Genomic DNA, 72,089 nt, shown 5'->3' on the forward strand with positions numbered 1-72,089 from the left:
CTGTAACCCGAAATTTTTCCAGACATTTCGCGTTTTGCCCCCCTAACTGTCATCGAATCCGTACGCCCATGGGCATCATTCAACATGCGACTGATGATAGACTGAGTTCCAATTTCAGCATCATGGTTAATAACTGGAACAATTAGTCTATGTGTTGTATAGGCGACCGAAGATTTCTAGTCAGCATCATGGTTAATTGGTTAATGACTTTTATACATAGTTCAATAATTTGCTTGCAGTGGGAGGACCCGGCAAAACCCCAAGAGGTTGGACAGGCCACCCTATTCCTTGTCACATACTAGCTGGAAATAGAAACCGCGCTGTTTGATAAAACACTTTTTTAAAATACACAATACATATAGCGTGCTAAAATAAACCTTTCTGAAAAAGTATCTTTATATATTGCCACCTTAGTATGTTAATCATAATAACTGGAATCACAAGAATAATCTTTTTTCTACAAAATATCATTCCTATAACATATCACAATAAGGCAAAAATAAATTTTAAATTGAGGGAGACTGGTGACAAAGGCTGTGTGGCTTTTCAAAATGACTTCAAAGTAGAATGGATTTCAAGTAAATTGATCATCTTCATGTTGGCCCCAGATACATGTGGGTAATCTCAACTGGATACCATGTTGTCTCCAGTTATACCAAAAAATGGGTTAGTAGGATTATTCCCAGCATGGATGCCATATTGACCTCAAATTGACACAACCCCTAATCGGTTGACGTGATGACGTCACGTGGTCAGGCTAAATAAAAGCTGGTGTGAAATATTTTGTATGCCTATTTCAATCGACTACTGCCGAATAATTATAAGTGATAGACTCTTGACACCACTAAAAAAGTTGAAGGGGATAAGTTGATCTATAATTTGCAAATCATTCTTAATCCTTTTCATCAGAACAGAACAGTAGAATGTTAAACCCTGTTTCATTTCTATTCCGGAAGATATTTATTTTTTGTTATTTATAATTTTTCGATTGTTGATCGAATTTGAAAGTCTGTTTAAATATTCAATATTCTGTAGAGTAAAGAATATAAAACAAATCTATAGGTATAAATAATATGAAATGTATATTTTATATCCATTACTGTTCAGTGTATTTACAAAGGGAATTTTTTTCAATTGATTATCGAATTTTCAAATCGGCATAGATGCTCTGTAGAGATTAGGTCTACAAAAACAAACAAATATTCTATTGTAAGCTCTATTTGGCATGCTTGTATGACAGTCAAACACGCCTTTCTTTGTGATACGCTCAAGGAAGAATGGCGGAAATGGAGACACCGTGGACTGGTATTGGTGCTTTTCTTTTATTGGAAGGTAAATACCCGAAAAAATTTCTGATTTCTATTTACAAAATATGTTTATTAAAATTATTCTTTAATTTAATCGTAATCGGGAATTTTCATACTTTCCATTCCTTCGTTCTATCTTACACCAGCACGAATTTACTACTTGTTCTTACTTTGACGTATATTAGGACTTGTTATGCTGGGGTGCGTAGATCTAATACCTCGAAGCGGAGTGCTCTCATAATATTTATTATTTAAGGAGCTTTAATCTGTAAGAAACATAAGTAATAATTTTTTGACTTCAAACTGAGTTTATTAACGAATGAACACGTCTAAATTACAATAAAGATATTGAAATCACAATTAAAGAGAGAGAGAGGGAGAAATGGGGTTTAACCTCCACTCGACACAAACTAGGTCATTTCGGGACCAACATATAGTTTAATTTTATTTCAATAATTCGCTTGCGCGTAGGGTTCTTTAGCAGTGGGAGGAAACCGGAGGACCCGGAGAAAACTCACGAGTTTGGACAGGCGACCCTACTCCTTGTGAAATCACAATTAAAACAGCAATTACAAATTATCTTTTATTAATCAGTAATTGATATAATATTAGATTATGTGAGCCAAGTGTAATTATGAGCTATTTCATATTATAATATTATGCATAAAAGAACATACATTAATCAATAATTGAATTTTATAAAGTATTATCATACTATGTGAATAAGTGTAGTAAACTATTTTACCTCAAAACATTACCCATAAAATAAAATATATATACTTATTGAATTATAACGCGACACAAATATAAACTAACTCGCTTAATTATAATAAACATAGGTAATAATTATTTGACGTTGAACTGGGTTTATTAACAAATTAACATAATTGTCCGTATTTCGTCATTAATAATTATTAAACTAGAAATATTTGAACATATACATGATAAGAATTAAACATATAATACAAAGTGTGATATGTTATCTCAGGAGAAGAGAAAGTGTATAGGGCACTCTAACAACTTATTAATCGCGCGCGCGTTAGATCATGAGATCTGTCAATAAGTCGGATTTTTTTTTCCGGGTCCCCTTCCGCAGCTAACTAACAACACGTGGCACATACAACAATACTTTTTGTAAGATACTGAGCAGCCTTAACATTTAGGGTTACTCTTAGAAATAATTTAAGGATAAGATGTTATCAGCATACAACTTGAAATAAGGATTTTCCTTATAGGGTGTGGGGGTAGAGAAAATGTTCAAACTGCGTCATCAAATCGTTTTCAGAGATTTTACAGCGCTTTGCTCTTCAGGTCGCAGCCCGATCGCGGGTGGGTGTTACGAGGGTTAAAATATGGAATAATAAGAATGTTGAAACAAAAAGCATTAGCTCAAAATATTGCCTTCGTATATAAATTGTTCAGACTAGAATGTAGAAACAAAATTATAATATTGTTCCATTTCGTCTTCTATATTCAAAGTGAACGGTGTCAATTTAGCAGGGACATAATTTTCACAAACTACTTGATGGATTTTTACAAAACTGCATGGGCAATTAATGAATACTGTTTAATTTCTAACCACTTTCTATACATAATACACGTTGCTTAAGAGCAATACTGACGTATAATCTAATGGCAAATAGTTTAATTAATAAGAGGCCTAGGTTCGTAAGTAAACGGTTCCAGGTTAACAGTGTTAAGTATTGTTTAATGGTCGAGAGCGAGACATTAAGTAATATATTGTAACAACATGAGGGCCGTAGGCCCGAATGTTTTTACAATATATTACGCAATGTCGTAAGCTCGAGACCATTAAACATCTTAAAATACTGACACTCCGCACGAGCTTTTACGTCACACTAGTCCAATATCTCACTGGTATGAATAAAGTACTATTGGCAAGTTGCCCGTACGATTATTTGAAATAATGGTACGCCAACATCAAAGGGTAACGTCACATCTGTATTTTAAATACAACACATTGATCTGCGCTTAAGCTCATTTATGTTAAAAGACAATATTGGTATAATTTTAACACACAGATCATTGCTACGGTAGATGCGTAACCAAGATTTGAAGAAAGGGAATTGACACGAAAAATGGAAAACAATAGTTATCCTTTTATATAATTAACTGAAGTGACAGTGATAACAGATACACGGCCGAATTTCTGCTCACTGATAATCCCTTCGAAGACGAAAAGTTGTTATATGAGACTGAGAGGATATCTGACAATAAAAAATATTATCTGAATGTCACAAGATAACAGAAAAATAGAACAGGCCCGTACATTCACTTGTTTCTAATCATTTTGTACTTAATAAAAACATGGAAATGCAACCCACTGATCTGCGATTAAGCCCATTTATGACCTTGTCTTTTTTCAGTTTGTTTTGCTCTACGAGCTTACAGTCCTAATGACCAGTATTATCCATTTCCATTGGCAAGAAAAGGATTTAACACCATGAATGTAACCAGCTTTAGGTTTCTAGTAAAGGCATGCAGCAACGCTCATGTAGTTTTACAAGAAGACGATGTGATTCATCTGACAACTCCAGGAAACTTGGCATTTATAATTGGGTCTAACAGAAATACCAATAGTGAAATCAGATCTGCTGTAGATACACAAATGCAGCCATATGCTGTTCATCAGGAAGTTCTCCTCGATTGCTTAGAGTTTCGCCCATTTTCGATTAGTTGGAAAGATGGACTGCTCAAACTAGGAAAGGGAGACACAATTGATATGAATTTGTTAGCAGTCCATCAGATGACTTCCTCATACGAAATCAACTATGCCTTTCTGTTAACTGGATGGGGTAGTAATGGCTGTTGGAATATAGGTAAGATAATTTTTATATTGGTTTGATAAGATATTTAATGCAAATCAATGTTGTTTTATGACCACTTATTACTATAATGCCGTGCATTGTCTGTGCAATCACACTTCGGATATATTGTAATGGGCGCATGTGATGATTTGTTGAGAGATTTGAAAATCAATGCGTTAACTCGGATTATGGTGATATGTTTATTGTTAAAACTAACATAATCCCTGATTCCTTGACTAAAGATTATCAGCTTTGGGCGTGACTTGTTTCAAGTCTGATCTTTTATGTTTTCGATGTATAGTGGTGAATGAACGCCCATGGGCTCTCGACACCGAAGGAAGTACACGAATCGAAACCTTTAAATGCTTTTAATTTCGGATATGATGAAATGTGGTGCCCGTATACAACTGTTTTTATACACCCACATTTTCATGTGGGCGTATATTGTCGCCCCTGTACACCCGCCCTTTCACATTTTGCTTGTGGACACTACAATTTTATCCGATTTTGACGAAACTTGAAATATAGGTTTATCACCCAATGACCTCGGTTCCTTTTGATATTTGCGCATATTGGACCTACCTTCCTGGATTATGGCCCCTGATTGTCATACGTATTATTTGTTGCATTAGTTGATTTCATTCCACATTTAATTGTTTTGGTGGTTTCAAGCTTAATCAAGTGGACGTACTCACGTTTACTAAAGTAGGTGCAGGAGTTAGAAAACGGCATTTGGTTGATTTAAGTCAGAGTCGGGTACGTGGTGGTAAAAATGTCAGTGGCAATGCATTATCCTTCTCGTTCATTTATGCTGTTTTACAGACGCTGGTACGGCGATGCTGGCTTCTAAATGGAAGCAGTTGCCAGGAAACAAGAAACTCCTTGGTACGAAGGTGTTAAGTTACCATACCAGAAGCCAGATGAATTGTAATCTGAAATGTGCGTCACCTACAGAAGATTTGCCATGTGGATGTGTGGCATATAGTTATAATAAGTTAACTAGACAATGTTTAGTTGTTGATGAGAGTGATGACGTCACCATGGCGGATGAAGCAGGCTGGAAAACATGGAACCTAGAGTAGAAAGAACAATTGTGACGTGATGTCCTAGTTATAAAAACAAATTTGCTTATGCTTAAATGTAGACAATAAGTTGCTCGAAAAAGAATACAAGACACGTGTGCACTGACATGGGGGCATATCCCAAATCAAAACATAATGAAATGCAATTAGCCATAATATACCGGTTAAAACAATTAGCCGTAATATACCGACTAAAACAAATGGCCGTAATATACTGGTTGAAACAATTATCTACAATAAAACTTGAACAACATAACTAAAGTATCATATACTATTTAAAAAGATGTTATTTCTATTATGTTGCCAGATTTAATGGCCTCGTGGATTAAATTCGCGCCTATATTGGGATTTTCAGGTCGGACATTTCACAGTGTACTACAGTCCCCGGGAATACCGATTCAGAGTTTTGGAAATGTAATGGGCTTTAATGTACTACTAAAGTAAAGCGTATTCCCGGAGAAAGGGTTTGTTTACAAGTTTATCAAACTTTTCGAGATTGCTTGTTTGAATTCAATAAATCATACCTTTACTCATTAGATAAGTTAACTTTGACAATTAGTATCAGTCGTCACATTTTTGTTTAAAAACCTATAACTATTAGTTAGATTATATATGTTAGTGTAAATAAATTTAAATTTATGTACTTATTACTTGAAATTATGAAACTCAATAGCATTTTCGGGTATAGTTAAGTTTGTAAATTGTATATTTATTTCATTTCCAATTGCTGCATTAGTTCTTCTGGACGTTGTGTAGCCAGGACGCCAACTTCAGATGGCCACAGTATACCATTTCCCCATTGACTCTAATGTTAATTATCTTCTCTTTGACCAGCTCTAACGTTTTTTGAATATTTTATTCGGTTGAATGTTTTCTACCACAAATGGAACTCAAACGCCTGTACGAGGTTCTTGAGATACACAAACTGGAAGTAGCACACTAGTAAACATGATAGTAAACATGCAACTGTCCCCCCTACATTCCATCCTAAACAACCTCGTATCTTTCCACCCCTAAATCATTACAGAAAATGTATATTTAAATCCATTTTCTTTTGATTCTTGCCCCCCCACCCCCCACCCCCCAAAGCAAATAGGGGTTGTGGGAGGGGGGGGGGAGACAATTCGTAGAAATGAATAGTGAGAGTACGGCTATTAATAATTTTCGCTCTATATTCGTAGGAATTAATGGTGTTCTGTGTCCTATATAATACTAAAGTGAGTTAAATAATGTATGTTCCATAATTATTCTTTTGTTTTTAAAAAAAAAACATGTATGCGCATGATATTTCTTATATTTTATGTCAACTTTTATGGCTAAGCAAATTGAAACATTTAAGATCTCCTTGTGTTATTTGCCATTTTTGAAAAATATAAAATTTTCCATGGCATAATCAAACTTAAAATGTACGTAATTTTTTACCATTTATATTTAAATCAAATATACACGATGGATTATCTCCCGTTAATAGGTATGTTAATATTAATTACATTTACCCATTTGTCCATTTTCAATTATTGCAGGTAAAGAATTATTGTAATATTAAAAAAAATGTCTTCTTTGGATTTAATAGGTAAACTTAATCTCATAAGAATGTAATTATTCGATCCAACTCTTCGTTAAATGTTTAGGCGTCATGGCTGTTAGCTGTTATTGGAATTGTTGACAAGGTAAATCGGTGTTATCAGAAACTATTTCGGACGAGTATTGACTAAAATGGTTCCGACAAACCATACTTAGGTATCTGGAATCATTTAAAAGTAATTATACTTTATTGTGTCATTATGTGATTTATTAAACAAATTGCTTTCTTTTCTTGTTTTTAAATTTGTTATTTTCCTATTTTGGGCTAAATCATGCCATCTGAAGTATGATAAAATAGAAGAGTAAGACGCTTTTCAATTTGACATGTTTTGTCCGGGAGGTACCTCGCAAACTAATTACTTCAAAAATGCATTATTTAGATTAGTAAAACGAAAAGACCTATATAATATCAACAGATACATATTAAACCTATACAGTTATGGCCATTGGTTGACTTTGTTGGACCTTGTGAACGCTCTGACGACAAAAGTTAGTATCTGGTCTGTCTTGTAAATGCACCCATTGCCTACAAAATAATAGATATGCGACTGCCGGACAAAGTAGCTGCTGTGGGCAAATGTTTCGTTGGCTGGCCAACATCTTATATGGCTATATCTATAAACTAAAGTTTGAAGTACTGACATGCGTTTGGGGATTGTTAATCTCTTGCAAACTACAGCCTTGTGAAATTTGAATCTTCAGAAAGAATATCAGTCGGGCTACACTAAACACCGAAATAAATCCGAAAAAACGTTTTGGATGATATTATGGTACCGAAAAAATCCGGAAAAACCCTAAATACCGAAAAGTCACTAAATACCGAAAAGTCACTAAATACCGAAAACAAACAACAATAATTACCGAAAATAACCTAGGCCACACATAACAAACAAACAAAAATCGCATAAAATTTATGACCTCTAGCGCATCATGTCCACAAGCTGAAAACATGATTGTTCGTACAATCAGGGGCCATAATACATGACGTTACGGTCCAGTACATGCCATTCCCGAAAGTAACCGAGATCTGTGGGATATAAACCTATATTTTAAGTTTCGTCAAAATCGGATAAAAAATGTGACCTGTAGAGTGCCCACAAACAAACTGTGGACGAACAGACGGACAGGGGCGACGACAATATACGTCTACATGAAAATGTGGGCGTATAAAAATTGTTAGGTGGGTCATGGGTCAGGCTAGGTCACGCATAAATATAGTGGACACTCTAGATTGGTCATGGATCACAATATGTCCCCACATAAGACTTGTGGTGCACTGGGGTGGGGTGGGGCATGGGTCAAGCTAGGCCACTTATTATAAATGTGGGGCACTCTAGGTGGGTCATTGGTTAGAATTTTTTTTTTCAGACGGACAGTTCTCCCATTTACAGTATTCAGCGCGGCATTTTCTTCAATAAACTATAGTTATGAACCATCCCAATGCAGTTTGAAAGCATTCTTCAATGGCTTTTTATCTTTTATGTTTTGTTTGGTGTCCAGTCTTCAACCAATCGTCGATATGGCAAGTTTGAAAGTCGGAGCCGCCTACATGTTCATCGAATAAGTTTCAGTCTCCTCCTAATAAATGGCCATATACTACACGCATAAAAAACTGTAAAACGGCTCAGGACTGCACTCACTGTAATACATGCAAACGTTGTTTTCATTTTACATGTGCACATATTAAAGACCGTATTACGGCCTAAGGAAAGGCGGGTTATTTTTCGTGTGGACTTTGTTCGTTTAGTGATGACTTGACTTTCAACTATGACGGATCATTGCTCAGGTGAGTAGAGTATTACTAGTTTCATTTGAAAATTTAATTCTTGTAATCACCGAGTGAAAGTTTTAGATATTAGCCAGAACATTTAACTGGATTACGTCCATATGACGCTGGCGAAGCACGCTCCCAAAAAGTCTTTGGATGAACTTAGGCAATTGTTGCGGGGCTAACATACGGTTCAAATTTATTTCTATAATTCGCTTGCGTGTAGGGGTCTTAGGAAGACCCGGAGAAAACCCATAATGTTGGAAAGGCGACCCTACTCCTTGTCACGTACAAGTGAGAAATCGAAACCACGCCACTTGACCCAATGACAGACCTTATGGTTAGACCACAACATTAATTGAGAGAGAGAGAGAGAGAGGGATGGGTTTAACGTCCACTCGACACAAACTAGGTCATTTCGGGACTAACATATGGTTCAATTTTATTTCAATAATTCGCTTGCGCGATGGGGTCTTTACCAAAGGGAGGACCCGAAGAAAACCCACGAGGTTGGACATGCAACCCTACTCCTTGTCACGTACAAGCGGGGAATCGAAACTGCGCCACTTGACGCAATGACAGACCTTATACCACATAAAGAATTGAGGTGTATATTATGGTAAGCTGTACCACATAAAGAATTGAGGTGTATATTATGGTAAGCTGTACCACATAGAGAATTGAGGTATTATGGTAAGTTATACCACTTAGAGAATTAAGGCGTCGAAACAACACTATATAGATATTACAATTTTGTATAAATACATATTTAATGTGCATCCGATTACTAGACAAACATGATAGTAAAACATAAAATATTTATAGTTTTGTTGTGGATTATGAAAGATGATCAAAGCGAAATGAAGGGATCTATTTCTTGTTTCTCGTGGTCCGTATGTATGACCGTGTGAATTTCTAGTGAATTCTTGTCTGCACCTGTGCATGTTAAAGATCATCTGATCATCAATAGAATTGAATTCGATGTATTCACTAAAAATTTAAAAGGCCTGTGTTGGTGTTTTGAATAAACATAAATTTATTATTATACTGAGCGAGAATGCGTCAAACAGGTCATAGAAAATTCAAGTTTTTCATATTCAATAATATGTTAATATCCGTAAACGTGTTAAAATATGTTTCCGTTGTATTATTTGATGTTGTTTATGAATCATAACCAACACTATTCATCATTATACAACAACCATGTATCTGTAACATGACCTCTGTCGGTGAAGTGAAACATTTGAATAGTAAAGTTGCAATAATAATGAAATACAATTAGCCGTAATATACTGGTTAAAACAATTATCCACAATAAAACGTTAACCACATAACTAAAGTAGCATATACTATTTAAAAAGATGTTATTAGTATTACGTTGCTAGATCTAATAGCGGTTTAATTTCAAATTCTAAACAGGAGGTGTTTATCGATGTAGCCCAAAATATTTAACATTTTTCTTGGAATTCTTTCTTTCGCGATAGTTGACGGTCGTTTTTTGGTTTTAATGACGTAAATACCAAGGAAAACAATTTTGACGTAATGAAAAGATCGAAACAGAAATTGTAAGTGTATTTTATGTACTTTTTAAATGATTTTGAACTCCAGCAGTGACTAGGTTCGAAATAAATTGCATATCATGTCCATACACTCGTGTGATCGTGTAGATATATGCTGTGTATCGTACGCGCGTGGTTGCTATGCTTGTTTACGTTGTCATTTCGACGCTGTGATTTTTTTTTTCTTCGCAAAAAACCCTGGCTTGTGTTGTGTATGAAAATTAGTCTCTGTCCTATTCATATCAGTGTCAGCCCGACTTGTATATTTTCTAAAACATATCCCAATCAGTTATTTACGGTCCATACGGAGTTCAATAAATTGTAGTATTTTTATTGACTTGTTGAAAATCTTTGATTTTGACCAGTCTGATTATGATAGAATGACCATAGCAACCATTATGGTCAGACCAGCCTTGAAATGAAATTTACCCATTATGATTCAAATACACTCACTATCTTTGTTTTTTGTATTTCAGGTGTGTGTTTCAATAAGCCAATGGTTGAATTTCATTGTTGATGACATACAAGAAAAAATTCATGAAGATTTCCTAGAATAAAGTTTTGAGGTGTAGAATTTTTGGCCACTGCAAACAGTCTAGCACACAGAAAATATTCATTCGCAGTGAGTCGCCCAGAAAATTTAGAGGACTGTTATACTCATTCGACGCCACTTTTCGACCAATCAAAATCCAAGAAATTTCCATTTTGGGCTACAATAGCGGTTTAATTTCTCTGTGATTTTCAGGTCGTACATTTCATAGTGTACTACAGTCCCCGGAAATTCCCGATTGAGAGTATTATAACGGTTGTTAATAATTTCATCAAAATGACAAAATCGTTTTTGAATAAAACATTTATAAATTTTGATGTTAAGTTTGGGGATAGACTCATACATAACAAACACAATGAAAAATAATATTGTTCGAAAGGATCATTTGTCACAATAATGTGAGCATATGACAAGTTTGAATCTGATGCATGATCCATGAACAGTTTATAGTTGACATTGATATATTTAACACTTGTGATAAGATATGAACTGAAATGAGATTTATCTTCCTACTTTTCTGCATCGACTGGGTAAATGAAGGCGGGAATACACCTCGCAGTGCGCTATGAGAGACATTTTGCTCGAGATCGGCACTACGAGCTACGAGTAGGGTGACCCATGTACTCACAGAAATACAGTCCACCGCTGATAGTTCGAGACTACCACTGAAGCGTGCACATTCGCTTTGCCGAGACCAACTTTCTGACAGTATGATACTATAAATAGCCATGGCACGTGCAATTCTCTACAAATCTATCAACTATTACAGCCGTAAAAAATTTATTGTTGACGATTTTGAATAGCAGTTAAATTAAGCTTCTTGGTTATTACAGCAGATTTAGAAATTACGTTCGTTTCATTTTTTAAATCGCTTTATCATTAACTGTACCGTTAAGAGCGGCATCTTTTGGTTTAGTACAAATAATATCTCTGAATCACTCGGGTTAGGCAGGAACATGATACTAGCAGTAGTTTCATTTTACTTTTACAAGCTTTTTAAAACGATTGTTGAGCTACCTAACGTGCTTATTTCTAAATTCAATTTCTTGTTCTAACTTTCTGTTACGTTTCGTAAAAAAGTAGTCTTGATTATCCCGACCTGTCAATCAGACGTAGAATGGTCGATAGACTGGTTAAGCGAGACTAATTTCAAAACAAGGGCACGTAACCTATCTTTTACTCAAAAGTGTCTGGATGTTATGGACGACTCTTGGAACCAGTTTTCAGTCTATTATTTATACATGATTAATGGTCATAGCTTATTAAGTACAACATGATCGTTTATTTAGTGACTATAATTGTGTGAAACTGATTTGAGGCTTGGCATATATATAAATATTGTGGCGTAATTGTCGAGATATATGGAGATATTTATTTATGGTGGGTCACCCTACTACGAGCACTCCAATATGTACCCGGGGCTTCGGTGTTTCTTCCAATCTGAACGTATATACGTTGCCAGCAGCCAGGTTCCTTGTTTCACGACACTGCCAAGGGGGAACTTATTCCTCCATTAATTACTCACAGCGCCACCGCGACCCCACAATGATATGGGGACACCGAGGTAGACAGTGTCGCGTGATGGGTACCTTTTGAAACATGTGATACCACTTCTCCTTTTAGGGGTTTACATGGCAAGCACATTTTACTGCACTTGTATCTAGTCCATTTTGGCAAAGAATCAATCCCCGTCTTCACTATCCCGGTCAGTGATATATCTTATCAATCTGTTTCACAGAGAATTACGAGTCTCGTATAATATCTCTGTCATAGATGACTGCCTTAACACGTGCTGTCACAGCACGCTGTGTGAATCATTGGCTGAATGGCGCGTGCATTGTTTACATAAGACATAACTGCTTCGGAGAAAATGCTGCATTTTAGTCATTTTAATACCCATTTACACTAAATCGGAAATAATTTTTAACTACAAATACGTCAAACGCCTTTATTTATTTTTCCAATATATACAAAAAATGTTTTAGAATTTAATTTGTCGCAGGAAAAAAGTTAATATTTCTAGCTCATTAAGCCGCATCAATGTCATCCTTATCAGTGATTGTCGCGGCCAAGCAAATATTCACTGCGGATCAGTATTATCTTATATATGATGAAGAATTATACTTAAAGATACATTATGTAACATACAGAGCTATTATAGTTCAAAAACAGATAATGTAAAATGAATACATTGAAGATTGCATTCAAATTACTTTATTCTGAGCGATGTTATGACTGTTTGGAGTGTGGCATTGATTGTTTATCATCGTAACAACAGTACTTGTTATTTCCATATTTGTATGTTCACATTATGCCTCGCCCCTGTGTGTGTGTGGGGGGGGGGGGGTATGAAAAATGAAATAAGTGACAGAAATAAGTTTTTATTTCTGCCATATCTAAACTTAATTTACTATAATTACTATGATTATAAATATTTATTTAATTTTCATAGTTTCTAACAGTATGAATGGAGGTAAATCTACAGGAAAGCGGAAACTAGATGAAAATAGTAACTACACAGTTTTGGACCTAGATTACATAATGTCCACATTATGCCTCGCCCCTGTGTGTGTGGGGGTGGGTGGGTATGAAAAATGAAATAAGTGACAAAAATAAGTTGTTATTTCTGCCATATCTAAACTTAATTTACTATAATTACTATGATTATAAATATTTATTTAATTTTCATAGTTTCTAACAGTATGAATGGAGGTAAAGGTACAGGAAAGCGGAAACGAGATGAAAATAGTAACTACACGGTTTTGGACCTGGATTACAAGGTACTTAATTACTTGTCTCTCCTTCTGTTTCACAGGTTTATAGTTTATGGTGTACGCTGTTAGTCCGACTACTATTATCGTTTTTAAAAATGAACCGGGATGATGTGGACGTCAGGTTTGAAAATGATCTGGGATGGTAGGAACGTCCGTTTGAAATTGACACCGGGCGAGGGCGAGGGGGCGGGGGGGGGGGGCAGCATCGGGTTATAAAATGACCTGGAAGGATAAGATTGCAGGGTTTTAAAATGACCTGGTAGAGCAGGAATGTTGGGTTTGAGAATGACCCGAGATTTTAAAATGACATGGGAGGGTAACTGTCAGGTTTCAAAATGATTTGGGAGGTTAAGAAACGCAGGTTTTAAAATGATTTGGGAGGATAGGAAAGTCAGGTTTCAAAATGATTTGGGAGGGTAGGGAAGTCAGGTTTCAAAATGATTTGGGAGGTTAAGAAAGTCAGGTTTTAAAATGACTTGGGAGGTTAGGAAAGTCAGGTTATAAAATGATTTGGGAGAGTAGGGAAGTCGGGATTTTAAATCACTTGGGAGATTAGGAAAGTCAGGGTTTTAAATGAGACGGTAGGAAAGTCAGGGTTTTTAATGGCTTTGGAGGATAGGAAAGTCAGGGTTTTAAATGATTTGGGTAGATAGGAAAGTCAGGGTTTTAAATGAGACGGTAGGAAAGTCAGGGTTTTAAATGACTTGGGAGAATAGGATTGTGGAGTTTTAAAATGATCTAGTTGTAGAGGAAGTCTACAGAAACTGATTTCTATTGGTAGAGATCTTGAAGATTGAGCATATGCTTTGTGTGCCATTTTTAGAAGACAAAAAAAGATCTGTTGGTAAAATGAGGTTAACAAATATTCACATTCTGTTTGTGGGTCTGACTATAAAACTTATCATTCTCACCATATAATTTTGAATGGTATAGTCCAAGGGGTTTAACTTGTTTTAAAATAAAGATGTGACGCCATCCTTTGACATTCGCGTACCATTATTTCAAATAATGGTACGGGCAATGTGCCAAGCGTAAATTATTTATACTAGTTGCAATATTGAACTCACTTGACGTATTTCATTGAAATGCACGTGCTGGATAGTGTCTGTTTAATGGTCTCGTGCAAGATATTGCGTAATATATAGTTGTTGCCCTAGTGCTATCGCACTCATACAATATCCATATATTACTTAATATCTCGCACTCGACCATTAAACTACACTTATTTCAACCGTATAGGAGTTTAATGGAATAGATTTTTATACGCCCACATTTTCATGTGGACTTATTTTGTCGTCGCCCCTGTCCGTCCGTCCACAATTGTTTGTGGACACTCTAAAGGTCACAATGTTTATCCGATTTCAACGAAATTTATGCTTACATCAGAAAGGTCTTGCTTGCTTTCGGTATCTGATGGCCCTTGATGTTACGAAAAATCGCTTTTTGTTTAGCTTGTTCTCTATCCATCTCTTAAAAATGTGGGCGTATCCTGCCTGGCAGCCGCTGGTTAAATTGTTTTATTTCTTCTGTACAGGTATTTAATGATCCTATTCACGGCCATATTGAAATCCACCCCCTTTGTATGAAAATTATTGATACACCAGAATTTCAACGCCTACGCTATTTAAAACAACTAGGCCCTTGCTATTATGTCTTCCCGGGTGCATCGCATAATAGATTTGAGCATTCCATAGGGTAAATATGTTATAATTTTTATATTCTCTATAGAATACTAATATAATGATCTAAAAAAAGTGAATTGAAATGATTTGGGTTTAAAGTCCTACTGTTCTGTACCGACTGAGCTAGCGAAGATGGGCGTTATGCCATACATTGTACTAGGAAGGCAATTATTGTACTAGGAAGTCAATTTTTCCCGTCTTTATTATTCCTGTCGGTGCAGAAAAGTAGGACGATAAACCCGATTTGCTTTCATTTTTCTCCTCAGTTTTTTCAATTCCGTGTGATAATGTCTGGTAATGTCTTTCTTTCGGCTTTTATATAAATTATTTTTTAAAAATTGATTCACTTGATAAGTCTATAATCAACTTGCTAACCCATCGGGTGGCCGAGATTTAAATGGATTTGAACACCAGCGAGATTTAATTTTTTTAAAGATAACATGGATAATCGTAACTAGTCTCGTTTGTCAAGTACGATCTTGGAAACATCTTCAAACAGTCATCCAGAATAAATTAATCGTAATGGAATTTTCAATATATTCATTTTTCATTATGTAGATAGTATAGTTTATCTAAATCCTACCTAATGCACCTTTAAGCAATAATTTGCTTTCTATTTTAGTGTTTGTCATCTTGCTGGTGAAATGGTTTGTAGACTTCAAAAACAACAACCAGAGCTTGGTATAACGGATGTCGATGTTTTATGTGTCAAAATAGGTGGTCTGTGTCATGACCTGGGTAAGATTTTACATGTTAGTCTGAACATGACCTGGGTTGAATGATATTTATCTAATGTTGGGTTGAGTGATTTTTTGACAGTTGATTACTGATTTTTAGAAATAGGTAGGCATATATCACGAGGCCTAGTATTAATTTAATTATACAGATTTTCACAAAATAATGTGAGATATCCTACCTGCATATCGTGACTTTTTCTTTTGAGAACTAATCAACCTTTTAAAAGAAATATGTAGGTCTATACTACGAGGCCTAGTATTATATTAATTATATACAATCTTCATAAAAAGTTCTGAGAGAATTCTGCCTTCATATCATGACTATTTTTTTTAGAGCTGATCACTGTTTTATACGTGGGTAGACCTATGCTATGCGGCCCAGTAGGCCTATATCATTTTAACTTTACAAATCTTCACAAAATGCAGTGAGATATTCTGTCTCCATATCGTGACTTTTTTCTATTTTGACAGCTGGTCATTTTTTCTTAGCAATAAATAGGTCCATATCATTAGGCTTAGTATTATTTGATTTTTACAAATCTTCACTAAATGCTTTGAGATATTCTGCGAAACTTTTTTTTTTGAAAGCTGATCATTTGTAGACCTATATCATGAGGCCTAGTTTTATTTATTTTATTTTAACAAATCTTTGAAAATTGCTGTGAGGTCGGTCTCTTGGTATTCTAATATACTAAACCATAAAATGAAAAAAAGGTACTAAAGTACAATGAGTATCGGCTCAGTCGCTCAATGGGTAAAATAATTCGAACATATTCTTTATTGTTTGCCAAATTAACTACTTCTTGAACCAAAACACCCTCCACGTGTGCTGCTACGCCTACTGCCATTTTTGCCCATCCTCCCTGCGCTAAAAACCTGAATATTGCCCCACTGTCATATGATAACGTATGGCACCGACTCAACAAATTCTGGGAATTCCATTGACTATAAATAAACAGAAGACATTTATTATATACTGGAACACATCAAAATAAGAAAAACAATCAATATGAATATCGTACAGAGATAAAGTACGGACGCCACAATATTTACATTATTACACATTTAAAATATTATTATTTGATATCCGAGACGCCTCGATGTAATTTAGATCGGGTATTTAGGTTAAAGAGCAAATGGGTAATCTTTTTATTCATAACTTTACCTCGTTTACCCCGTCTAATTCCAGAAAATAACTTGCCTCTTCCATTACTCAATGCACGACTGTATTATGCCGAAAGTCACTTGTGCCAACTTCTCTTCGCATAGACGTTGCACAACATACCGCTAAACTCTTCGCTTGGACATTCCATCAGTATATATTTCTATGGTTAAATGATACATATCTAATGTTGGGTTGGTTCGCGATTTCAGGTCATGGTCCATTCTCGCATTTGTATGACACTAGATTTATACAGTCAGTTAATCCGGGCTCTAAATGGACCGTGAGTAATCTACTTTACATACCTCTAGATTATAATTCCCATAGAAGCTATTGATGTTTACATGCCTCAAGACTATATCTCCCATAGCAACTACTGATGTTTACACACCTCCAGACTATTTTTCCCATAGCAACTATTAATGTTTTACACACCTCCAGACTATATCTCCCATAGCAACTATTGATGTGTAAACACCCCCTGACTATATCTCCCATAGCAGCTGTTGGTGTTAACACACCTAAAGGCTATATCTCCAATGGTAATTATGGATGTTTACATATCTCCAGACTATATCTCCCACAGCAGTTATTGGTGTTTACACCCCCCTCCCCAAAAAAAAAAATATATCTTCCATAGCAACTATGGATATTTACATACCTCCAGACTGTATCTCCCATAGCAACTATTGGTATTTTAACGTGGATATGGTAAACAGTGGCTGATACTAGGTGATAATCTTTATAGTTTCTGTGGATGTGTAAGTTAGATAGCAACCTATTTCCACGGTTGTTATTCGAATAAAACCTACCAAGGATATATTTAGTGGTTGATCAACCTGGGACAAAAATCAGACGCCTGAACATTTTTTTTCAAAAACAACAGACTATCACTATTACTTGGTAAGGATCATCAACTACAGTTGGGAGTGACGGTGATTCAATGAGTAAGGAGCTAGATAGCTAATCAGGAGTTCGGGTTCGTCCCTGGGGTTGGCCGAGAAAGTTCTTCTGGATTTTCCAGCCTGGTTTCGTCCTGTCAGTGGTGCTGGGCGTGGCAAGGAGCAGGATCTAATCGTTAGTATGAGACGAACTAATGAGGTGCTGTATTCACGTTGATGTTCTCTCGTAAAAGAAATTTTGGCCGTTGGAATTCGATGAAGTCCAAGGTGAAATGTTGCCTGATCAACAATTCCCCTCATAGCACACTTCGTGGTGTATGCTCTATTCATTAGCCCTCTTGGTGCAGAAAAGTAGGACGTTACACAACACTAAACAACAAAATCAAAAACTTAATGTTTAGTTTTTCACGGTCTTGATATTAACAATGGCCACTTGGGTCTTGTGGACAATTAATTTGTTTCCAATTTCTAAACATTAAAATATGGACACGAAAACCTTTGAGAAGAGCAAACAATTATGTTTTTATTAAAAAATCACAAGATAAGAAGCAATATAAAAATACTTTTTTAAAGAACAGGTCAAAATCATTTCTCTTAGTAGCTAATAGTGTATTGCACTGGGGCAGGGTATGCTTAAGTTTTCTAGAACATCCGTTACCATTGCTAAATTTTAGGATTTGACAGAGCTAGCAGATGTTAGTTATTATACTTTTGCAGATTCTTGCAGATTTGCGTGAATTTGGTTAAATGTTCAACTTTTTACTGGTCATTCTGTGTCAAATCAACAGTTCTGAGATACGGCAAATTCAATTAAGTGTTTATTTATGTCAATTTTTATAATTTTATTTCGCCTGCATAGCATGAAAAGGCCTCGATTCAAATGTTTGAACATTTGATAGAAGAAAACAACCTAGAGAAAGATTTTGAAGAATACAATTTGACGCGACAGGATAGAGATTTTATCAAAGAACAATTTAATGGACCTTTAAATGAAGATAAAGTAAGTTTATTATTATAGCAATGGATTAAAGGGTTTAGATAAATTAAGTTTATTATAATATCACTGAATTAATTAAAAGGTTAAGCATATCGGTAGTTATTGATATTTACATATTCAATTTAATTAAAATGATCCGTTCAAATCATAATATTATCTGTTTATTGTGGATATTAGTTCCACGGAATTAATATTAGTAAATATTACATATACAGATTTATTTCTAGTCGTAGAGTTCGGTCACTAAGTTATTTGGTTATGAACAGTTTAAACAGCATTGTAATTGAATACATTAAAATAAAACACAACATATCTATGGGAAATAATTATTGTATAATAATCTGAGATCTATTTAAGATACAATAATTGTTTTGGTTTTTTTTCTACGACTACATTGAAATGTGGTCGTATATTGTGGCGGCTCTTTTCCGCTGTCCACAATTGCTTGTGGACGTTCTAGAGGCTATACGTTAATATCAAATGTCACCCAACAGTCCGACTCTGTTCATTAATTATTTGTTTTTGTTTCAGTGACGTATTTTAAAAATAATTTATTATAATTCTTTTATTTTGTTGTGAAATCTACGTTACATGTACTGGCATTTTTGGGGGGTGGGGTGGGATATTTCTAAGGGTGACAAAATGTATCACAATTCCATTCATATATTATGTACAGTACATTAAACAAATATATTATTTTAAGACTTTATTTCTTTTCCCGCAAGCTTATTTTTGTTTGTTTTTTGGCAACACATTAAATTGAAGAAAACTGCACACAGGAAAAATCTATAGTAAACTATAATATGAATAAAAGACATCTCCAATTTGTGAAATATGTAGTATAGAACATTTGTACTACATTATTATGTAGAAAACTATAGTGTTTAATAAAATGGTTTAAGTGTATATATAAATTATACAGACAACTATAGAATGCCCATCTGTTAAATGTTGAAAGGTAGGGCACTGGTTTGAATCCCATCATGGGCCGAGAAGGGCCATCAGGATTTTTCAATCCCAGCTCTCTTTACCCCCCCCCCCCTTTCAATTACCATATAGCATGCGCAGGAGAACCGCGCTACATGCCAACCATCTTATACAAGATAATCCTGTGGACAAAACACACCACATTGACGATATTACAAAAAATAAAAAAAAAAGTGAATGGATCCGCGGGCAAGTCGTAAGAGTCCACTGCGCTCTACAGTTCCTTGCCTGTAATGATGTTAGTCTAACAGTGACCAAAGAATTGTGTTCATAATAATTTAATACATTCATAAAGCACACAGACTCCAGCTAGTGTAGCTGTTCAGTGGGGCTGGTTATACAATGGTATTTTTGCAATTACAATATAACAATTAATAGGCCACATGTCTAAATGTTAATAATACACGATTTTCCAGTCTATGAAGCTTTCCTCTAATTTTATTGCAATTATTTGAAATTCATACCTGATTTGATAAACTGCTTACTATAGCTTATATTACTGGCACTTACTCGCTTAAATGTTTTAATTCTATTTGATGTCCATCTTAGATAAATTAAATTAATTAGCTGTCGTGATATCGCCATGGAAAGAAGGTAACATCACATGATAAATTCAGTAGAAGTCAGCTTTTTTACTAATTAAATTTTCGTCGACAGTGGAACACAAAATTAGTCCTTTCTCACTCTTGGTTTTATCGATGCACTATTTTAAAGGTCACAAAAAATATTTACCTGTCAACATTTTTTAATATTTTTTTTTATTTATTCCAGATTTATAAAGGTCGACCCGACAAGAAATATCTGTATGAAGTAAGTTCATAAAACAATTTTTTGTGTCAAGTAAGTTTATATAAAATACATACAATTGAATGGGTATCTGACAACCATTGTAGACTGTTTGGCGACTTAGCTGCCGAGGGCGTGTATGTTTTGTTTCCTGGCAACCTATATTTATTTTATTTTTAGATTGTAGCTAATAAAAGAAATTCAGTGGATGTAGATAAATGGGATTATTTTGCTCGTGACTGTTACATGCTGGGTATAAAGAACAATTTTGATCATAATCGTTTCATGCGGTTCTTTCGTGTAATCGAAGATAAAAATGGTGACCAGCAGATCTGTCTCCGTGATAAAGTAAGTCTAATTTTTATATGCGCGGGGTATTTTATTGTGTCCAGCGTCACAATCTTTTAAGAACTATACGGACTGGTCAGAGTTACCATCCCTTTTATATTTGAACTCCAGAAATCTTGCGAACATGATATAGAAAAGGGATCTAGATCGTATTGAAACATGGTCGCATTATTTATTAAGGTATTAGAAATAATTCTGTCAAATATCTAACTTCATCGACTGCTTTTTGGTCGTATTGAACTTTTAAACCATTTTGGCATTAAATTTTGACCGTCACTCGAGGAGTTGTTACCTTGCAAGTTCCAACACGTTTCGTCGAGTAAAACCTGTTGATTACTTCTTTGACTTTCAAAGAAATCTCAGTGTAATTTTTACAAATTTAGTTGAATGTTTAGAAACTTATTGAATAAGGTTCACTGGTATTGTTGGTTGTGGATGTATTAGACTCGTGAACATGCCAACATCTATGTTTATAGAACAGAGATATATTACATACCGGTGATTGATATATTCTTAGAGGCAAGTCATGATTGCGAACCCAGGCTTAGGGTACCGTGCCTATCCTTGTGAGTTTCCTGTTAATACCCATGTTTCCTCCTACTTCTTGCAGACAATCATGTGTCATTAAGCTCTTCCTCTCTTTCCCTTCCACATCATATAATTTAGGCCAGTACGAATTTATCAAAGTACCCCAATTTTGTTATGCTATTTTTGAAATTGATGTTTTGTCCTGAATTTATTTTTTCATTTTATGACAGGAGGTAGAGAATTTATATGACATGTTTCATACCCGTAAAACTCTACATAGTCGAGCTTATCAACATGCAGTTACACAGGCTGTGGGGTGTATGTAAGTATACTTCAAGATGGCACCCGAGGTGGCTGTACATGGAATGACTCTATGTGTTTCTGGATAATATCTCATAAAGTGGATTAAGTTTTAAATTTATATTTAGCAGACTGTTGTGAAACACTATAAGTATGTTAATAGTATTATAAAGTGTTCAGAATCGATTGTTCATGGATTAAGCCCTCAGTAAATGCATATCATTATTATTATTCTATACCTTTTCAAGGATGTAATCGTACTAAAAGGGTTGTAAGTTTATTGTAGCTGACCTTTGTATTTAAAAAAACACCCACCGTGGTTTGGCAACTGTTAAAACAAATTTTCAGAACGACCTTCTTGACATGGTCCTGAAACAATCACCACATACTCACGTGCAAGAACCATTGGCAGTCGGAAGTGGAAGAAGAGTAGATAGAAATCCACACTGCATTACGTATCACTGTCTTCATTTGCCGGGTGGGTGCAGAAAAGTAGGACATGGAGATAACAGTCTGTGTTTATTTCTATTTAAACTGTTATGGTGATAATAATCTGTTGTTATGGTGATAATAATCTGTTGATATCGTGATAATAATATATTGATATCGTGATAATAATATATTGATATCGTGGTAATTTTCTGTTTTATGGTAATAATAATATGTTGTTATGGCGATAATAATCTGCTGTCTTTTTTATTTAAACTAGGATTGTAGATGCGTTGATAATAGCTGATAAATGTGAAAAATTTAGAATCCTCGGTACAGATAAGTAAGTGTATTTATATTTCTCTTAAAAGAAATGTCCTAGATCTATTTATATTTCTGCTAATGGAACTGTCCCAGATTTATTTTGTGTATTTTCGTAAACAGAAATGTATATTTATACAGTACATATGTATTTCAAGTATTGGACAGATATTCCTATTAGAGATTATACTTGCACTTTATTGTAATTTGCACAGGATTACATAGCGCTAAAAATGATGCGCCAGGCCTTTTAGTGTTTTTCATCTTAATGTCGACTCGAAAGAAATTATGTTTAACATCCGCTCGGCATTTCCGGTTCATTTCCGGACTAACATATGGTTCAATTTTATTTCAATGCTTCGCTTGCGCGTAGGGTCTTTAGCATTGGTCGGAAACCGGAGGCCCCACAGAAAGCCCACGAGATTGGACAGACGACCCTACTCCTTGTCACGTACAACCAGGAAATCGAAATCACGCAATTTGACTCAATGACATACATTATGATACAACGCGCACGCTAACCATCCGCCCCCACCCACCCACCATACGTAAGAATTACAAGTGATATGTATATCTTATTGCGTTTTATATGTAATGGCAGTAAAACAGATAATCGAGACTTTATTGCACAGCACGCTACATAGCTTATGCCCGCCCTCCTGTGTAAAGAAATGTAGGACGTTATAATACCATTCCAGTGTCTGTAATAGATGACTTGTTTTCAGATGCGCTTTTTTCGAAACTTTAGATTTTGAGCGTCGTTTTCGAAGATATAGAAAAATATCTAATGACAAAATATCTCAAAAGAGGTCATAAATGTTTATGACTTCAGTGTCATTCAAGGTCTAGAATATTTTTCAGTACACCTCGACGTTTAAGTGAATGTATAGAAGACATGGAGGCGTATAAGAAACTGGATGATACAATCTTTCAGCGAATAATGAGGTCGAGAAAACCGGGGTTACAAGGTGCCAGAGATCTGATAGATAGAATCCAGAAACGTCAGTTATACCGATGTGTTGGCTCGACGCATCGTCCAGAAGGTCTAGATAAGGTGAGACAAGACAAGTAGCTCGATGTCGGATTTCTAGAAGCTATCTTTCAAATCAATTAATTGCTTGTTTTCTTTTTAACATTAGTAGATTTCCTCTCAAGACAAGTAGCTCGATGTGGGATTTCTAGAAGCTATCTTTCAAATCAATTAATTGCTTGTTTACTTTTGAAGATTAGTAGATTTCCTCTAAAAATAACTGTAAATATTTCACTGCAGGAAACAAAAAAAGCAATCAAGTCCCGTTTGTTTTATTTGACATTCAAATGCTAAGAAATGAGTCTGAAAAACTTCGGCGAATAATAAATTCTAATATTTGTGTGAGCAAATGTGGTCGTATATTGCCGTCACCTCCGTCAGACAATTTTTTGTGTACACTCTAAAGGCTTCATAAAAATTTGTTATCTGATCTTTGCTAAATCTATATATGTTGTTTATATTAGTGAGACGAAGAAGCGTATTTAATTTCGGGGTTTCGATTCCCCGGTTGTATGTGACAAGGAGTAGGGTCACCTGTCCAACCTCGTCGGTTTTCTCCGGGTCTTCCGGTTTCCCCCAACTGCTAAAGACCCCTACGCGCAAGCGAATTATTGAAATAAAAAAATTGAACCATGTGTTAGTCCCGAAATGACCTAGTGGACGTTAAACCTCATCTCTCTCTCTCTCTCTCTCTCTCTCTCTCTCGTATTAAATTTCAACAATATATGTTAATTACTTCGAGCGTTGTGGGCATTGTTTTACTTTGTAGAACATTGTGGATGCTCTAACGAATGAAGTTATCTTTCTATCTGTATCAAATTTACACGCATTATTGAAATTAGTCAAACGGGGAAGTCTATATAATTTGAGCGATCTCCGTTAATAACTTTTAGAGTTACGGTCCTTAGCTGCTGTGTGCGTATGTTGTGTTGCCTGACCGCCTATCTTTATTTGACAGAAAGAAGATAAGAAATTGCTCGAAGAAATTGCTGAGTTGGATGGTGAATTAAAACCCGAATTTCTTACATTGGCGGTTAGTCTATTTATAGTTTTATGAAAGGTGTTCTTATGACAGATCTTATCGTTTGAAAATGTCACTAATGTCAGAAGTCATTGATGCCCCCCCCCCCCCCCTCGAAAATTGGCTCCTTTCGCATATCTTTTGTAGAGTTTCATAAGGACCCCAACAAAAGATTACAAATAGGGCATCCTTTGGTGCAGTGGAAATTTCGGAAATTTGAAAATCAGGTACATTGTCTACTATAGCCTACCCAATAACTCTTTATTGAATTTTCAACGACAATTGGGGAAAAACTCGCTAATCTATTTTTATTGAAGCACTCATTTAAGTTTAGAAATTACTGGTGTCATGGAGCGCTAGTCTTGTTGTGAAACCGAAAATTAAGAATGTGTTTCCTGGGCTGGGAAATCCTGGAACTTTGTCACCCAACACCGGGGTCACACCCGATATTTTCTGGTTAACCTTCACCTTTTTACACTGAGCCACCACGGTTCCCTTATAGTCATGATCTAAATACTTTATGGATTGTTGCCCTTGGTTGCCTACAAAAGAATAAATATGGGTCTTCTCTGACGACATAACTGCTGTGAACATTTGTTTCTTTTCTTTACCTAACAACCAGTGTGTTCATTATGACTATGGTATGAAGAATAAAAATCCGGTTGATAATACCCGATTCTACACGAAATCCAAGCCTAATGAGTGTAAAAGACTTCGGAAACATCAGGTAGGATTTTACGATTGTTTACGATTTATAAACATCGTCTGTGTATACATACGCTGCTTTTGTATAAAGGGTTTAAATGTTATTTTATATCAGAGCTGGAAGTGATAGTCGTTTCATAGCTGATGCATGACAAAGCCTAGCGGCGCCTGAGCAACCTTTTGGGTTTTCTCTGGGGCATCCACTTTATTCCCACTGCTAAAGACCTCTACCCACAAGTGAATACAATAAACAATGTGCCATATGCTAGTTCCGTAATAAACTGATTTGTTTCGAGGGGACATTTAAAACTACAAACTCTCTCACTTAAACTAAGTCAATGGAAACCATGGTAGCTCGATAACCAGGACATCCCAGACTCGAACCTGATGTTTACTGACAACATCCCTTGAGATTTCCAGTGCAGTTTCCCCCTTGTCAGTGGTGGAGGACAGGGTTGCATAGCAAAGACAGCTTCTATAGTCATTTTGATGCGACGAACAACTGAAGTCCCGCCTACAGATTGGCGTGCACATAAAAACATTTGAAATTATTAGAATTAGATAAAGAGTTATTTAAAACTCCGTAGTCAAACGAAAATTACTTCTAGCACGCCACATGGCTTATATTAGTCTTCATAAGCCGAGTTGGGGCAGGTGAGTAGAACTTTAAACCCTATTTGACTTTAATTCATTTCATTTCTAATATTCTTTTCAGGTTTCTCAGTTGCTTCCAGAGCATTTTCAAGAAGATATGATTCGTATCTTCTGCAAGGAACATAATCCACAAATCATCCAGGCTGCCAAATCAGCTTTCGAAAAATGGTGTTTTGAAAATGAATTGGTGGCTAAGGTAGTTTATTATATTGTATTGAATATTGCTGTCGCCGTTTGGGCAAAATTCCACAGATGGACGTCACATGAATATAAACCATCTTTTGTTCTGTAATTATTCGTATATGTGAGGAAACCACGGTGCCTCAGTGAGTAAGGCGCTGGCTCGCTAAATATGAGGTCCCAGTGTTCTATCCAATGTAATTTGCTGTCTTGGTTTCCGTTTGTTTGTGCTACAGGAAGAAAAATCTACAGTTTTAATTTGTTTATTTTACAGACTGACAGATGGGTTTTAACACCAGCCAAATCCCATGATATGATGAGTTCGAGTCCGGCAGATTCGGCAACTACAACTAGTCCCCATATTGGCGACAAAGATAGAATTAAAAAAAACATATTCGCCATTAATAGCAATAAGGTATTGTATACATATAAATTTCAAGTATTTCACTTCGTTTTATAATAACAAATTTTTCACATTTAATAATAAAAAAAGATATTTTGATAACTTCATAATAAATATGGTAGACATTGTATACTGAGCGCCATGGAAAACGCATTACTTTTTTCCCCAAATATTTTATTACTAAGTGGTTTTGTATGTATAATATTATGCAATACTATGAACTATTGTTTCACACAATGCTCCCAAACGCAAAAAAAAATCTCGGCCCGTGTGCACAAAAAAAAATTGCACGAGATGCACATAAAAAAAGCCAATATTCACGTGCAGCATTGTGTGTGAGCCCTTTAAAAGCATGTTTTCAACTTAATGTGCAGTACATGAACTTTGAAACGTCAATCTGTCGTAATATGTTGTTGGACGTGTAAAGGAATCGAGCTAGAGATGCCGAGACTTACTGAAAATCAACGGAATGAAGCCATGGGAATGTCCAGGGCTGGCATGTCTACACGTGCTATTGCCAGACACTTCAATTGTCATCAGTCCACGATTGTAAGGTTGGTGGAACGTGTTCGAGTTACTGGATCAACACGTGACCGTCAACGTCCTGGTCCACAACGCGTTACAACCCAGGCTCAAGACCGCTACACCCGGGTCACTCATCTGCGTGACAGATTCCGCCCAGCGACTCGAACAGGTGCAGCAGTCGTCGGAAGACAAGGACCAGTAAGTGCCAACACCGTAAGACGTCGTCTAAGAGAAGTAGGACTCTGTGCACGACGACCTTATGCTGTAGCCTACCGTGATGATGTCTTGCAACCAATTGTTGTTCCGATGTTTCGAGCGCACCCACAACTTCAGCACTTCCAACAGGATAATGCACGTCCGCATAACGCCCGTTTTAGTATGGACTACCTGGCTGCTAACACCATCAATGTCTTGGACTGGCCAGCCATGTCTCCGGACATGGCACCGATAGAACATGTCTGGGATGAGATTGGACGCCGTCTGTATCGGAGACCACAGATGCACACCATTGCTGTTTTAGAAGCTGCTCTTGTCCAAGAATGAAACAATTTGCCCCAGGCCTTCTTTTAAACATTGGTAAATTCCGTGCGTGCGTAAGAGCCCGTGGAGGACACACGCGCTACTGACATCTGTGTCGTACTTTTGGTTTTGACCCCTCTGACTTTGTACCGTTGATTACAGATTAAACATCCATAAGTGTACAAATGTGTTGTTATTGATGTGTTCCCATTTGAATATTGTTCACAATAAGAAGCAAAATAAATAAGATATGTTTACAGGATCATTTTGTTATACGAAAAACTAAGTGATGCGTTTTCCATGGCGCTCAGTATATAATACCAATTTTCATTTGCATGCATAATTTTAATTTTACTTTATAATAACACATTTTCACATATTTTCCTAAAAAAACAGTTTCTCGTCATTCTGTAATAACAAAAATTATTAGCTACTTGTGTGTGATCTACACAAGTAAATCAGAAGTGGAACCAGGTGTTCTGGAAACGGTACAAGAACCAAGACCCCTGTATGTAAAAGTACCTTAAGGAAAACTGTTATACTTTTCTGTGCCAGTCGGTTTAATGAAGACGGGCATCTGCCAAAGAACGTGCTGTTAGTGAAATGTTGCCTTGATAGCTGCGTTTCCAAATATCCCTGAATGTCTAGACATAGCTCTATGTCAGACACTCGGTCATGCACCCGTGACAAAGGGACTGGCCCTAATAGATCATATATCAATTTATGTTAGAATGATTGATAAAAGTTTTATCGTTTTTCATTCTAGAAACGCAGAAGACAATAAAGATCACAGATTAAAAGAAAAGGGTGAAATGGACTCGGTGTTGTTATTTTTTTTATTTCATATCTTGTATTATTTTTTTTTCATATCTTGTATTTTTTTTTTTCATATCTTGTATTTTTTTTTCATATCTTGTTTTTTTATAGTTATTTTAACTAACTACAGCTATTATTATATAGAGACTATTTAGCTATCTATAAAGAGGTTATTAATTAATCAATAAAGGGAGGTTACTGTAATGTATATAACCGTTTTAAAATGTGTAAGTTTATACAAATAGGGGATTTGATGTATTAATTATTGAGGACATGGGTGAGGTCAGAACAAAAAGATAGAGCTAGTGTTAAAAGAGTTAACCTGATCCACTATGTTTGATGTTCAGGTTAGAAAAAAAAGGTTACACTTTGGAAAATATATTAAATTTTAAAATTGAAACTCGTGGTCATATTCAATAATTGATTTGCTCTGGCTATCTCTAAGTACATCATTAGTGGAGAATTATATAATGCATTTGAGACAAGCAGTGAAAACTATATTTTTACTAAATTTTTTACCTCTAAACTTAACACTGACTCGCTGTTTTGACTACAGCCAAATTTGTAACATTATCTTGGCTATTAATTACTCAAGTGAAGTGAATCCAACAATATGGTGTCACTCTAGTGTTTCTCTAATCTCAGCTCATGAAACTTTTCCTATTTTTTAAACATGCGCTACAATAGACCACTACCTCTGTCCCATAGGGGTTAACACTTTATCCAGGTAAAAGTAAGATGTAAAGTGTTATCTTATTTTCATAAAATGTTGGGTTTTTTTCGTCTAATATCATTATTCCATATTAAAAATAAAGCAAGAATTATCGAAGCAGGATAAGCTGAAGCCATGTTTAAATGTGTTTCGGATAACACCATAATAGTGTTGTCTTGAGACTCTACCTTGTAATTTTATCCACAGTTGAATGGAAATAAAGTTGTAATTATCTCCCGTTTTGCCTTAAAACTTTTTTAGGTCAAAAGTTAGGAAAATAGATACACCAGTGTTACATTACGTCATAATTATTATTCCAACACTACATTTGATCTCATACATTGTAAATTATTTCTTGATTTCACGACATCTATCAGTATTATAAAGCCCACAGTTTGATGTTGGGTAGGCAGGACACTACCTAAGAATTTCACATTGATAACAGGAACTTGCCATTTAGTGTAATAATAGCATTTGATGTCTCAAATCAGTTTTAACAATTTGAGAGTAAAATGATAATTTGTTGCCATCTTAGGAAATCAAATTCTTCACTAATTTTATTGAAACAAACTATTTGTGATTTGGAATAACATATTAAGACATTATAGTAGGCAATAAGGTATAAATGTTAATATTTAGCTGATAATAAAGATAATTATGCCCCCCCCCCCACCACACCTAAAAAAAACATTGGGCGTGTTTGAACACACCAACGACCATGTTGTACAATAAAATGTCCAAATTGATAAGGGCGTAAATATGCAGTCTACAACAGTTTATTCAACCAGAAATTACATAGAAGAGGCAGTAGATCTTGTGTCAACAGTAGATCATGTGACACGAGTTGATCATGTGACACGAGTAGATCACGTGGCAAGAACAATACAGGGTACTAATAAAATACAAGAGACAATTCTTTTAGGCTTACTTTACAAACCAACCTCCTCTTCTTGAAGTTCTAAATAAAGAATTAAAATTTAATTTGCATCAGTTAGAGTTAAGGTATATTTTTTTTAAAACATAGATAATGATGAATAAACAATTTAAAGCATACTAAAACTGTGCAGAACGACCAATCTATAAAAACTTTATCGAAAAAATCAAGTAAACTTTCTGGCGAGGCACCATATTTATTCAAAACATCCGCTATTTGACCACCTGCCTTAGTCCAACTGTCATCGGTCATCCTATTCTGAATCATTTCTTTCAAAGAACTTATTTCCAATCTTAATCTTTTCTCTGTCACATGACATGTTTATTGAGAGAGAGAGAGAGAGAGAGAGGGGGGGGGGAGAAATGGAGTTTAACGTCCACTCGACATAAACTAGGTCCTTTCGGGACTAACATTTGGTTTAATTTTATTTCAATAATCCGCTTGGGCGTAGGGGTCTTTAGCAGTGGGATGAAACCGGAGGACAGGCGACCCTACTTGTCACGTACAACCGGGGATTCGAAACCACACCAGTTGTTGACTCAATGACAGGCCTTATGATACAGCACGCACGTGCTAACCATTCGGCCATTTCACCCCCCCCCCCGACCATGTTTATTGAAATGTATAGCCTCATAGCAGTCCTTACCCTAACCCTACCTATTAAAATAGGCATACACTGGGATGATTAATTGTACAATAATATCCCAAATAATGTACTTAGAATGTACTTAGAAATATACTATTATCTTAAGCATCAGCAAGTGATAATGTTTCAGCTGCTAGTAGGCTTTATAGATGGGTTCCTGCGTAGAAACTGGGTGATTTAATGGTATATATGGACTAAAAACATATTCAAACTAATTAATTTGTCATAACTTTGCTTCAAATCCTTCTCAAACACTGTAATTGCGAAGGAATGTCCTGTTATAAAAATTCGATCAACCCAGGTCATGTTTACGTCTCGTGACTTACCTCTCTTTGAAGTCAGAGGAGAATTCGTTGCATACATAAGACGATGTTGTCTTTAATCGCTTACTATTTATTACAAATATCGAATCCTAATTAAATTCTCCGATTATCCACTACCCGCGTCTTTTTCCGTCATTTTTATCTCAGAAAGTGTTGTACGTCTAACTCTTCATAAAGTTTATCAACTTGAACATCAAGCGCTCAATGTCCGCGTGTGACCTTTGACATCACGCGTGCAGAAATTAATAATCGTCGGGCTGTTGATTATAGAGCGGGAGCCCAGGGGGTTAACCTAGCTGAAAAGTGTACCAATTTTCTCCTGTATGGATCAATGTAGGTGTATCTGGTATCATCAGAATGTTCCCTTTCTGGGAACCCATCTTTAAACAACTCTTCGAGTTGTCTTTGACTGCCAGGAAATAGAATAAAATTGTCCATTTGATCCACCGAGTAAAATTTTTAGATAAATTGCCAACAGATGCATCGCTATAAATGATAAGTTTCAAGGCACCAGATAAATGTCTATATTTTAAATCAACACCATTACATTAAACATGACGAATACCTTTGTTGACATCATACAAATTTTCAACAGTTCCGCACTTGATTTTCGCTGACAACTGACACACGTACGTACATCAAAACTGAAAACAGGGCGTCTGTGATTTGACATCTAGAGTTATTGTCCTACTCTATTTTGGCTCGAAACAATGTCTGGGGATGATCATCTAATTTCATCGGTTTAGGAGCTGTTTATCAATATCAATCAACTCGATATGCTTGGCATAATCCGTTCGATTCATGAAAATTGTTTCATCATTTTGTGATAATTGGAGACCGACATACCTAAAACCATAAGAATTCCATTAAACGAAGTTAAATTTTAATTTATGTAGGTAGACTTTAACAAATACCCCCCGCCCCTCCCCCACCTGTGTCTCGGTATACTTTAACACATATAATTATCTGTCAACAAACTATGTGACCTGTTTTACACGTGTATAATGTTTCCAGTTCCTGTTGATTTTGTTACATAAATGATACCGAATTAGAAATTGTTCCGTTGATTATTTAGGCTATATTTTCCGAAATTTCCATCCTCTTTGAGTAACATCTGGTACCACTTCTCAATTGAGCTTACATAGCTGATCATTATGTTTAGAATGATTTAAAACGGTGTTGTGTTTATATCATTTGGCTTATTGATTTAACTTACCGACTCGAATGTATATTTCCTAGCGCATGTGCGAAACACATACCAATATATCACTATACCTGTATATTCTGTTTGACGTCTCTACAACCTTTTATCATAAGAATTCACCTATTGTAGAGTTGCCTGGTGAAATAATTCTTCCTCTCTTTTAATGGCGATGTCATGCCAGCTGTCTGGGATAGATATAAATATTAAAGCCGCCGAGACGTAAACAGGGTTAGGGCACGTAATTATTGATGAGTTTGTGGGTTAGGTTAGGGTTAGCTCTAGCCCTGTTTACATCTCGTGACCTTTGACCAAATCTGCAGATGGCCTTAATAATTAGATCTAAATATTAAGGCGAACGACAGATTTGGTCAAATGTCATATGTAAAAGGGGCTAGCGCTAACCCTAAACCAAGCTCTAACCCTACCCCACTATCTCGTCAACAATCACGTTCCCTGGCCCTATTTACATCTCGTGACCTTGACGAAATCTGCAGTTGTCCTTAATATTAAGACTTAGCACTACCGGGTTCCAGTTAATGCAAGGGAGATAAATCTATTTTATTGTTCATGGGTTCAGACTAGTAACTTCCTGCTCAATCGACGCCAATCTGTATTTATACGCTCATATTCAGATGTATTATGTCGTCATCCGTGGAAGACGTTAAATGGTTAGGCCCAATTAATGTCTATTTCATTGGATGATTTGTTTGCGTTATAACAATCTATCTTTATTCATATCTTTCACCCATTGTGTGTTCCACAGTCGATACAAAACGCCATATCAATGCACATATCAAACTGAGATTAGTAAGCAACCTGACTGCCGCTTTTGCATCATTTAAGGGCTGAATTTGCCTATGGCGGCTCTTATATCTTGCTTCAAATGTGACATAATTAATTAGTTATACATATATGTATATTCATATGGCAAGCCCATATTCAACTCTATTGGCCATAGAATGACCAAGATATGTAATGGATGAGACCAGTCGCGCAATTTAATGTTAAAATGTATAATTGAGACTTTGTTATATTATATTATCGTAGCAATATTACTTGACAAAACTTCGAACGCTCATAACTTCGGTCAAAATAAAGTAGTTTGACTGAAATATTTAAGTTATTTTTCATGATCTATTTTTGAACTATTATAGCAAGAACGAAAATCTAAATTTTATATAATGCATCTTTAAATTACAAAACCAGATGGCCTAAAATCAGATCCACCCAATTTAATACTTAATTTTGACCTGAATCAACGAGGTCAAACTTCTTTAACAACTTATCAGAGCTGCCATATTCATTAGCCAACTTTGCATAAAAAAATGCATAAAAATTTTCATTCTGCGCCTCTATTTTAACATGACCACTGTAAATAAAATTGAGACATTTCGTGTAGTCAGATTCTATTTTCAGAACGTTTGGGGGATAAAGAAATTCACAGACATGAATTAGGTTTAAGAATATTAAGTGCTGTCCTCAGCTGTGTCACCTTCGTGGACGACGAGGAAATTGTTGGCACCAAAAACCTAGGACCCCTAGCATGCACATTGATGTGCTAGTAAAAAAAAAAAAAAATCATTTTTGCCGGATTTCGAGGATTTGGTCGATACGCCACTGTTAGCGATATTTGATTTGAGAGGTTCGTTGACTATAGATCATAATACCAGTCATCACATCAAGTGTCGTGAGCTAGATCTCATGAGTCCATGAATCGGGGTTTTCTCCAGGACCCCCCCCCCCCCCCCGCCCCCCTTTCCTCATGCCCCTTGCAGGATGAGGTAGAATCCATTTACGAAAGTGTTTCTGAAGTTTTGCAGGGTGATTTAGTATTTTGAGAAACTCGTACAGGTCGTGTTGTAAAGTCGAACGAGTCATATTCGTCTCCCGGAAATCAATTAATAAAAGGATAAAAGCGACACTTGGGAATAATGTTGAGTACACGTTGATTTAATTATTCAAAAATACGTTTTGTTCTGGAAGATCCGTCTTCTTCATTAGCCCAGTGGGAACAGAACAGTAGAATGTTATACGCCATTTCATTTATTAAATCTAACAAACGTCCTTTCCATATTCAGAAATTGTATAACTATAATAGTGCAGTTTACTTGGAGAATTGTGAGATGTAACAATTGTAGACCCAATATACATAATAAATAACAAACAAATAAACAAACAAATGAACAAGGTCCAAATGAACATAGCTTACAAACAACATTTAAACGTTGAGTTGCTGTTATATATATGAACACACCTTTTTGAACAATGAGTTGCTTTGGTGGTTGGATAAATTGCTGTCTCCCCACAATAGGGTGCGCACATTAATCGTAGGGAAAAGGGTCAGGGATTCAAATAATTTTGCTATTTTACTATTAAATTGGTTACACTGTAAAATAAAATGGTTTGTGTTTTCATTTGGATATCGACAATTACACTAAGGGGTATTTAATCAATTTAATGTTATGGAGACATTGGTATTCTAATATGCATAATATTTTCTTTTCTGTTACCGGTTTGAAAACAAAAGCTGGGCGATAGATTCGTGTAAGTTGTTCCAGGCTTTTACAGTTTGGGGGATAAATGACTTTTGATATAATTTGGACTTAATAACAAGAGCATCGCTAACGCTGCAATATAAGTCCACATTCCTGCTTTGATTGATATGGTACTTTTTAAAATGAAGAGAATGAAATATAATATGGCTGTTATATGACAAGAGGCAAAGAAGGCTAGGCGTTGGGTTTGTTTTGCCAATTTTACAGACAAAATATTAACAAACAGATGGGCGTGACACTGCCCAGTGGGTCGGGGCATGCACCAAAATAGATAGTTGCTGTCTTTACGGTATAAGGCATAAATATGCAAAGTTCCAAGATGATCCATTCAGAATTGCAGCCTGTAGACGATAAATACAAAAATTGGGCGTGGCTCTGCCTTTGTGTGTTGGATATGGAACACCCTGTTATTGAAATGATTGTTATACCGAATTTGCCACCTATAAAGTATATAAATAGTTGTTATCCTTACAGTATAAGGAATAAATATGCCAAGTTCCAAGATGGTCCATTTAGAATGCCAGCATGAAGACAAAAAACACAAAAATTGGGCGTGGCTCTGCCCCTGGGGGTTGGGCATGGACCAATATATATAGGTACAACCCTCTGCTGGATCATTCCGAATTGGATCCAAATCTGTTAATAATTGCAACCTTACATCATTTACAGACACATTTCAACAAAAAGTGTGTGTGGAACCACCGAAAGGGCATGGGGTGGGGTGGGGCATAGTTGCATTCCTTAGGGTATAAGGAATAAGTATACCAAGTTCCAAGATAATCCATTCAGAATTGTGGTCTTCGGGCGCTAAAGGCAAAACCTGAGCATATTATAGCTCTGCCTCACTTTAAATGTACACAGGTCAAATCTACATTGTCAACAACATCTGAGAATTATTAAGTCTGTAATTAAAACACACGAATACGTGCTTATTAAGTGGTTTGTAGAGAAGAATAGCCAATATCATATATTATCAGGGTCATTAGAGCTAAGCACATATTTCATATGTATAAAATAAGGTCTAACTATGATAAAAGTTAGGGGATCACGTGGCTAAGTGGGTAAGACGCTGGCTCGCTAGCCTGGAGGTCGGGTGTTCTATCCCTGCATTGGCCGAGAAAGTTAATCCAGATTTTCCGGCGTGGTTCCCCCTTGAGGGCCTGACAAGGACAGCTGACTAGTCGTTCGGATGGGACGAAAAACCGAGGTCCCGTGTACAAATTGGCGTGCACGTAAAAGATTCCTTGGCAGCTGGAATTCGATATAAGAATAGGCCCGGGCAAAATTTCCCTCATAGCACACTGTACGGCGTATGCCCGTCTTCATTAGCCCAGTTTAGGAGCAAAACAGTAGGACGTTAAACCCCATTTCATTTCATGATAAAAGTTATGGAGCACTTGTCACATCGGATTCCTTGACTATATGATAACAGCATTGGACGTGACTTATTTCAAGTCTGATCTTTTATGTTGTGATGGATATTGGTGAATGGACGCCCATAGGATCGCGACATTCAAGGAAGTACATTTTTCATAAGCAAAACCTTTAAATGCTTTTAATTTCGGATCTTATGAAGTGTGGTGCCGGGTATTATCAGGAGGTGTCCTAAGTTTTAATTATTGCATTGGTTGCTTTCATTGTACATTTTATTGTTTTGGCGGTGTCAGTGTACTCTGCAGTGGACTTACCCACGTTTACGAAAGTAGGTGCAGCAGTCACAAAACGGCCATTGGTCGATTTAAGTCAAGAGTCGTCGGGTACGAGGATTGTCTGCGATATCACTTCGGTGGAAGCGGACGTTATTTCCCACACACGGGTACGGCAATGCAACACCCATGTCTTTAATTTATATGATGCTGTTTGTTTTATAGACACTGGTGCGGCGATGTTGCCAGGAAACAAGAAATTACAGGGATTAATGGTGAAGAGTTACCATACTAGAAGCCAGATGAATTGTAATCTTAAATGCGTGACACCTACTGAAGATTTACCATGTGGTTGTGTGGAGTATACTTATAATAAGTTAACTAAACAATGTTTAGTTGTTGATGAGAGTGATGACGTCACCGTGGCGGATGAAGCAGGCTGGAAAACATGGAACCTAGCGTAGAAAGAATAATTGTAACGTGATGTCCCAGTTATAAAAACACATTTGCTTATGCTTAAATGTAGACAATTAGTTGCTCGAAAAATAATACAAGTCACGTGTGCACTGACGTGGGGGCATTTCCTAAATCAAATTTTGCTTTTTATTTCGTAATTTTTACTTTTTAGTCATTGCACATCTCACGGAATCCATAAACAAACTGAATTGTTATAGTTTCACGTCGACTGGCTGGAAACGTTACAAGATATAACATGACACTGATCAGAAGTGAATATTCCATAGAGGAATGTCATCTGTGTCGGTTAATGAGATCGCAATATTAAAATTCTCGGACATTTTTATACGCCCATATTAACATGTGGACGTATATTGTCGTCGTCCCTGTCCGTCCGTCCATCCGTCCACAATTTGTTTGTGGGCACTCTACAGCTAGGTCATAATTTTTATCCGATTTTGACGAAACTTGAAATATAGGTCTATATCTCCCAGGGATCTCGGGTCCTTTCCATATTAACATGTATCGGACCGTAATATCATGGATTATGACCCCTGATTGTACGGAAAAAAAACGCTTTTAGCTTGTGGGTACTCTAGAGGTCACAATTTTCATCTGATTTTGATGACACTTGACATGCATGGTTATAACCCAAAGATATTGGTTGCTTTCGATATTTGCGCTTATCGGACGGTAACCTCCTGAATTATGGCCCACGATTGTACGAAAAATCGCGTTTTAGCTTGTGATCCCTCTAGAGGTCACAATTGTTATCCGATTTGAAAACACGTATATGGTATAAGAATATTGATCCGATTTTAATGAAATTTGAAATACATGTTTATAACCAAAAGATCCGGGTTCCTGTCGATATTCGCGCATATCGGATCGTAACATCCTGAATTATGACCCTTGATTGTACGGAAAATCGCGCTTTTAGCTTGTGGTCCCTCTAGTGGTCAAATTTTTTATCCGATTCAAAAGAAAACTCGTGAATACCGGTATATCACCGTTACACCCTGGATGAGTTCGAATTTCGTGAAAATCGGACCAAAACTGCCGGACAAAATGGCCGCTCCTCGTACGCAAATAGTGTAAAAAATTTAGGGTATCAAGGTTGTGGAACCTCTTCTAAACCGGCGAATGGCGACCCCCACCCCCCCATAAAAATAGGGATAATGCGACTTGATGATCGGGATTCCTTTATTCTCCCGCGTATTTTTTATTCTGCTGTAAAAATTAAAACTACCCGAAAATTCACAGCGAAACGAAGAAATGCCATGTGCTGATAATACGAGATATGTGCCATGATAATACGTATATTTTAAATGCCATTTAAAGACATGTCTTCTATTCACTAAATTCATTAAATATTCTCTTATATGTGTTAAAGGGACTATCCCGATTTCAAAAATAAAAGTCGGAGTACGTATGAAATTTAAGCGCCAAAATATAGAGGAATGGTGTATTTACCATCTCTCAAAATTCCAGCTTAAAATATTGAGTCATTTGGGCGTGAACGTCAAAACTGCTTATCCGGACAGGTAACCCTTTTAAGATTTCGGGTCAGTTTTTTCGTTGGGTGACCTGATAATCGATTCCCGTTCCTTGAGAAGTCTATATAGTGAATGGCCCATGTGCTCTACTTGATAACGAAAGGTAAATTTCACCTACACATTATTATTATAAAATAAAAGTCTAGTTTTATGCAGACACCGCATAATACAGCTTGTGACACTTGTCTCCATTTCCAGATGAAGACTGGCGGGTTTAAGTTGTTTGAAAACGTATGACAAATAGTGAGTTAGTTGCTCGGCCCTTAGCTAGAGGAATTTAAGGGACTTTAACACAAAATTAAGCATTTTATTTCTGCAAAAAATATCGGAATTAGCCCTTTAACAATTCTACGCTGATGAAATAATAATTATTATTTACAGTTTTTCGACCAAAATTACATTTCAAGATAATGTATAATATAATGTCTGGGTTCTCTCCTAACTTCAATATGAATCGGCAGATCGTCTGAATTGTTGCATACTTTGTAATGTAAACATGTCTGACAAAACTGTGTAGTCCAATGAATAAAAAGAAACATTGCCGATCAGTTAAATTCATCAAAAGACACTTTGGTTATCGCCAGTGATCGACAACCTTAGTCCCGAAATGATCTAATCTATCTACCTATCTAATGATCTAAACCCCATCTATCTATCTCTCTCCCAGCATTATGAACATAATAATTCCATTACAGGAGAGACAGCAGAAGGGATATCTGTGGTCCACCTTCCATTTCGCCACGTGCGTGTTCTTGGGTAGTCATTTTACAGTATATAAATATATCTTATAACCGCTAAGAGAAACCGACCATAATGTTTTCTCGTAGTTATCAAGCACCTGTCGAAATGGCATACTATATGTGTACAAACTAATAATTGTTTTCCATATAAATTGTGTCGTGTTTTTTCATTGTGCTCAAGTTGAGAAAGCACCAACCTACTCGAGCGTTTATTCACCATGAATAAAATAATTCCATTACAAGATAAACAGTATAACGGATATCCGTGGTCCACGTTTCAGTTGGCCACAAGCGTCTCCTAAAAGAATCATAATACATTTTACATTATGTAAATCGATATATTATATGTAGATGAAAGTTAAACATTAAACTTACATGACAGCATAATAAACGGTAATGCTCTTATAATTGACCTTTAATTGCTTTAGTAGCATTTCAGTTCACTGCCACTTAAGTGTCACGTTAAAGTAGAAATATTAATAGTCATTTATAACAACCACCAACCCCATGTCATGTCTTTGTTAAAATTTACTACGTTATCTACAACCTGATTGAATCTTCTTTTTTTTTTAAAAAAAAGCGGATTAATGATCAATCATTATTCCGATTTACATCGACGCGTTGTCGCTTTAACAATGTGTATTCCTGCAATTTCTACATGCTTGTAAGAATTGAAAAATATATTGTCTGATCTCCGAGTGACGAATAGAAACTAGGTATTTAACTTCCAGTGAACTATAAGATTGCACGTACTTTTCTGTTAAAGAATAGGGTAGGTTATTTCCAATAAAAATGTGGCAAATTTGGTGTATACATGTATAGAGAGTATCACTAACTGGCAATCTGACGGCTTATTATCTGCCAACTTTTGATCGAATGGGTAGCCATTGTGGGAACATTGTGGGGTACATGCACTCGGCAAACCTCGAGGGTACAAGTACAGAATACTGTGCGATTACATGGCAGGAAAATAAGTTAGCAGAATATAATTCAAGAATTTATTTAGGTTTCGATATGTGTGATAAATGGACAAGTTACGACAAATGAAATGAAATGAAATGTGGTTTAACGTCCTACTGTTCTGCTCCCAACTGGGTTAATAAAGACGGGCCCACGCCATACAGTGTGCACTACGGCCTACTCTTATATTGAATTCCAACTGTCAAGAGATCTTTTACGTGCACTCCAATGTGTACACGGCACCTCGGTTGTTTGTCCCATCCGAACGACTAGACAGCTTGCCTTGTCTGGCCCTCCGTCCTGCATCACTGGCAAGGGGAACCACGCCGGAAAATCTGGATGATCTTTCGCGGCCAATGCAGGGATCGAACACCCGACCTCCAGGCTGGCGAGCCAGCGTCTTACCCACTCAGCCACCGTGACCCCCAAGTTACGACAAATACAATCAGTAAATAGGCTCTCCCTCAAATAAGTATGCTTAAAATACATGACATGAGGTAGTTTTTTCCAGTTAAAAAGTCATGCGAGTGATTTGAAACAAACGTTTAAAAGATAATTAATTAGTTTGAATATGTTTTTAGTCCAAATATGTCACCAAATCACACTGTTTGTACGCACACGAGGAGTCATCTTTAACATAATATATCCACTTTAATAAATCATACTTGTGTTAATGTATATTTACTTATTATATACGCTACATTTCACAAGTATTTGTCGTCAGTGTTTTTTAAATAACCGGTAACTATTCGTTAGAATATGTTAGTGTTTCTGTGAACAGAATTGTATAATAGAAAATGGCCATCTGAGGCTATTTTTAGTTGGTTTGTTGTTGAACAGTATGAACTATGCTCACTAACCAACAACTACACTGTTACTGTTAAACCTTCTTAGCCCGAATGATCACCTACTCATTTGCTAGTTTACTCAGTAAGCAACACTTACAGAGAGCTAAACTTTCAACTCAACTCTTTAATGACTTAAAGGAACTAAACCTTTTAAAAAAAATTACGTGGTAAACGTGGTAAACGTGGAAAAGGTAAATTTACTAAGTCGCGTAATAAAACCCTAGCCGTATCTCTACTTAACGCACAATCATGTCGTAATAAAGTGCTGAATATTGCTGACCTTGTCATTGATGAGGGAATTGATGTGATTTTCTTAACGGAAACATGGTTTCGACCGGATTCAGATAAATCCCTCATTTCAGAAGTAACCCCACCTGGGTTTTCTATTAGCCATGTTGAGAGATTGACCGGAAGAGGTGGTGGTTTAGCAGTTTTGTTTAGAGATAGTTTAAAGTTAGAAACATTACAGAATTATGAGTACAAATCTTTTGAGACATTAAATCTAAAACTAAGTTCCTCCAACACTTGTGTTCATATAATATGTCTTTATCGGCCACCACCGTCTATGAAAAACAAGCATACTGAAAATGAATTTGTTGAAGAGTTATCTTTGCTTCTCTCTAAGAATTCCAAACGGAATGTTGTGCTACTTGGTGACTTTAACATTCACTACGACAACCCAAATTCTCCATTTGTCAAAAAAATCGTCAGAATCTTAAAACTGCACGATCTTCAACAGCATGTTCAACAGCCAACTCATAAAGCAGGCCACATCCTTGATTGGATTGTCACTCGCCAAGATTGCACCTTGATAGAAGACGTCAAAATAAGAGATATACAGATCGCTGATCACTACCTTATATCTTCAAAATGGAATTTTGAAAAGCCCCAACCCGATAAACAGTTAAAGTCTATTCGAAAGATACGATCCATTCAGTTTGACGCTTTCCGCGCTGACCTTGCTTCATCTGACCTAGTTTGTAACCCTCCTCAAGATCCAGATGACCTTGCTGTCCTGTACAACACGACGCTGCTCACTATCCTGGATCAGCATGCTCGAATCGTTACAAAACAGATTATACCTCGACCTGGCATTAACTGGTATAACACCGAGGAACGCGATGCAAAGAAAAGTCGTCGTTTGGCTGAACGGAAATGGAGGTCTACTCATCTTGAGGTACATCGGCAATTATATAACGATGAAAGAGCCAGAGTATCTAAAACTATCAGAGAGGCCAAGTCACGCTACTGTCTTGAAAAACTGACTGAAGATGCCAACTCTCTTGATAAGTGTCATTCCTTCATGAAATCATTGCTTGGTACCAAACCTCAGCCACATTCAGATGATCGCGAGAAATTGGCAAACTCTTTCTCTGACTTTTTTGCCTCAAAGATTGACAAAATTAGAAAAGAGTTTACTGATCATGGAGTCCTTAGTGATACAAATACGTGTATACCCGTGAACTTGACTGGTGTCGTGCCACTCAACGAGTTTGAGAGTTTTAGTCAGGATGACATTTTAAAGATCATCAAATCCGCCAACAAAACGACATGTCCACTTGATCCAATACCTTCCAAGCTACTCATTCAACTGCTAGACATTCTACTTCCTGTTATTACTCTATTAGTCAACTTAAGTTTAAGTACTGGATGTTTCCCATCGGTGTTCAAACAGGCGGTGGTGAGACCACTAATCAAAAAGGAGTCTCTTGATCCCAATATTCTCAAAAACTATAGACCTGTGTCTAACTTGTCATTCCTTTCCAAAATTGTGGAAAGAGCTGTAAATCTCCGTCTTCAATCCCATATCTCGAAATATGAGTTGTTGGATAAGTTTCAGTCTGCTTACAGACCCCACCATGGCACTGAGACCACTGTGTTGAGGGTCCTCAACGACCTACAGTGTGCAGTGGATACAGGGAACGTAGCATCTTTGACTCTTTTGGATTTATCTGCAGCGTTCGACACTGTGGACCATCAGATTCTATACAATAGACTTAAAAACCAGTTTTGGATTTCCGGTACACCGCTTTTATGGATCACATCATATCTTAGTAATAGACATCAAACAGTTCTACTTGGTGAGGCTACATCTCTACCGTTTAAACTTGACTGTGGCGTACCGCAAGGCAGTGTTTTAGGACCCATTTTCTTTGTTCTTTATACAACCGCTTTAGGGTCTGTGATCGATGGCTATGATCAGAGGCACTACTCTTACGCCGATGATACTCAACTCATTGGTGTGTCTAGGCCTATGCTAATCAGAAATGCCTTACAAAAAACTACTGACTGTTCGCTGGCAGTTAAACAGTGGATGAAAGCGAACAAACTAAAATTGAACGACGATAAAACAGAGGCTCTTTTAGTAGGTTCATCACAACAACTCAAGTTACTACCTGATCTTAAAATCACCATTGGTAATTCAGAAATAAATTTCTCCAAAAATGTTCGAAACTTTAGAGTGATATTTGATCCTTCTCTGACAATGGACGCTCAGGTTGATATGGTATGCCGTACATGCTACTATCATCTACGCTGTATATGCAACATCAGAAACTATCTCACTGCTGACGCTTGTAAACTACTTGTGAGATCACTTATTTTATCAAGGATTGATTATTGTAATAGTTTACTCTATGGAATCCCACAAGCATTTCTAGCCAAGATCCAAAAGGTTCTTAATACTGCAGCCCGAATAGTAACAAGGACACATAAGTTTGATCACATCCAGAATGTGCTGGCTTCTTTACATTGGTTACCTGCTGAGGCGCGAGTCAAATACAAAATACTAACATTAGTGTATAAATGTCGCAATAATGCAGCTCCTCAAGACTTATCTGAACTCTTATATGACTACAACCCTATTAGATCACTTCGCTCTCAAAATAAACAGTCACTAGTTGTTCCAAGATATAATTTGAAGTCATATGGGTATAGGTCTTTCAGTTCAGCTGGTCCTAGATTATGGAACGAACTTCCACAACAGATCAAGAATCAACAAACTTTTAATCAATTTAAATCCGCACTAAAGACTTTCCTGTTTCAACAGTTTTACCAGTAGAGCCATTACAAAAAGCGTTTTGAGCATGTGTCAACATGGAGAAGACGCTATATAAAACTTCATTATTATTATTATTATTTATTTGTGTAGTTATTAGATTTTTACCTTTTTTGAACAGTATTCAATTGTCTGATTCTTAGTCCACTCTGATATGTACTCAAATTAATTACTGCACATTTAATTAAACCAAAATATCAACGATATCATTGATTCCATTTATCCATGTCCTTTTTCAATTATTTCAGGCACAGAATTATTGTAATATTAAATAAAAATATATTTTCTTTTAATAGCTAATTTATTCCCGAAGAATGTAATTGTTCTATTCAATTCTTCATTAATTAATGTTTCGGGGACATGGCTCTTAATAATACCGTAGTGTGATCACAAATAATTCTAACGATAATTGACTAGAATTACTCCCATATTTAAAAAATTGTTTTGGGCTTTCTTGTTTTGGGGATCGACTAATATGTCTCCTGGATGTGATCTGCATACTCTGTATAAGAATCGTTGATCACGGCTCATCCGTTTCTTTCTGCCAATTAAAGACCCGGCTACAGGTAGATCAAGGGTTCAATGTCCGGAATGTTCTTTAGTGTCAACTGTCACAATCTCATATATTGTGGAATAATATGCACCATGGCACGGGCACATGGAGATAGGATCACCCTTTTAATTTATTTGTCATTACTTAATTTAATATTTAAAAAAATATATTTATTATTTTTTTTAATTTTTCCTTTTAACTTTTTGTTTCTAATTGGTACTTAAATTATGCCTTACTTGCTATCAAAACTAATGCCGTCTGATGTATAGTATGGAATTCAATATCAAACGAAACCAAAAGCGCAAATTCTATTAAAGGTTTTAAAAAGTATCTCAAAACCGAACTTTTTAATAACATATACCACTGATTGAATACGGCTCCAGTCCAGCTGTGTTTGTGTCTGACTTTTACCATGTGTACTAAATTATGTTCTCCGTTTTTTGTTTATGTCTTTTTTGTGGTTTAATGTGCTGTGATTGTTGTAATTTTATATTAGTTGTACGTATGTACTTCGCCGAGTTGAATTGTTGGCGCTATATAAATCAGTTATTATTATTATTATCAAAAAGAAAGGTAAAACGCTATTTTATTGACATTTTGTTTCTTCGTGGAGTACTTACCTTTCACAGTTTCCCTCGAAATAGTATACAAAATTATTTTAACTGGATACAGTTATAGCTAGATAAACTGAGAGATTGTTGTTCAAAACAAATAATAAGTACGTCTAGTTCTAGAAACATCTCAACAACTTTCATTCTTTGCTCTTTTATACATCAATTCACATGTTAATTGTTTGCATGTCAGTACGCATATACATAAATCACACAGTTTTTACATTCTTAGAATAATAGTTACCATAGCAATGGTACATGGAACAAAAATACAACAAAATGTTTCAAATTATGAGAAACGTATTTTTTTTATTTTTTTGACATTTTTCTTACTTATACGGATATACTTTTCTTGGACATATAATATCACTTTATAGAAGTAATGAAAGTCAGAAATTGAACTCAATGTCAATAGATCAGTTATGTAGATCAGTTAGTAATTAAACTGGAAATATACAGGTCACAATTTTATGGAAGGCAATTCCTGTTATCACTGAACGACATTTCGCTTGCTTGATAAAGACTTGATAATGAAATGAAATGAAATGGGGTTTAACGTCCTACTGTTCGGCTCCGAACTGGGCTAAGTAAGGCATATGCCATACAGTGTGCTATGAATGGGAACCACGCCTTAAAGTCTGGATGAACTTTCTCGGCCAATGCAGGGATCAAACACCCGACCTCCAGGCTAGCGAGCCAGCGTCTTACCCACCTAGCCATCTTGATCCACCTGATAACGACTTCGGACGCCTACTCAGTAGTAATCGTTGCTCAGTTATTGTATTCCATAGTATTTTAACATGTATAACTAAATGAAGAGATCCAGGGAAAAACTAACTAAGTCACTTTTTCAACGACCCCAGTTAATGGCGCCATCTGGTAGCAATTTGTATAAGCTTTCTGTGGAACAATCAGTTTCAGGTAAAAACGATCGGAGTCGCATCAAACCAAGGCCCTTCTGAAATGGCCTCCCGGACAAAATACAAGTCCATCGTATTTATTTGACCTTAATTTGGCTGAAAAGTGGAAATCAGTTGTTTTACTGATAATTATGATTCGTACTAAGCAACATTTTGAAGTTGTAATTAAACCCACTCGTTGTTCTGTTCGCGTCAAGCATTCTCGTCCAAAAGTTTGTTTAGCCTATTATGCGAAAAGACAAAAATGTGACTTAGATCGTTCTTCCCCTGGACTCTTCAAGTGATATTTTATAAAAACACATATCAATCTGTATAATTAACATGATAATAATTAATTAGCTGTACATCAAAATGAAGAAGTAAAACTGGATGAAAATATTTTTACCGTATATTTATTTTGTTATTTGTGCTTTTTCCTATCGTAAACATAGACTTACTTCTAATTCATCTACATTAAACTATACAAATTTAAACTACGTATTTTTATTTTTAGACCAGGATCTGGGCCGCTAGTCTGTATCATCCAGAAAATATTCTACGAATATTAGTCTGGATGCGTTGTCAACATTTGAAAAAAATAGGTCATTGGCTACATTATCATAAACAAAGTCTAAGGGAGGTAACTAGTCCTAAAACACGATGTTGACGCTTATGAAATTAATTCGAGAATGCCATTTCAAAAAATCGATTTGATTGCATTCTAGCTCAATATCCAACACTCTTATTTTTTTATTGTAAAATGTCTCTCTTCATGGGACATATCTATGATTTTTTTTAAAAAATTAATTCTAGTTCGTCGTCACGATTCATGTTTGTTTATATTAATGCATGAATTGTGGGGATTTATTGAGGGAAAGGGTGTAACTCTTACTCGACCAGAAGATACTGGATAATCAACCAGAAGATACTGGATAATCAACCACATTAAAAACCAAACTCCCGGTTACGCATGGGCAATGGACTTTTCGACAAATATAGGCAACGGTCCCGGACCCTCCGTACGTTGAAGACTGGGTGACCGAAACTACTGGACCGCAAGCACTATTCACCTTGGTCGTATAAAGCTCCACAATCTCGACCTGAAACGTGTAATGATTGTTCCTTGGACAATTGCACATCGGCGTCAATATGATGTCACAATTCCAAGAATTCGACGATAACGTCATATTTGGTTCCTGGTCCGTAATACGCTCGTATTTGATTATAATAGGGATCTGTCGCATCGTTATGAAAACGAATACGTCATCGATTCGTGCGTACTTGTGACTTCAACCCGTACAGGATTGTTCGGCCAGTGAAAAACGTTACGCGTTTGGAGCTGGATTCACGTAGTTATGTAAACGAAAATGTTTCTTGCCTCATATATTGAATTTTCCACAATTTTTCGATGCCTTGTGTATATTGTTGATTGTGTACAGTGTGTAGAATGTGCTAAAATGCAATATTCTTGCACATCTGCCAAAAATCCATTGAAAACTTTGCCTGCCCAAAGAAGTTCATGGGGTGAAATTAACGCCATCTAGCTCTTATCGTACGTCGAATTGCGAAACCGCGTGTAAATGTTGCCAACATATGATTATTAATACTTAATTCGCTTTTTCTAATACTAATTATACGTTTAGATTTAATCATAATATGAATTTTACAAAAAATTTATTTAATGTTCTTGTTTGCAATAACTGTATGAAGAATTACATAGGGGAGTGTGGGACTGCATTACGCGCACGCATCCGAGTTCATAGGCAACAAATTAATTTACAAATTAATCCTGTTTTGAAAGTCTCTAAACATTTAAATACTTGTGCTAAGGACTTAAATATTAAATTTAGTATTTTTCGTTTTTATAAAGTCAATTTGACAATACTATCAAGAGGCGGAATATGGAAGCTTACTTTATTGACCGGTTCAAACCAGATTTAAATGCTTGATTTGCACCCTTCCCACCCTATTATTATTCTAATAATCTTTAAATATAATCTTAATATATGTTTTTACACCTTTTACTTCAACACTATTTAAGGGGATTTTAAAACCCTGTATACCTTTATTAGAGAATAAGATGGATATACATAAATGTACAGCCTAATTACCTAATTGATCTATTGACATTTAATTAATCGCTTTACTTCTGTATGGTTCTATTGTCAAATTATACCAGGAAGATTATGTAAATTAATGAAAGGTTAAGTTTTATTATAGCCAGATTACATAATTGGTCTATGAACTTTTATTTCATCTCATTGTTCCTATATTGGCCATTGTCAAACTATACCAGGAAGACTATGTAGATTTATGTCATGTTATGTATTATATACTTTTAAACCTTTTGTTGTACGTTATCTAATATTATTTATAATCCATTGTCATGGAAATCTATTATTCTAAGAATGTATATATGTATCGTATTTGTAATATTTTGTATACATTATTAATATCTGAAGACGCCCATATATATATATATATATATATATATATATATACTAAATGAGGAGTGCGCTTTAAATCATTCCACTATATAAATTGAAAACAAAAATCTTTCGAGGCGAAAGAAAATAGATTCATCAAAATGTTTTCGTAAAAGTTAAATGCAAAAACTTAAATTTTAATTAGTTTCAACCTAATTTCCTTTATTTGCAAAAACAAATACTTTCCTTTATTTTCAAAAAATAATAATTTCCTTTATTTGCAATTTTTATTATTATTTCCCTTATTTACCTTTCGGGGTGTAACCATGTGTAACACTACCGATAACAGAAGATCAGCATAATTGAAAAGACCTTTATTAAGAACATGAAATAGACATAATTCGGGAGGATATTTCAAGTTTGACTTACTGTCAGTAAACGCCTGCTTATATAGCGTTCAACAATTAGGGAAGATGGACAAGAGTGATCACCATATATGGTATTGTTTATTTATCAAATTATGATGTCTGTAATTACACTGCATATTTCCTTTGATGCCATTGTCAAGTCATAGTATGACACACTGATTACTGCTACATTCTTTTTGAAGTTCTGCCGAGTGTTATCAACAGATCATGTGTAGCTTGTAAAGGACATATTGAATTAATTAGATATTTAATAAGTTCGTAGGCAGACCGTGCAATAACAGAAGTTTATACAGAGGTGAAACGTCAATATCATATATTATCAAAACTAGCAGAGTTCATTAAGTTCTATCTACCTAAATGATCGTTCAATTTGATGAGAGGTAAAGATCACTTTGTCACACATGACGACATGTGTTGTTTACGATATAGTCCTTAAGATGATGTAAGCCCAAGAGCGCTAGACATTCTCTAATAACTAATTTTACATCATTAATGTTTTTTTCTATCTAAAGAACATTATTTCAATAATCGCCATTTGTTTTGGTTAGTGGTCTGTTTTTTGTGTATCTAAAAAATTCCTGTGAGATAATTGCAAAAGGAAATTTACACTAGACTGAACTCTAAATTCATTAAATATCCCACAGTCACAAGTAGATATTACATTGAAATTATAATCAATAAAAAAATAATCCATTAAGCTACATCATTAAAGACAACTAAGAAGTAAATAGCCCCTGTGGATAGAATGGTACAGGCTAGTAGGTTTTAAAAGACAAGTGTTTAATTTCCCCAACCCCGCGGGTTTACTTTCCAGTCAGTCTAAAAACGAATTCACAACAGGAATTACATTAATAACAGATTATGCCATCTAGGGAACTTGTGGGGGTCTACCGAGGACAATTTATCTGGTATTGGTCATTTTGTATATACTCTGCCGGATTCATTAGTATATTTAAACTTACTTTTAAGTGGTAAGTTTAACATATGCAGCCTCTCATGTACTCTCTGTTCATTTCGATTTGGGTTATTCATATGGTAATCCCAATGTTTGTTTGTTTCTGTGCCCTTCTTTGGGGCTGTAGGGAACACACACAGTGGAGAGGGGTGCTGCCGACATCCATATCTCAGATGTGACATTTGATTATGGTAAGTTACATAATAAATGTTCCTGTACTCGGATAATGATACGTAGTTCGATTAACTAAAATGTTTTGGGCTGTTTATCTGGCATTGTTTTCTCACTAGGTGTAGGACATATGATCTGGGATGGAGAAGCATCTAGCTGTTCGATTTTTACGATAAACCGCGGTCCCGTGTACACGACATTCACCTTAAAGACCGTAGACAATTGGAATTCGAGATTAGCAATATTTCCCTATAGCACACTGTATGGCGTATATCTGTCCATTATTCCGGTTGATGCAGAAAAGTAGAACGTTCGATCCCGTTTCAATTCCCCGGTCACAGCACACGGAGGCGTGGATCCCGTCATGATAGATTCACAGGCTGCATGTATCTTCGGGGCAGGGTAACGGTCATTGATCTTACATCGGCCACCCCGTATGGGGATGCTGGTATCTGCTTTCTTTTTGTATGCTGAGATTGGGTTTGCTTTTGGTTTGGACAGTTTCGTTTCAGGTTTCATTGCTAACAGATTACTTATCTTCCAAACCTTGTTTTCTCATCCCTATCTTTCACTGTCGGATAGTTTTTATCATATCAGTTTTTATCGCCACTGAGAACCACTCACTTATTTCCCGCGACGAACCCTCAACATGTGACAACTCTTTAAAAAAAAACTCAGGAATTTAGCATCAATGGGTCTATGGCTTCCTGAAGAAAATCTTGAAAAATAACGAGGTGCACCAGACATCCTATTAATGCTACATGGCTTCAATTACAAACATTTTAGAGTTTTCAACAGACTGAAAGTTATATACTCAGTTGTAGTAATATACGATAAATGCATAAAGGTATCCTGGGCGGTTTGTGAGATATAATCTGGAATAATACTTGCACACCAAAAGCTAAATCGAGTTCTTTGCGATTGAAAATTAAATATAAAAATAGTTTACCTTTTAATAAGAAGTTACTTTTAATAAAAAGAAAATGAACTGTTCTTTGAAAATAAAAAAGAAGTTCCCTTTCGACTGACCAAATTCATGTAAAGCGATATCTCCTAAGGAATTTATGGAATTTATAACACAAGCGATATCTACGGCACAGAATTATTGTAATATTAAATAGATGTCTTCTTTTCTTTTAATAGCTAATTTATTCCCAAAGAATGTATTTGTTCTATCCAATTCTTCATTAAATGTTTCGGCGTCATGGCTGTGTTATCAGAAATTGTTTCTAACGATAATTAACTAAAATTGCTCCCATAAACTTCATAAGTGTCTGGAATCATTTTAAAAAATGTTTTGGACTCTCTTGTTTCGGGGATCGACTAATATGTCTCCTGGTTGTGATCTGCATACTCTGTATAAGAATCGTTGAACCACGGCTCACCCGTTTGTCTTCCTCCCTATTAAAGACCTGGGTTCAATGACTGGTATGTTCTTTAGTGTCAACTGTCACAATCTCATATATTGTGGAATAACATACACTATGGCACTGGCACATGGAGATAGGATCGCCCTTTTAATTTATTGTGTCATTACTTGATTTATTTTAAAAAGATATTTTTTTTTTTTTTTTGCTTCTCGCTGTTTCTAATTGGTACTTAATTATTCTTTACCTGCTATTGCTATGAAAACTAATGGCATCTGATTCATAATATGGAATTCAATATCAAACGAAACCAAAGGCGCAAATTCTATTAAAGGTTTTAAAAAGTATCTCAAAACCGAACTTTATAATCAGATATACAACTGATTGAATACAGTTCTAGCTGTGTTTGTGTCAGACTTTTATCATGTGTACAAAATAATGTTCTCTGTTTTGTGTTTATGTCTTTTTTATGGTTTAATATGTTGTGATTGTTGTAATTTTATACGGCAATACTATATACCGGAAAACACCACTAAATACCGAAAAACACACTAAATACCGGAAAACACCCTAAATATGTCACAAAGAGCCTGGTCCTCTGTTTGCGGGTTAGGTTTAAGAATTTGGGGGGAGAGGTTAAGTCTCCACATAAGCACTGACCTAGGATGATGAAAAATTAGTTCGTGATATTTCCTAGTTTTATTAAAATACATACAATACATTAGATTTATATACAAAGGCGATTTCACTGTTTATTGGTGTTGGTGGCGCTGATGGTCTTCCTTGGGTGGTGCTTCTGGTATTCTGGTATTATTGTTTCTGAAGAGAAAAGAAAAGAAATTTGAGGCTCTCGGGAGAGAGCCACATTAGTGTGTTTCCTACAACGGATTGGATTTTCTAAAAAAAAAAAAAAAAAAAAAAATCGTGTTTGTTCCACATCACCGGGTTACGGCTATGGATTCTTATATCTAATTGATTTTAATTACTAACGGTTAGGCATAGGATTTGATATATGGTTTGTTTTGGGTCAGGGTGGAGACTGGTCTTATTTAATCTAATTTACTGTGCACTAGGATGTCGTTCAGATTTTTATTTTTAGAATATGCAATTATAAGTTTCTGTGTGAATATTTTCGGGTGATTTTCTTGGAGATCAGTATAGTGTTTTCTGATGATTTTGGACGCACTTGCTGCTGTTGCGCTAAATGGAACTACAAAAGGAGCTATTGCGCTAGCCGTATGAATATTCAAACCTAGGGGGGCTGTTGTTTTCAATTTGTCAATCCAGAATTTTTCTCTTGTTAGCCTAAACGTTTTAATTTCTTCTGAAGTTTCAAAGTCGCTCTTGGTCTTTTCTATTGGCGTGACAATGAGATCTGAAATGTCATGATTTGGTTGGTTGAAATGAATTGAGACAGGTTTGTCTTTTTTGGTGACTATGTCAGACCGGTGACCGTTAATTCTTTCCCTAAGTGCATTTTGAGTCTCACCTACGTATTGCTTGTCACATTTTCTGCATGAGATTAGATAAATTATGTTTGAACTACTGCATGAAAGTTAGTCTAATATTGGGAATTTTGTGCCAGATGTTTTGTTATGGAAATGGTCGGATATGTTTAAGATTTTGCATGTTTGACATCTTGGATGGCCACAAATTTTGGTTTTATGTGCTGATTGTATATTATTTGTTTCTTTGGCGGCAAGCTCAGCTAGAGTGTTGTTTTTTATACGTCGTAGATAGCGTTTGGAGTATCCCCTTTCCCGTAGTTTGCTAAATACCAATGTACATGCTGACTCAAAGTCGGTCTTCTGAGTACATATCCTATGAAAACGGAGAATCTGAGATTTTATGATGCCAGAGAATGTATGTTTTGGGTGAAAGGAGCTTTTGAACAATAATTGATGTGTGTCGGTTTCTTTGAAAAATACTTTAGTTTCCAATTGGCCTGTGATTTTGGTGTTGTTACTTTTAAAAACGGTAGTATCAAGGAAATCTATGCTGTTATGGCTTACATTTGCGGTTAATTTGACAGATGGATGATGATTGTTCAGGATGTTGAAAAACGTCCAAAATTCGTCTAGTGTGTAGGTCCAGACTATGAAAACGTCATCTAAAAACCGCCCATAGAAATCTGGTTTTAATGGACAGAGTGGCAGAACTTCCCTTTCCCACTCCGCCATGAAGAGATTTGCATAACTCGGGGCAAATCGTTTTCCCATCGCAGTTCCGGAAGACTGAAGGTATACTTGGTCGTTAAAAGCGAAGTCATTCCTCCTCAGACAAATGTTGAGTAGTTTGAGGATTTCTTCGTCCGGCCTGGATGCTTGCGGGTTCCTAAGAAATGCTTTCCTAACTGCTTCAATACCTATGTTATTATCAATGTTCGTGTACATGCTTTGTACGTCGATGGATATTAAAACGGTGTGTTCGGGGACTCTTAACTGTTTGATTTTCTGAATGAAATCGTTAGTGTCTTTAAGGTAGGATGGGTGTTGGCATGCTAGGGGTAATAAGAAATGGTCTATATATTGTGATACGTTGTATGATTCGCTGCCACAGTCTGATATTATTGGGCGTCCCTTGGGTATTTTATTAGGTATAAACCATTCTGTTTCTGGATTTTTATGTATTTTTGGTAGTGTATAGAGATGTCTTTGTCGGCAGTCAGATTTAGCAGATAGATAATCATATTGTTTTGCTGTTATGTATTCCTTATCCTGCAATTCATATAAGATGTTGTTTATTAAATTTGCGGTGTCCTTAAAGATTGGTTGGTCTAATTTAGTGTAATGTATAGGATTACTTAATTGTTTTTCTGCCTCTGAGATATAGTCTGCACGATTCATTATGACACAACACGAGCCTTTGTCGCTTTTCTTAATTATTATGTTTTTGTCCTTTTTAAGGGTGTTTAATGCCGTTTTAGTTGCTCGGTTGAGATTTGGTTTTTGTGACTGTGGTTGAATGGATGATATTTCTATATTCATTTCGTCGAAAGTTTTTAGGATGGCTGGTGATAATGACTTTTTAGGTGGTTTCCATGTGGATTTTACTGTGAATAATTTTTTACCTCTGCCGGGTTTGTTCCTAAAAAAATAAGTCAACGAAAGTGTTCTTTGGAAGCGATCGGTTGCCTGGGTGATGGGGTCTATGGATGTTATTGTGGGGGTTGGGATGAATTTAAGGCCTTTATCAAGAATGTTCATTTCTAGGGGGTTGAGAAGTCTGTCGCTCAAATTGACAACTGTCTGTCCTAAAGACGGCTTCTCATTCCTTTTCCCTAATCCTAGTTTAAATTCCTCATTTATATTTAGTGTTTTCCGGTATTCAGAATAACATGGTGTTTTCCGGTGTTTTCCAGAATATAGTATAGCCCATTTTATATTAGTTGTACTTATGTAAAGCGCCCGAGAGCAGCTTGCTGAGTTGAATTGTTGGCGCTATATCAATCAATTTATTGTCCCCCGCCTTTCGAAGAAAGCAGGGGACTATTAAAATGGGTTCGTCCGTCCGTCTGTCTGTCCGTCTGTCTGTCCGTCACACTTTTTGGGACACAATAACTCTCTTCCTAATTGAGCTAGAATGTTCAAACTTGGTGTATGTGTTTATTAGGTCAATGCCTTGATGGAGTTCGAAGATGAGCATTTTCCGCTTAGGGTAAGCAGAGATAAGCAATTTGATTGGTTGATGCTTTGGGACACGATAACTCTCTTCCTAATTGGGCTAGAATGTTCAAACTTGGTGTATGTGTTGATTAGGTCAATGCCTTGATGGAGTTCGAAGATGAGCATTTTCCGCTTAGGGTAAGCAGAGATAAGCAATTTGATTGGTTGATGCTTTGGGACACGATAACTTTTAATTGAGCTAGAATGTTCAAACTTGGTGTATGTGTTTATTAGGTCAATGCCTTGATGGAGTTCGAAGAGGAGCATTTTCCGCTTAGGGTAAGCAGAGATAAGCAATTTGATTGGTTGATACTTTGGGGCACGATAACTCTCTTCCTAATTGAGCTAGAATGTTCAAACTTGGTGTATGTGTTGATTAGGTCAATGCCTTGATGGAGTTCGAAGATGAGCATTTTCCGCTTAGGGTAAGCAGAGATAAGCAATTTGATTGGTTGATGCTTTGGGACACGATAACTTTAGTTCTAATTAAGTGAGATTGATGAAACTTGGTGTATAGTTTCATTACAGTAATACCTTGACTAAGTTTGATAATGAGCATTTTCTGCTCAGGGTATGCAGAGCGATACGCAATTTGATTGGTCGAGACTTTGGAAAACAATAACTCTCCTACTTTGATTGTCCCCCGCCTTTCGAAGAAAACAGGGAACTATTAAAATGGGTTCGTCCGTCTGTCTGTTTGTCTGTCTGTCCGTTCCGCTTATGGTAAGCAGAGCTAAACAATTTGATTGGTTGATCTTCGAATTGAGTAAATGTTCATGCTTATTGTCCCCCGCCTTTCGAAGAAAGCAGGGAACTATTAAAATGGGTTCGTCCGTCTGTCTGTTTGTCTGTCCGTTCCGCTTAGGGTAAGCAGAGATAAACAATTTGATTGGTTGATGCTTTGGGACACTATAACTTTAGTTCTAATTAAGTAGATAAACAATTTGATTGGTTGATGCTTTGGGACACGATAACTTTAGTTCTAATTAAGTGAGAGTGATGAAACTTGGTGTATAGTTTCATTACAGTAATACCTTGACTAAGATCGATAATGAGCATTTTCTGCTCAGATTAAGCAGAGCGATAAGCAATTTGATTTGCTGAGACTTTGGAACACAATAACTCTCCTTCGAATTGAGTTAAAATGTTCAAAATTGGTGTGTATGCTTATTGTCCCCCGCCTTTTGAAGAAAGCAGGGGACTATTAAAATGGGTTCGTCCGTCGTCTGTTTGTCTGTCTGTCCGTCCGTCACACTCCTTCGAATTGAGTTAAAATGTTCAAAATTGGTTATCATCACCCAGTTGTGCAAACGAAACGTCTTTATACAAACTTTTCCTTTTTATAAGCTCGTTTATATAGTTTATGCTTTAGTTCTTGAAGAAGCTTTCCAATGTATTACCCCTGTAATTCCTCCTCTTTTATCTGTACAATATTTTCGAAAAAAATGAAACGAAATCCACTTATGTATACATTTAGGTTACATTATAGCCTACATGTCCCGACTCAACTTGCCACATTACATGTCATAATATTATAACCAGGTATTGATAAAAGCATCAATTGAGCAATTCCAATACAATCCAATACAATGAATATAGGCAAGGTAAATAAACAAATAAATGGAAAAAACAAATTGAAAAAGAAACTATTATAAATTAATTAAATATGTAGTATGCAATAATGAATTGACATTTAATGACAGAAAGAAAACAGTGAACTTTGCACAACTTGCAGCAAGATGGAAAATAGACCCGTTGATGCAACCAAACTCTAGATCTGTAGGCATAGAGCATGTTTTCCCCTTAATATGCTATAATTATTCCATCAAAAACATTGTATGCTTAGACTATAAGTAAAGATATACTGTTTGATTGTTCAATACTTTGTAAAAGATAATTTGTGATAAATTTATATGTGTCCTCTAATTATTTTCCTATTTCGGCGGGGGACATCAGCCTCACTGTTGGCTTGTTATTATTATTATTATTATAATTATTATAAAAGAAATGAAATGAAATGGGGTTTAACGTTATTATAAAAGAGAAAAGTAAGACGCTATTCTATTGACCTATTGACATTTGTTTCTTCGTGAAGTACTCACCTCTCTCAGTTTCCTTCAAAATCGTAAAACAAAATGTTTAAACTGGATACAGTCATATCTGAATAAACTCAGATGAGAGATTGTAGTTCAAAACAAAAAAAAACAATAAGTAGGGTTTAACGCCCTACTGTAAAAATAAGTACGTCTAGTTAGAGAAACATCTCAACAAGTTTCTCGCTTTGCTCTTTTATACATCAATTCACAAGTTAATTGCTTGCATGGCAGTATGCATATACATAAATATACATGAGCCATACAGTTTTTACATTCCTAGAATAAAAGGTTACCATGGCAATGGCGCATAAACAATATGGGACAATAATACAACAAAATGTATTAAATTATGAGAAACATATTTTTTTGACATTTTTCTTACTTATATGGATATACTTTTCTTGGACATATAATACCAATTTATAGAAGTAATAAAAGTTAGTATTTAAACTCAATGTCAATAGATCCGTTATGTAAATTGGCTATAAAAATATCAATACGCAAATATAATGGAAAATTGTTTCAATGGCATTTAGTAATTGAACTGACAATATACACGTCACAATTTTGTGGAGTTCAATTCCTGTTATCACTGCACGACGTTTCGGTTGCTTGATAAAGACTTCTGACGTCTAGTCCGTAGTAATCGTTACTCAGTTGTATTCCATATTATTGTTACCTGTATAACTAAATGATATTTTATAAAACTTTCATATCAAAGTGTTTAATTAACATGACAATAATTAATTTCAGGCGATACGTTTCAAGTCAGTAGCTTGAAGCGTATATATGGTATTAGTGTCAGTGGCCTGTGGCACGAAGTAACAGTATATTGTCGCATACATAATATATTATGTCAACGCTTGGGCGATATAATATATTATGTCAACGCTTGGAACTAGGATGGAGGTGACTAGGCATGAACTTGCAACGATAGATTTAATTGGCGCTTTGATAACCAATGAATGCTTTGGAGACATATTTTGGCGGTATTTTCCATCATGGAATCGGTAAGTTTCGATTGTTTTTTTCTTTTCTGTTTTTTCTCTCTTTTCTGTGTCCTAACCCTAACCCTAACCCTAACCCTAATCCGAAAGAAAAGTGCCCTTTTTTGAAATTCTGACATCACAGGTGCCCTTTTTCTGATAAGGATGCCCTCTTTTATTTACAGGGACACTTTCTATTGTTAAGGGGGTGGACCGGTCCCCATGGTCCAACCCCTGGATCCGCTCTGATGACGCGTACATTCCACTGAGTCTACAGGTCTAATATGCTAACACGCTTGGAGCGTCAACACAATATATTATGTCGCCCAAGCGTTGACATAATATATTATGTATGCGACAATATACTGTTACTTCGTGCCACAAGCCACTGACACTAATACCATATATACGCTTCAAGCTACTGACTTGAAACGTGCAGGGTGTTAATTTGCTGTACATCAAAATGAAGAAGTAAAAGTGGATGAAAACATTTGTAACGTATATTTATTTTGTGTTTATCGTAAACTTAGACGTACTTCTACTTGATCTACATTAAACTATACAAATTTATTTAACTACGTATATTTTTTATTTATTTTTATACCAGGAACTGGGCTGCAAGAGCTATTCATCTTGTCGTTTTTGTAAAACTCCACCATATCGACATGAAACTTGGCATGATTGTTCCTTGGATAATTGCGCGTCGGCGTCCATGTGACGTCACAATTCCAAGATGTCGACGATAACGTCATGCTTGGTTCTTTGTCCGTAATACGCTCGTATTTGATTATATTAGGGACCTTTCGCATCGGTACGAAAACAAATACGTCATCGATACGTGTGTACTTGTAACGTCAACCCGCATACGAGTGTTCGGCCAGTGAAAAACGTTACTTGTGTGGAGCTGGATTCACGTAGTTATGTAAACAAAAATGTCGTTTGCATTATATATTGAATTATCCACAATTTTTCTAGGTCTTGTGTATATTGTTGATTGTGTACAGTGTGTAGAATATGCTAAAATGCAATATCTTGCTTGATTCGTGGCACATCTGCCAAAATATCGATTGAAAAATTTGCCTGTACCGAGAAGTTCATGGAGTGAAATTAACGCCATCTAGATATATCGTACATCGATCGGATTGCGAAACCGCGTTACGTACCGATGTGAAAGGTCCTTATTATATTTCTTTAACGTAAACGTTATCTTTTATATATACTAAATCAGACATGCGCATTTGTGCGCTTTAAATCATGCCACTATATAAATTGAAAACAAATAACTTTTGAGGCGAAAGAAAATAGAGTTATTAAAATGTTTTCGTAAAAGTTAAATGCAAAAACTTAAATTTTAATTAGTTTGAACCTAATTTCTTTTATTTACAACGTTTGGGGATGTTACCATGACGACATGTGTTGTTGATGATATAGTCCTTAAGACATTCTATAATTACTAATTTTACATGATTAATAATGTTTTTTCTATCCAAAGAAAATTATTTCAATAACTGCCATTTCTTTTGGTTGTTGTTGTTTTTTCTTTGTTTTTTTTTTTTTTTTGCTTTTAAAACGTTCCTGTGAGATAATAATCCATTAAGACAACTAAGAAGTAAATAGCCCCTGTGGATAGGATGGTACATGCTAGTAGGTTTTTAAAGACAAGTATTTAATTTCCTCAACCCCGCGGGTTTACTTTCCAGCCAGTCTAAAAACGAACTCACAACAGAAATAACATTATTAACAGATTATGCAATCTAGGGGACCTGTGGGGGTCTACTGAGGACAATCTATCTGGTATTGGTCATTTTGTACTCTGTCGAATGAACCAGTCTATTTAAACTTAAGTGGTAAGCCTAACATATGTAGCCTACCATGTACTCTCTGAGATGCACCTGTTCATTTCGATTTGGGTTATTCATGTGGTACCCCCAATGTTTGTTTGTTTCTGCGCCCTTCCTTAAGGCTGTAGGGGGCACACACAGTTGGGGGATGCTGCCGACATCCATATCTCACTGTCGGATAGTTTTTACCATATCAGTTTCTACCGCTACTGAGAACCACTCACTTATTTCCCGCGACGAACCCTCAACATGTGACAACTCTTTAAAAAAACACAAGAATTTAGCAACAATGGGTCTATGTCTTCCTGGAGAAAATGATGCAAAATAACGAGGTGCACCAGACATACTAATAATGCTACGGGTTTAATTACAAACATTTTAGAGTTTTCAACAGACTGAAAGTTCTATACTCAGTTGTAGTAATATACGATAAATGCATAAAGGTATCTTGGACGGTTTGTGAGATATAATCCGGAATAATACTTGCACACCAAAAACTAAACTGAGTTCTTTGTCATTGAAAGAACAATTATTAGCCTGCGAATTATCAAAGGGCACAACTACTATATTACGTAAGTGTAAGTAAAAAGTTTCATAATAATATATTGAACGGTATTTGAGCTTTGCTCCGGATTAATAATCGTATGTCAAAAAATAAGCCGATTTAAATACCTTTCCCTCCCTTAACTTTGTATGTGCTATTCACTTCAATATCATACTAATGGTTCGGCTTTGTAAATGTTTATAAGTGTGAATAATTATAAACTATAGATTAGTTGAACATCAGCCGTGCAATAACAGTAATCTCTAACTATATTGACTGAAATAAATATGAAGAAAAGTTACAGAATAATAACCCAAAGAGTGGGTTAATGTGATCATTGATTACTTTCACTCGTTAACAATATTAACGATTTGTTATCTTTAAAAATTTATTTTAAATTATTTTGTAAGAAATGTCCTTGTATTATTAAACTTATACCTTGTTTGATTTCCTTTCATATATTAAAGAAAACACGGTGGATATATTTATATAAAAAACAATCAAAATGTCGATTTACAATTTGCTTTAAAAAAGCGCAGTATAGAGCAAAGAATACATTTGTATAAGGCTTGGGGTTGGAATTGTTACATTCTAAAATAAATGTGGTTAATGCAGGTGTTGTTATACAGGTTTTCAGACAGGTAAAACACATATCGATCAATAACTATAGTATTATAGAAGTTTTATTTTTTCTGGATCACGAATCGGGCTATTCTACGCGATATCTCATATACATAAACCGTAATTCTGGCGTCATTATTTACGGCACGTACCTGAAATTACCAGCGTCTTGATTGGCTTTCATTAATATTTGTTTGGATATATTCCTGAGGAGAAAATTGCTTCACCCTATGAACTATATTGTCTGACGTTTATAACCCCATTCTGTACACATCAGAAATCATGTTGAACCCAGTATTCGTGTTTTCTAAATAAGATATGCAATTATTTTTGTATCGATGATGTATACAGATCAATGTAGTGCTAATGATATAAGGACCTTGGTGGTCTCTGCATCTATTTCCACCGTATTATACTACTGCTAAATAATTTAAAACATTTTAATTGTTGGTCGATATCTCGCCTCCAGAGTTAATTGAGATGCACATTGTTTACGTGTGACTATTGTGTTTGATAATACGGTATAAACAGTATATTGAACGCGTCAAATGTTATGGGAGTTTAAATTGAAAGTGCGTCTAAAATAGCTTGTCAACGCAATACATTTTTCATCCGATTTGTATGGGATTTTGGACTAGTTTGAATGTGGACGCGATTAATCAAATTCTCACAGAGTTATTACCTTTGACATATTGAAAGTATGTTTTAAAACAAAACAACACGTGGACACATTCGGTCAAAATATGTCAAAATTGGCATGCGAACACTCACTTGAAATAGTGTCTGTTCCTGTGAAGAGCTAACGCCAAACAAGTCCTATTTGTACTGTCATTTTCGGAACTTTTAATCAAGACAGTTCCCACGTTTTACAAGTGACTGAAATCTATACTTCATGATCTGTTTATGTAATGTACACTTTCATTATTCGAGTTGATTGTTTATATAATGTATAATGACTAAGAGCAATGCACTATTAAGATCGAGTTGGATAATGATTGTTTTTATTGTTTTCATTGTTTATAAGTCGTAGATCCACATCTTCCTTATATTTTATCCCAAGCTATGAATAGCGAAATTATAATGTTTTGGTACTTATATTAAATATATACCATGTAAACCGTTGTAATAATAATATATATATATTATTCCATTTTGTATTAATCATAAAAGTGTATTAAATTCATAATATAAATATTAGCGATTTAGCTCCTTTAAACTAGAGTAACACATATACTCGTTGTACATATTTCCTCATGCACTCCCTATTTATACAATTTAATTTAAAAAATTCAGTTCTTTCTTAAACTTATTTTAATTTAGATGTAACAATATTGTAATTGCGACATTGTTTTCTAATTCATAGACAAGGAATGGAAAATATGATGGCTGAAACAATATCGTTATCTTTACAAATGATTTATTCTACGTTTATAACCAAACAAACAGAAATTATGCTGGTTATTTTGATACGTTAACTAAGCTATAGATTAATGAACATGTTGGTCGTTTACATTTTTCTTTGTTATAAAACCTATATTATATTTGTTGACCAAATTAGGTAACAATCCCTGTCAATATCTAGGGTATGGTGCATGTCCATTCCATATTTGGAATTTAGCTGTTATGAGTCCTTTACGTAATTACCACAGACAAACGAATAGGCACCTATAAAAAAGGGAGCGAGGACTAGAATAGTCAGGCATCATCATGCAGATTTTTCAGAAGATCGGACAAGCATTGGGTTCTTTTGACGAAAATTTTATGATGTAGTGGTTTCACGAGTCGAGCCACGTTGGTTAGATTTGTACAGGAGTTGAGGTTGAGAGGAAGAGATGTTAATTGTAATGTAGACTATTGCGGAACTGTTGTGACATAGAAACGTGTAGAAAAAACCCATTGTTGTTCCTGTTACATATTTAATTTCGGTATCGTAAGAATATATCTACATGTACTTGTATACAATATTAGAGTATGTACAAAGCCCGGAGACAACTCGGATGAGGAATTTTCGTCGTTGGATAATATATCAAATGGAAACGACACGGTACCCACTTCTAGGACCATGCTTACTACCTTCGATTCAGAAACATGTAAATAACAACAATAAATAAATAATAATAATTATTAATAACAAATAATAAAATATTCGATTTGAATTAGAAAACGTCCCGCCACAAAAGCTCTTCATCTTGGAAATGGGTCAACATTGTTTTTTGCGATTAAATATTAAAATATTCAAAATAAAGCTTAGACTATGATTTCTATCCGAAGGATTTACAATACGGCACTTTACTAAGCCTAATTTAGTAGTTTGGTAGGGGGAAGTATCGATGTTTTTATCCATACATTGTCATGTCATTCATACATTGGGTACTGATCTAGCCTAGTACCACTTAAAAACATGAAGTATTTCAAGTGGTTTTCATTACAAAACCGGTACGCGAGCTTTTCTATGTTGGGTCGCTGGAAGTTGCTTGATCATTGGTCCTCTATTCTGTTCTCTGTGAAGATAGGACGGACGGCCCATAGCCATAAAGGTGGCGAATTGTTCCGGGAGATATATTAAAATGCACCAAACTCCGCCACTCAGGTGGATCCAATTTTTACTCTCGGGCCACCACTTTAATCACATAAGTATAAGGCATGTCGCGATTGTTTCGGAATGTGGAATGGTAGCCTATCCAGCCATCATCAAAGATATAGCTGCTAATTAAAATGGTTAATTTGTGAGCCAAGCGTCTAGTTCCTTAGTTTAGTTACGCTTAAACAATATTTTATTCAATTAATTAACTTAATCGGATTGAGCAACAGGCAAAAAGTCTTATAAGTTCTCTCCAAACATAAATATTCTTGGTGGACATATGTATAGACAGTTATTTACACATATATGTCTTGAAGTGTAAGGGGAATATGTTACTCTAGCGGTTGACTCGGTGTAGAATGGGTATAGCTATAAACTGGAAGTAGCAGAACTCCGAAACCGGGAGTGGTAGTCCATCGCCACCAGACCCATGTTACTCTCCCCATTTTGAGCTATCCCGATACACCAAATGTTACTCCCCGGTCCGAGATACCTGTATACACCAACTTTCAGCCTCGGGACAGCCCTGTGGTGCAGCCGCCGACCCTGAACAGACAGACAAACAAACGGCAGTAACAAATATTAGTATAGATTTTTATATCAGATTATGAAATAAGACAAGTGAAAATTATTGCATTGTGTAAATATAGTTTGAATTATATAAGTTCTCTCCCAATAAATAAAATAGTTATATATTGGTGGACATGTGTATAGACAGTAAGTTACACACAGATATATATTTCTTAGAGTGTAATGCTAATATATTACATGTTCATTTCCAATTATGAAAACAAGGACACATTTTCGTTTCACTATTATAATGGTATAGAGAGAGAGGGGGAAATGGGGTTTAAAGTCCCCTCGACACAAACTAGGTAATTTCGGGACTAACATATGTTTCAATTTTTTTTTAACAATTGGTTTGCGCGTAGGGGTCTTTAACGGTGGGAGAAAACCAGAGAAAACCCACGAGGTTAGACAGACGACCCTACTGCTTGTCACGTACAGCCGGAGAAACGAAACCACGCCAGTTGACTCCTTATAATGGTAGAATAAGTGATTATTTAAGTTTCTAGTTAATAAGCTGACCGTTTTCGCTATAATAGTTTAAAAAATAGATGATGAGAGGAAAAACAAAATTGAAAATTCAAATTACTTCGTTCTGAGCGGAAGTATGACCGTTTGAAGAACAATGTCGTCTCGATTGGCATTGCTACCGTTGTTAAGATAATAAACAAAGTCTCGATTATCCATTTTGTAATGAAATACATGTAATTCATAGGCAATCAAGTTTAAATCCGTTGAAAATCAAATCCATTGAACGTGTTAACAGATATCAGTATATGGTTTATTTACATCAGAACAGAATATAACACAACTACATCAATACGAGAGAAACAAGACTATACAGGAACTAGATTACGTCGGGAACTAGACTACTTATAACAATATAACATATAATACATATAACAATAGGAACACATATAACAATATTAAATCCACCATTCCGCCCCTCTTCCAAGGCAGCGGCTGACCTCGGGTGAGTCCATGCACTCGTCCAAGCCTCTTTTCTCCTCCCCGCTCTGTCTCTGATCGTCTGCCTAACTGTCGAAAAACTCCTGAGTATATACCTTCAGACAATAGATAAGACTAATGGTCATTGCACGCGTCTTGTCAAACCTTCAAAGGCTAATATCGTCGCTCGCAATAGATTAATTTGAATGAAATTTTTTAAATTATTCATTTTACATTATCCATTTTCGAACTAATATACCCAGAATGGCTAGCTCTGTATCTATATTTTACATAATGTATCTTTAAAGATTAGAATACCAATTGTTTTAAAAATCTTAGTTTGAGGTCTTGATTTCCATTACGATGATTATAATTTGTTACTAATGGTTCAATTTTTTAAAGACTGCAGACAGATGGGTGGCGAGGAGGGTATTCTTTATTTTACATAGGTAAATTAATTTGTGTTTATTCTGCGATCAAAGATACCTCTACTGCTTATAACGTTTTATTTCTTTGTTATTTGTGAGCTTGCCTTGAATAGCTTAACTTAAAAGTAATAAGATTTGTCAATATGTACCAAGTCTGTGTATAGAGGACAAATTGGGCAACTCTGGTTTTTGTGTGTGAAAATGTGAAATAATGTAAATCCTCTATGAAATAACGTTTTTGGTTTTACTCCTGTTATGCTTTTAAAATCATTAATTACGACCACACCCATTAGGGTCGTTTAAAACGTTTCGGAAAAAAACAAAACAAATGATAGTGTACTTAATATATAGATTATAACTAGAGTTGTCATAGGAACAACTTTGATGTTTTTATATGGCCACACCCATTAGGGTCGTTTAAAACGTTTCGAAAAAAAACCCAAATGATAGCGTATTGTATTTATAGATTAAAAATAGAATTGTCATAGAAACAATGTTGATAGTTTTTATACAGTACAATCACACACTAAATCATTAATTACAATATCTAGTAGAATAATGAATATTGTCGACCTAGGCCTGATAACATTTTAATTATATTCTTAACGTGATCGAGTTGGGCAAATCATCTTTAATGTATTGCTTAAAGATCGACCAACCCCCTATACTTTGTGGCCAAATAACCGTGAACGTAGAAATTATTTATTTTGGCCTTTAAAAACTAGCGTCAGATAGTAGAGGTGCTGTGCCATACTCCGACCAAATTCCTGTTATTTTTGTTGTGGCAACTAACCGTAAAAAACCTTTTTTTTTGGTCTACGACAACTGGTGTCGTACCATACTCTCTCACATTTCAATAATTTAAAAGTTGCACAGAACCTTTGTTAATAAACAGATTTTAATAAAACCTTCCGAATGTGCACCAAATGACCTACTCAACCGTAAGCCATCAGCAATTGACCCGAATTCAAAGTTTTGCACTTTAAAAAAAACAATGACATGAACTTTAAAACAATATACGTGTATGTCACATACCCTAATCTCATTTATCGAGTGTGGAACGTACATGGTTTCCATAAATGTAAAGATATTGAACATCGGATAGGATTTTAAAGATTGACTTTCAAAATTGTGGCAATCCCCGTCAGTTTTACCTTAATGAGATTGCGCTAAAAGATGACTACTAATGACAAATAATGTTAAAAAAATCAAAGAAGTTCAAATTCTAAAAGATTTGGCGTAGTCTGTCCATTTGTAACGGATTCTGGAAGTTTCAAGTCGATATATTGAAAAGTAGGAATGTTAGGTCAAAAATGCCACTGTGTTCAATTTTAAGCCTAAAAGTAGGCCATAAACATGCGTCAATACACATGCGTCGTAGATGCCAGGGTGTATTGGAAAATACTTTTGAATTAAGAGCTACAACTGACTGGTGACAACAGCATTAAAATTGGTTCAAAAATATAATAAAAAGTTTCCTCTAAATTACTTTATTTGATATAGAGTCTTTTGGCGTAGAATATATACTTTACCTTTAAAAAAGACGAAAAACGGTCTTTGCAAAACCAAGTTTTTTATACTAGCTAGCAGTATAAAAAGTAATAATAATCTTTGCAAAAACAATAAACCCTCGTAGGGCATTGTCAGATCTGCGTATGTACAGCCATAAACATGGCTATTTACATCAGTTTCCATGTTCTCCAATCAGTTGCTGTAACAATGGAGCTAGCTTCACTTTCATCAACAACTAAACATTGTTTAGTTAACTTGTTATAACTATATTCTACACAACCACATGGTAAATCTTCAGTAGGTGTCACACACCTTTGACCACACTCCTGTTGGCTTCTGGTTTGATAACTCTTAACGTTTGATCCCTGAAGCTTTTTGCTTGCCGATACCTTCCAACCGGAAGTCAATACAGTACCGGGCATATCTAAAATATAATAAATAATATTGCATTAAATGCGACCAATATAATATCAATAAAAACTATAACACACATATTTAAAATAAATAAATATTATCTTATAAACTGCGGCAAATATATTTAAAGACATTTATTGGTTGTGACAAAACGCATATGTTAAATGTATTGAGTGATGTTCTTCACATTACATTCAACTTATTAGATATAAATTTGTTATTTCAGGTATTGTGACATCATCATTATCGATATTAGGACTTTGTATGTTTAACTTTTTACATTTAACCACTAGAAAATACATTTTGGCAGAGCATTTAATATTGGCCGTGATACCCTTCCATAATTAGCTAACGTTGTCAAGGTATTGATTTAATGAAAGTATACCCCACTCCGACTTGCCTAATCAACGGCAAATCAAATTGCTTATCTAGAAACAGAATAATTATGATATTATGGCGCCTTGTCAAGATATTCACCTCATAACCATCTGCACAACGTTTGGACAATCCAGTTTACACAGAAATGCAGTTATTGTGAACTTTGTTCTTTCGTGACCCTCCATTCATTAGAAATGGATGATATGATTGTAAATCTCGTGGACGACGCATTGATATACTAGGGCTGACATCTGAATACCGAGAACGAACCATTGCGTTAATTCAAGCGGGCATGAGTACCAGAAAGCCCTCACATCAGCATCCCGAGTAAGGACGACCATTCCAAGCAGGTCTGAGGCTATTGTGTCATCAGCAAGTGGGAAACTTTCACTACTGCCAGATTTTCAAGTTTATGGTTTCGGATAATGTAGGCCTTTGCCGACAGATTACGAACAACGCTATAGTCCGTGGCCTGCTGCTGATCGCCTGGAAGTCATCAGGACAGTAGTTTTTGTTGATACATTAAAGCTGGTTGTCAAACTGATTGTCTGTACACCCGAGCTTACCCTATATATCTCGAGTGAAAACGATTCTGGCACAAATTATGATTTTTGTTTAAAATCGCCTGATTTTATCACCACATGGTCCAGAGAAAGTTAATGACAGTACAGTGTCTCACATCAATACCTTGACCAAGTTCGAGGACAGTGGCCGCCGGTGGTTGAAGGGGCAAAGCTGGGGCAAAGTCCAAGGTTAAGGGGGCAAAGGCACGAGATTCAACTACGGTAGGGGGGCCTCCCCAAACATTTTAGAAAAACAGGCTGCCGGAAATGCAGCCTGGCAGTATTTCAGGCACTGATCGTTGAGATAGAGTGTCAAACGACCGAACCTTGACGAAGCCCACTCACGAGCGCCAAAGTAGACAATTTTGAAAAATAGACTGTCGGAAATGCTGTCCGACAGTATTTAGGCACCGATTGTCGAGATAAATAGAGCTGATCAGATACCGCCTGTCGCCAGATCACTAGTTTATCCGACCAGAGAGGAAAGTGTCAAACGGACTGAGTGAGTGAATCAATTGTCAAACGGACTGAGTGAGTGAATCAAAGTGAATGAATATTTTCGCCACGATATTTTGTGAAATAGACTGCCGGAAATGCAGCCGTGCAGTATTTCAGAAATTCGTCGCCAAATCACCAGATTATTTGAACAGAGAGGGAAATGTCAAACGAACGGAGTGAGTGTATCAAGTGAATGCATATTCTCGCCGCTTTGAACCTATATACCCAAATACTTTGAGGATCGTTAAAAGCACTTCTCAAGTGGTCAAGTGGTTCACGTGTTATTGTTTATAGTAGGATTACAGCAGGATGGGCTTGGTAAGAAATCACTCAGACTCTACAACATGCAAGTCTATGACTCAGTGGGGATGTGGGATTTAATCACCGTAGAAGATATTGATTACCGAAACGTATCACAAATAATTTATTTTTTTTATTTTCCCCCGTCATTCAATTTGGATTGCTCACCTGATTAGGAATTACTAGAACAAGTTTAGAAATTGAATGTAAACCAATTTGTGCACTCCTATATCAATGAAATATGAGTGTCGCCCATATTAAGAATCCAATGCACATGGCTATAAACCCTTTAAAGCTGTTATAAGGCTACGGAAGCCGGAATAATTAGTTGCCGTCAATAAGCCTTTAATCATACGAATTGTTGAATATATACCGATTTAGAAATTCAAACAGTTTAAGCTATGTACGTTCTTCTCGAATAGTGTCCATTATAATGTTGCTTACTGAAAAACCGAGGAAACCCGTTGCGGCTAATTTTGAATCTTACCTTCTCGCTCCTTCATCCTCGACTTCTTCATTTCATACGTTTGAAAATCATTGCCTCACAGCGACTAAGCGGGTACGAGAAGACGAGATTATAAACAGGCCATAACCTGCTTCCATAGTACCACAGGAAACAAACCTTTTTTGGCAGCCTACCAATGTAAGAAATAGAGTTTCCAAACGTTGCACTTGAAACAATTTGAGGTTTGTAAGATTCAAAATGTTTGCAGATGACCATTCTATAGCATGCTATAACTCTGTGCAAAGGTTGGTTGGTGTTATAATTTAATAACAATATTTATTATAAGAATAAAATTCATGTCTTCAGTCATCGCAGATCTATTTATATCTTACCTATATTCCAACAGCCATCACTTCCCCATCCAGTTAATATGAAAACGTAGTTAAAGTCCAAAGGAGGAGAGATTGTATGAACAGACATCGTGTCGATACCAAATTCACTTCCTTTCCCGAGTTCTAACAATCCCCCTGCCCAACGTATCCAAAATGGCCGAAACTCGTTACAGTCCATGAGAACTTCCATGTGCGTCGCAAATCTTGAAGAACTTAAGGCTGATGCTGTAATCTCACTTTTTGTATTGCCATATGATCCAAGAACAAAGGCCCAGTTCCCATCAGTCTCTAAATCCGCCACTTCGTCTTCCTGGAGGAATATATGAGCATCACCACAGGCTTTTACTTTAAATGTTAATTGTGTGATATTAGTAACTGTTAGACCCTTTCTTGCCAGTAGAAAAGCGTAGTTTTGGTTGTTTGGACTGTAAGCACGTAGACCAAAGCAAACTGAAAATATTAAAATGTTAAGTTCGGAAAATATAGTGCGTCGTATACTAAGCAAAAGTAAATAATTTTGAAGATGTAAAATTCGCAAAATGCCATGTCGCGGAACCATAGAATTTCAAACGGGTATGTTCCAAAATCCCAAAGGATTGTGATCGTTAGATACATTGATTTATCCCATGAAACCGAAATATTAAAATCAGGTGGATTCGTGGGTTGTGTTTTGAAATCAATTGGTTGTGTTTAATATAAATACTTTCCCAAATATAATGTAGACCAAATAACATAAAATTTGTAAAATTCCCACTGCAAGCGATTGTATCTACGGATGATTCACAAGGTAGTTTTGCCAAGAAATAGTGTATCTACAGAATGGACCTGGGTTTCGGTTTTCCTGGAGATTCTTCTCGACCCACAAAGTGATAAAAAAAAATCAGATTTCAATTAACAGTTCAATCCAGGTTTTTTCATTGTTTAGTTGTTTTCTTGCTAAAAATCCATGCGAAAATGCGATTTAGAAAGTTTAATTCACTGTTAACATTGGCTGAAACAAAATATACACAGACTTACCATGGATCAGAGTGAAAATCCAAATACGCATACACAGGTGCTCCATTCCACCAGTAGAGTGTTGCATAAAACACTCCAATTAAAACAAAGAAAACAGACATATATCAACGGAAAAATTGATGACCTATCGATTGTAGCTGTCAATATTATCGCCCGTGTATATTTATTGTTCGGTTAACCGATCGAATATTACACGAAAATCCAGTAGTTTGAATCGTTAGAATAGAGCTAGACCAATTAGAATCTCCCACGGGACAGCTTAATAATCATGTAACGTTATATTCATAAATGTATATAACATATACCGCGGGGAAGAATGCAGGACCTATTGTTCCGAGAGAGGTTTCATTGGTAGATTTCTTGATTACATAATGCATGTCGATTAAAACAAGAAACAATTAAGGAACATTTAGAATTAAAACCGACACACATTACGGACATTGTAAATTAGCCATAAACTGTTAATGTTGCATAATCCTGCGGAACTGTTATAAACTTAGGTGTCAATATTAGGAAGTTGTTCAAAAATGTCTCTAGTCATAAGAAAGACACCAACATCTTCTGACAACCCTCCCTTAATTGGGACATCATTTTTGAACAGGAAATAAAATGAAATGAAATGGGGTTTAACGTCCTACTGTTCTGCTTTGAACTGGGCTAATGAGGACGGGCATACGCAATACAGTGTTCTATGAGGGAAATTTTGCCCGGACAGCGGCACTACGGCCTACACTTATATCGAATTCTAACTGTCAAGGGAT

The 72,089-nt window shown here is 35.8% G+C and overlaps 2 protein-coding genes across 3 annotated transcripts; one reads left to right on the forward strand and one right to left on the reverse strand.

Annotated features, from left to right (window-relative positions):
* The first annotated feature begins 8,312 nt into the window (after positions 1–8,312).
* Positions 8,313–29,433, forward strand: LOC126814397 (deoxynucleoside triphosphate triphosphohydrolase SAMHD1). Of its 2 annotated transcripts, XM_050539495.2 has the most exons (17): positions 8,313–8,587; positions 13,131–13,151; positions 13,397–13,458; positions 14,987–15,147; positions 15,757–15,872; positions 17,246–17,316; positions 18,795–18,935; positions 20,691–20,729; positions 20,886–21,053; positions 21,812–21,903; positions 22,591–22,653; positions 23,493–23,685; positions 24,620–24,694; positions 25,305–25,409; positions 26,103–26,237; positions 26,496–26,636; positions 28,435–29,433. In XM_050539495.2, exons 1-17 carry the CDS (start codon positions 8,569–8,571, stop codon positions 28,450–28,452), a joined length of 1,620 nt encoding a protein of 539 aa, XP_050395452.1. In that variant the 5' UTR covers positions 8,313–8,568; the 3' UTR covers positions 28,453–29,433. The 2 variants fall into 2 exon arrangements, with proteins under 2 accessions (XP_050395452.1, XP_050395451.1); XM_050539494.1 differs by lacking the exon at positions 13,131–13,151 and having other exon boundaries at positions 13,370–13,458.
* Positions 29,434–52,146: 22,713 nt separating this feature from the next.
* Positions 52,147–54,828, reverse strand: LOC126814407 (uncharacterized). The gene is made up of 2 exons (XM_050539510.2): positions 53,545–54,828; positions 52,147–52,351 (listed from the first exon to the last, which is right to left on the reverse strand). The coding sequence occupies exons 1-2, from the start codon at positions 54,736–54,738 to the stop codon at positions 52,343–52,345; spliced, it is 1,203 nt and encodes a 400-aa protein (XP_050395467.1). The 5' UTR covers positions 54,739–54,828; the 3' UTR covers positions 52,147–52,342.
* Positions 54,829–72,089: the final 17,261 nt, after the last annotated feature.

The sequence above is a fragment of the Patella vulgata genome, chromosome 3, assembly GCF_932274485.2.
Source record: "Patella vulgata chromosome 3, xgPatVulg1.2, whole genome shotgun sequence".
NCBI classification, from domain to species: domain Eukaryota; kingdom Metazoa; phylum Mollusca; class Gastropoda; family Patellidae; genus Patella; species Patella vulgata.

Bases quoted from the DNA above. Each gene is read 5' to 3' on its own strand.
- LOC126814397 (XM_050539494.1), top strand. The intron at 15,148-15,756 runs GTAAATATGTTA...TTTCTATTTTAG, and splicing joins AGATTTGAGCATTCCATAGG to TGTTTGTCATCTTGCTGGTG. The intron at 25,410-26,102 runs GTAGGATTTTAC...TATTCTTTTCAG, and splicing joins AAAGACTTCGGAAACATCAG to GTTTCTCAGTTGCTTCCAGA.
- LOC126814407 (XM_050539510.2), bottom strand. From the start codon at position 54,738: ATGAACATTCTTGATAAAGGCCTTAAATTCATCCCAACCCCCACAATA.